General features: G+C 37.2%; 1 pseudogene across 1 annotated transcript; it reads left to right on the top strand.

Moving 5' to 3' along the window:
• The first annotated feature begins 25,867 nt into the window (after positions 1-25,867).
• Positions 25,868-47,499, top strand: LOC309977513 (DNA methyltransferase 1-associated protein 1-like; annotated as a pseudogene). The gene is made up of 3 exons: positions 25,868-25,994; positions 40,181-40,302; positions 46,143-47,499. The product of its transcript is annotated as a DNA methyltransferase 1-associated protein 1-like (transcript).
• Positions 47,500-72,089: the final 24,590 nt, after the last annotated feature.

The following is a 72,089-nucleotide window of genomic DNA, read 5'->3' as shown; positions in this document are numbered from 1 at the left end:
AGGTAACAAAAATAAGCTAATGACATTTCATTCTAATTAACAATGAACGCGTTCTTAAAATTAGGACTTTGATTTTCGACACTCCAGTCACATCGACCCTTCCCTCTCTTCTCAAGTTTGTCCTTAGAAACTTTGTTGAATATTAGGATTTAATAAAGACTTTGGGTAAAAAACATTCTAAGCAGGATGTCTCTTTAGCATTTCAATTCAAGGGTATTTATCAACAGTAATTTCTATTTTTGTAAATGTGAGATCGTGTGAGTTTATAAGACAGAGTTGTCTATTTATTACAGTGAGATTATTCATGTTCTCCCATGACAAGAAGAGGCAAAAGGCTAATAATTTATCTGTTTACTCCCTGTATTTACTTTGAGAACAGTAACGCTTCCAGCGCTGATTCATGTGTGTCAAAGTGATTTCTGTTAAATATTTACATGTTATGTACACAGAAGCTTCAATTTTCAGAGTACGAGTAATCTACTAAAATAAAGATATATTGATATTTTTATAATGCAAGTCCCATGAATCCACATTAATTAAAACAAAAACCAGACTGAATTAGGATGTTTCCGTTTTAGGAAAAGTTTAAACGAAGCCAGTCTCATTACTGCCACACACATATGCCTTAGAGAAATACAACTATTACTGGTCAAAATCTTGAGATTATGTAGTTAAATAAACAGGTAGGAATGAGCTAGAGTCAAAATACATCCAGAATATGAAAATGATTCAAGAAAAAAAATCTAAAATAAGGTGTTAGCATTTCAAATCCTGCTTTGAAAATGTATGTTCTCTCACAGTCAAAAATACATTTTATCAAAGCTTTAGTAGCTTTAAGCTTGCGCACACCTCATCCCAGAAAATCATGCATTGTAAAATGTGGAATCTTCAGGTTTTTTGTAATTCAATGATTTTCAAGTGGATGATATTTTTAACACTTATAAGTATCGTTTGGGACTCTTAAAACTTCACACAAAACCATTTTATTTATTTGCTTGGATTCCTTGGACGGCTTCATGAACTGAAATGTATGTGATACCTGGCACTGTATTAGGTTAGCACATCTCAACGTTGTATTTATGCTAAACGTGAACTTGCACAGCTATTTATACATATTTCCCTATATGGCAGAAGAAAAGACAGCATAGGCTTTAGATAAGTATTGATATCTTGACAGGAATAGAGTGTACTGCTCCATTCCCTTTGGATGTAAACCCTAGAAATTCCCTTGAATCAGCATATCTACAAATCCATGTTCCCCCGAATAAAATTTGTGGCTCATGACTCACTTTCTACTCAGAGTACTTGCCTTTTCAGTACTAAACGGTGGACTGCAATCATGGCCTCAAGTTTACACCTTGCCCTGTCTCTGTGCCCTTTGTCAGGTTGCTTTGCAGTTCCTCCCACTAAAGGGTTAGAAAGTATTTTTTCAGCCTGTAATTCTGAGTTCGACTGTGTGACTTGCTTTGTCCGCTGGAGTCAGGTGGAAGTGGCAGCAGGTCTGTCCTGAGCCCAAGACTAGAGATCTAGAATGCTTCTACTTGCTCTTCTGCTTCTCTGCCATCACTTTAGGGACCCGTCTGGGCTGGTCTGCTGGAGGCTGAGAAGTACCTGAGGCACATCAGCAGAGGCCAGTCCCGATGAGCAGATCTGCCAGCTCACCCCCAGAACACATAAGCCCAGCCTTTATACACAGAGCTGCTTAGAGACACCCAGCTGATTTCAGCCATTTGAACATTAAATGCTCACTGTTATATGCTACTGAGATTTTGCGTTTTGTTGTTTCACTGCAAAAATTAACTACTACAGCCTGATAGGAAAATTCATTCCGTTGGAAGCAGGAAATGCACTGGTTTTTCAAAACAGAGCCCTCCCACCTCTTGTCAGAATCATTTTAGTGTGCATTTTGGAATGTAGATGCCTAGGTTACATCTCAGACCCACTGAGTCAGAATCCTTGGGAAGAGGTATCTGAAAATAGAAATATAACCCACTAATGGTCGTATAAAAGTCATGATGTCTTCTTGCAACCATAGACAGATTTACTGGCAAAAACACATAAGGCAGATGAATTAGGTCCTGGGCTAAAATTTGCAGTGACCTAAGTTTCTTGATACCTTTATATTATAAGAAAGTTATTTTCAGTCTTTTTTTTCCTGCATGAAAAGAGTGTGGTGGGGCTTCCCTGGTGGCGCAGTGGTTGAGAGTCTGCCTGCCGATGCAGGGGACACGGGTTCATGCCCCGGTCTGGGAAGATCCCACATGCCACAGAGCGGCTGGGCCCGTGAGCCATGGCCGCTGAGCCTGCACGTCCGGAGCCTGTGCTCCGCAACGGGAGAGGCCACAACAGTGAGAGGCCCGCGTACCGCAAAAAAAAAAAAAAAAAAAAAAAAAAAAAAAAAAAGGGTGTGGTGAGTTCTAGCTTTTATAACCATACATATAACCTCAAAATAGTCTTAGATAAATTTACTTTTTTTTTCTTTTTTCTTCTGGGTGGGATCTGTAAAAACCATTTGGATCAAGTAACTGAAGAGTCTAGAAATAGATCTTCAGGTATACAGCAAAATCCAAATGATTAAACAATATCTTTAGAAATATATCTCTATCTCTCAGCTGTATTTTTTTCTCTCTGTGGTCTTTCACTTTTAGGTCAGTTATTTCCAATCAATTTTGAAAATAGTCTCCAACATCTCTGGGCTTATATCCTGCTTGCTTAGTAATCTCAGTAAATATATGGATCTTCTTTTCCTATTTCACCAAAAGTTGTAGGGATAATGCTTACTGTTCTAATTTAAATCAAATGATCATTCCTTATACCTGCTGGCTAAAAGGATGGAATAACTTATTGGCCAGGCATGCATCACATTCCCACTCTTTGGAGATATGGGATGGTTGGATCCCAACAATACCATATGGATTAAAAGTGAGGTGGATGAGCTTAACCAAAAGAAAATCAAGCTGTTATACCAGAAACTGAGGGAATACATAAAAGGAGATCAAAAACAACAGGTGTCAACCATAATTTAATGAATTAATTATTCATAGCTTTCTCAATAAACTTTAAGGGCATATATTTTTTAAAAGCCTCGTATATGATTACTTTGGGGGAGGGCATAAGGAAAAGCACAAAAATATTATGAAGTTGAGTCAAGCCCTAGGGATACTCACTATCAATACAAAATTTGATTCAGTTAAAAACTGACACAATGTTCCTACCCTCAAAGGAAGCTTATCAAGCACGTATTAGAGAAAATTCTCTTTTTTAAGACACAATGAAAATAACCTATTTGGAATATAAAACTATCCTGATACATGAATACTCTGAATTTGTAACATGGACATAAAATACAATAATCTATACCGCCAAAATATCAATTTTAGCGAAAACAAAAATGTATTTAAGGATTAGATTTAAATTTGTTCCTGTGGTTACATATTCCAGATGTTTACATTTATTACTTATTTGTTTATAAATACAGATTTGTAATTAACTGAGAAATTTGTTCTTTACATTTCACTCTATATTTATGGCTATGTGTGCCAAACTTGCCTTCCTAGAATACTATGTAATTCTTTTGTTCCACAAGGCGGTAACATCCACCAGATGGTATAAGTACATAAAGCCCAGATGTCAATATTTTCAAAACTTCATTTTTAATGAGTGGAGATGAACATGAACATGCATTACATGATGGTTAGTGTTCCATATTATTCACATTCCGGGTGGAAAGCTGAGAATGTTCTCTACTATTAAACTTGCTGTCCATTTAAAATCATGGAAAATGAGGTAGGATAGTATATAGGTAAAATCTTTTTGCCTGAAATGTATTAAGGATCATTGTAAATATTGAATTAAGGTATGAAAAGTCATCTGCAGAAGTGCAACAGTAAGATGACATTATTTAACAGAAACATATGTGGAAACATTTGGGAGCCTCAACATAAGACTTCATGGGATGCGACTTGAAAAAATAAAAGTTAATGTGATGACGAGGAAGATAAATTCAGGAGATGACAGTCTTGTTCTAGTATGCCCTAACATGAAAACAAATGGGGAATTCTGTGAAGTTCTAGGCAATAAGCACTACATGGAAAAATGACAAATAGGAATTCACCCAGAAAATAGCAGCTGTGTCATATGGGGAATGCGTATTACAAATGGAAATATTTAAGTTGGAGCAAAGAAGATTTAGAAGAGAAAAAGCACTGTCACAAGCCTGCCATATGGAAGAATCTGTGAAAATAATGGAGGGCAAATTTCCCATTAACATGAACTATAACATCCTAACATTCATGTTGATTCAAAATGGAACTTTTCTTGGAGGGTTGTAAGTTTCCAGCACTAGGGATGTTCATGCAGACCTGGAACTGTAAAGTCAGATAGCAGGTGTTCTATAATATTTTTGGAATGAATAAGTGAAGAGAGGGAAGATAATTTAAATTTATTGAGCACCTACTTTTTCTCCTGTCTAAAAAAGTCATATAATTTATTCAATAATCCCTTCCACTGCAAATATAACCTTCATTTTACTGATTAGAAAACTGATGCCCAGAGGCTAACTTAACAAAGATCACAAATAAGTGGAGACCCAGAATTCCTCCAGTGATCTTTCTGGCTCTAATCTGTGCATGCTCTATCTAGGTTTTTTTGTTTTTTTAAGAATCAAGGTTGTATAATTCATTGGTTAATATCAATAATATTGGGGTAGAGGCTGATGAAATGCAGATACATGAGCATGTTACAAAATATTTGATATGTGTGAATAGACAAAGCTACCTATCATGAAGCTTTTTTTCTGCTGAGGCAAGACAGAAAACAAGATTATTTTAGATAGTGCGAAGCACTATAAAGAAAATGTAAATGTAGATTGGTAAATGGAGGATACCTTTACATAGGTGGTCAGGTAAGACCTCTTTGAAGAGGTGAAATATACCTGAAACCTAACTGATGAGAAAGAGTCTGGTGTGCAGGCAGCCACAGAGAAAGAATCCCAGGTTGAAGTAACAGAAAGCCATGAGGCGGGCATGAGCTGCAAAAAATCTCTATTATTAAAACTTGGCAAATAAGAGAGATAATTCATGACATGATGTCAGAGAGAAAGTCAGACATCAGATAGACCTTCTGGTCTATGCCACGGTGTCTGAATACTATTCTGTGTCCAGTGGAAAGCCTTACGTGATGTGGGTCACATGCTAAAATTTGGGGAGGATATTTTTGAGATTGACAAGAGTAGAAACAAAGAAATCATCAATAAAAGTATTTCAGAAGAATGAGAAAATAATGGAGGCTAACAGTGGAAATGGAGATAAGTGGATAGTTTCCAGCTTATAAAGCCAACATTACTGAAGTATAAGTTACATAAAATAAAATACACACATTTGAAGTTTTCTGAGTTTTGACACATATATGTACTCTCAGCTACATTTTTGAGGGAACAAAATCAGGAAATAGTAAAATCTCTTGTGTAATAAAAAATACAATTTTAAAATAAAAATGAAGTTTTAGAAAATAAATTGAGGTTAAACTTCCAGAGTGTAGGACAAATAGACTAGATATATTGACTGAAAAGATGAGGCAAAGAGGATCATTGTGCTTTAAAATATTTTAAAAAGTGAAGAATATAACTGATATAAAATGATATTCCGTACGGTTTCATGAGGGCAAATCCAGATAACTTTGAAAGGAACAAAATCCAGGCAACATTAGTCTCATCCGCAGGACTAATTATTCACAGACAATGCAACAGTGCCTTGAAAACTGAGGAGAAAATTTATTCCAGCCTGGAATTCTATACCCAACCAAACAACTAATCAAATATGAGAGTAAATAAAGTCATTTTCAAATGTGCATAATCTCATAAAATTTCCTTTCTACATACCGTTTCTTTTTGAGAATGACCTTTAGCAAAACATGGAAAAAAATATGGGATTCAGGGAATAGTAGATCCAACCCAGAGTAATAACAAAGGGACTTCTGAGATGGTCAGTTAGGTTGTAGGCCCAGAACACCAGAATGAGAAGAGTTAATGGAGTTATCTGGGACTCGCCCCTCTGGGGGAAAAAGGGTAGTCTAAAATAGGATTGAAATTTTAGAAAAACTTGAGAATATGATTAAGGTAAGTACAGATTTAAAATATTTTTTGTTGTTGTTAAACTCCACTAACCGACCCATTTCAGAGATTAACTAGACACAACAGAATATAATTATTACCAACTCTGCTGATATAAAAGTTAAACGCATAGTTGACATTATATGTGGAAGGGATAGGAGAGTGGAAGGAAAGGTAGGAGTGAGAAGTTCTTTATTTCACAAAGCAAGAAGTGACACTGTCACTAATGGATCAAGAATAGGTGGTAATAGGGGGCTTCCCTGGTGGCGCAGTGGTTGAGAGCCCACCTGCCGATGCAGGGGACATGGGTTCGTGCCCCAGTCTGGGAAGATCCCACATGCCATGGAGCGGCTGGGCCCATGAGCCATGGCTGCTGAGCCTGCACGTCCGGAGCCTGTGCTCTGCAATGGGAGAGGCCACAACAGTGAGAGTCCTGCGTACTGCAAAAAAAAAAAAAAAAAAAAAATAAGTGGTAACAGGCCTCTTAGATAGCCTCATCCACCAGAGGGAAGACAGTGGAAGCAAGAAGAACTACAATCCTGTAGCCTGTGGAACGAAAACCACATTCACAGAGAGATAGACAAGATGAAAAGGCAGAGGGCTATGTACCAGATGAAGGAACAAGATAAAACCCCAGGAAAAAACTAAATGAAGTGGAGATAGGCAACCTTCCAGAAAAAGAATTCAGAATAATGATAGTGAAGATGATCCAGGACCTCGGAAAAAGAATGGAGGCAAAGATCGAGAAGATGCAAGAAATGTTTAATAAAGACCTAGTAGAATTAAAGAACAAACAAACAGAGATGAACAATACAATAACTGAAATGAAAAATACACTAGAGGGAATCAACAGCAGAATAACCGAGGCAGAAGAACGGTTAAGTGACCTGGAAGACAGAATGGTGGAATTCACTGCTGTGGAACAGAATTAAGAAAAAAGAATGAAAAGAAATGAAGACAGCCTAACAGACCTCTGGGACAACATTAAACACAACAACATTCGTATTATAGGGGTCCCAAAAGGAGAAGAAAGAGAGAGAAAGGACCCGAGAAAATATTTGAAGAGATTATAGTCGAAAACTTCCCTAACATGGGAAAGGAAATAGCCACCCAAGTCCAGGAAGCGCAGAGAGTCCCATAAAGGATAAACCCAAGGAGAAACACACCGAGACACATAGTAATCAAATTGGCAAAAATTAAAGACAAAGAAAAATTATTGAAAGCAGCTAGGGAAAAATGACAACATACAAGGGAACTCTCATAAGGTTAACAGTGGATTTCTCAGCAGAAACTCTACAAGTCAGAAGGAACTGGCATGACATATTTAAAGTGATGACAGGGAAGAACCTACAACCAAGAACCTACAACCAAGAACCTACAACCAAGAACCTACAACCAAGAACCTACAACCAAGAACCTACAACCAAGATTACTCTACCTGGAAAGGATCTCATTCAGATTCTATGGAGAAATCAAAAGCTTTACAGACAAGCAAAAGCTAAGAGAATTCATCACCACCATACCAGCTCTACAACAAATGCTAAAGGAACTTCTCTAAGTGGGAAACACAAGAGAAGAAAAGGACCTACAAAAACAAACCCAAAACAATTAAGAAAATTGTCTGACCACAATGCTATGAGATTAGAAATGAATTACAGGGAAAAAAACGTGAAAAACAAAAACACATGGAGGCTAAACAATACGTTACTAAATAACCAAGAGATCACTGAATAAATCAAAGAGGAAATCAAAAAATACATAGAGACAAATGACAATGAAAGCACGATGATCCAAAACCTATGGGAAGCAGCAAAAGCTGTTCTAAGAGGGAAGTTTACAGCAATACAGTCCTACCTCAAGAAGCAACAAACATCTCAAATAAACAAGCTAACCTTACCCCTAAAGGAACTAGAGAAGGAAGAACAAACAAAACCCAAAGTTAGTAGAAGGAAAGAAATCATAAAGATCAGAGCAGAAATAAATGAAATAGAAACAAAGCAATAGCAAAGATCAATAAAACTAAAAGCTGGTTCTTTGAGAAGATAAAAAAAAATTGATAACCCATTAGACAGACTCATCAAGAAAAAGAGGGAGAGGACTCAAATCAATAAAATTAGAAATGAAAAAGGAGAAGTTACAACAGACACGGCAGAAGTACAAAGCATCCTAAGAGACTATGACAAGCAACTCTATGCCAATAAAATGGACAACCTGGAAGAAATGGACAAATTCTTAGAAAGGTATAACCTTCCAAGACTGAACGAGGAAGAAATAGAAAATATGAACAGACTGATCACAGTAATGAAATTTAAACTGTGATTAAAAATCTTCCAACAAACAGTAGTCCAGGACCAGAAGGCTTCACAGGTGAATTCTATCAAACATTTAGAGAAGAGCTAACATCCATCCTTCTCAAACTCTTCCAAAAAATTGCAGAGGAAGGAACACTCCCAAACTCATTCTATGAGGCCACCATCACCCTGATAACAAAACCAGACAGAGATACTACAAAAAAAGAAAATTACAGACCAATATCACTGTTGAATATAGATGCAAAAATCCTCAAGAAAATACTAGCAAACAGAATCCAACAGTACATCAAAAGAGTCATACACCATGATCAAGTGGGATTTATCCCAGGGATGCAAGGATTCTTCAATATACACAAATCAATCAATGTGATACACCATATTAACAAATCGAAGAATAAAACCCATATGATCAGCTCAATATATGCAGAAAAAGCTTTTGACAAAATTCAACACCCATTTATGATAAAAACTCTCCAGAAATTGAGCATAGAGGGAACCTACCTCAACATAATAAAGGCCATATACGACAAACCCACAGCAAACATCATTCTCAATGGTGAAAAACTGGAAGCATGTCCTCTAAGATCAGGAACAAGAGAAGGATGTCCACTCTCACCACTATTATTCAACGTAGTTTTGGAAGTCCTAGCCACGGCAATCAGAGAAGAAAAAGAAATAATAGGAATACAAATTGGAAAAGAAGAAGTAAAAGTGTCACTGTTTGCAGATGACATGATACTATACATAGAGAATCCTAAAGATGCTACCAGAAAACTACTAGAGCTAATCAAAGAATTTGGTAAAGTTGCAGGATACAAAATTAATGCACAGAAATCTCTTGCTTTCCTATACACTAACGATGAAAAATCTGAAAGAGAAATTAAGGAAACACTCCCATTTACCATTGCAACAAAAAGAATAAAATACCTAGGAATAAACCTACCGAGGGAGACAAAAGACCTGTATGCAGAAAACTATAAGACACTGATGAAAGAAATTAAAGATGATACAAACAGTTGGAGAGATATACCATGTTCTTGGATTGGAAGAATCAATATTGTGAAAATGACTATACTACCCAAAGCAATCTACAGATTCAATGCAATCCCTGTCAAATTACCAATGACATTTTTTACAGAACTAGAATAAAAAAATCTTAAAATTTGTATGGAGACAGAAAGACCCCAAATAGCCAAAGCAGTCTTGGGGGAAAAAAACGGAGCTGAAGGAATCAGACTCCCTGACTTCAGACTGTACTACAAAGCTACAGTGATCAAGACAATATGGTACTGGCACAAAAAGAGAAATATAGATCAATGGAACAGGATAGAAAGCCCAGAGATAAATCCACGCACCTATGGTAAGCTAATCTATGACAAAGGAGGCAAGGATATACAGTGGAGAAAAGACAGTCTCTTCAATAAGTGGTGCTGGGAAAACTGGACAGCTACATGTAAAAGAATGAAATTAGAACACTCCCTAACACCATACACAAAAATAAACTCAAAATGGACTAGAGACCTAAATGTAACACCAGACAGTCTAAAACTCTTAGAGGAAAACATAGGAAGAACACTCTTTGACATAAATCACGGCAAGATCTTTTTTGATCCACTTCCTAGTGTAAAGGCAATAAAAACAAAAACAAACAAGTGGGACCTAATGAAACTGAAAAGCTTTTGCACAGCAAAGGAAACTACAAACAAGATGAAAAGACAAGCCTCAGAATGGGAGAAAATATTTGCAAACGAATCAATGGACAAAGGATTAATCTCCAAAATATATAAACAGCTCATGCAGCTCAATATTTAAAACACAAACAACCCAATCCAAAAATGGGCAGAAGACCTAAATAGACATTTCTCCAAAGAAGACATACAGGTGGCCAAGAAGCACATGAAAAGCTGCTCAACATCACTAATGATTAGAGAAATGCAAATCAAAACTGCAATGAGGTATCACCTCATAGCAGTTAGAATGGGCATCATCAGAAAGTCTACAAACAACAAATGCTGGAGAGGGTATGGAGAAAAGGGAACCCTCTTGCTCTGTTGGTGGGAATGTAAATTGATGCAGCCACTATGGAGAACAGTATGGAGGTTCCTCAAAAAACTAAAAAATAGAATTACCATATGACCCAGCAGTCCCACTACTGGGCATATACCCAGAAAAAACCCATAATTCAAAAAGGCACATGCACCCCAATGTTCATTGCAGCACTGTTTACAATAGGCAGGACATGGAAGCAACCTAAATGCCCATCAACAGACGAATGGATAAAGAAGATGTGGTATATATATACAATGGAATATTACTCAGCCATAAAAAGGAACAAAATTGGGTCATTTGTAGAGACGTGGATCTATCTAGAGACTGTCATACAGAGTGAAGTAAGTCAGAAAGAGAAAAACAAATAGCGTATATTAACGCATATATGTGGAACCTAGAAGAATGGTACAGATGAACCAGTTTGCAGGGCAGAAATTGAGACACAGATGTAGAGAACAAACGTATGGACACCAAGGGGGGAAAGTGGTGGGGGAGGCGTGGTGGTGTGATGAATTGGGAGATTGGGATTGACATGTATACACTAATATGTATAAAATGGATAACTAATAAGAACCTGCTGTATAAAAAAATAAAATAAAATTCAAAAATAAAACATACACACACACACAATAAATAAAAAGAATAAGTGGTTTAAATTGATTATCTAAAGTGGCAACAGTAACCAGGGAAGCATCTATAAGCAATGAAATCACTATTGGAAGGAAAGAGCAGGAAAAATAAAGGTTAAGTGAGCTGAATTCTCCCCTCTCCTGCCAGAAATTCAATAAACACTGTCTATAGTCAATAAGTCAAAATCATCAATATAAATACATGATTCAGAAATGAAGAGATAATCACCATAAGAATTGAGAACAGCAAATAATTTTTTTTCTCTGAAAGCAGAAACAGAGAAAAATAGTGATTAGGATGTTGATCGTTGTTTTTAATCCTAAATTTTTCAGAAATATTTGACTTTTTAAACTACGTGCATGTTTCATGAATTTCTTGGGTAAACATTTAAAAAAGGTCTGTTATTGCTAATTAGTAATAGAATTTATGAAACAGATATGTTGAAAAACTTTTAATTGTTGATACTGCTTTTCTTAATATATCTACCTAATATATCCATCCAGTGACTACTTCTCAGTAATATTAACAAAATGAATGTGATAAAAAGTATATCTGTATCCCAATACGTAGAAATGGATACATTTCATTACCTTTGAAGTAAAAAGCAATAGATTTAGAATTGATAGAAGAAAAACACTGTGATCATATTCTGGAGTATGCCTCAGTTGATAATTATTTATCTTATTTGTGTACATTCTTTCTCATTGCTAGGCAATTGAGATATTTATACAGTTACATCACAGCTTTTTATTATTATGTACTGGAAACTTTGATAATAAAATGGGAGCTCATCTTGCTCACTAAACTCAATTGAGAACAATTTTAGTAAAAAAAAAAATTGGAAGAATTAAGGAAGCAACCAGCCAAGTACTAATAAAAATCAGATGCACTATAAATTGCACAAGATCTGAATATAATCTGTTCTTTGTTAACATCAAATAATTATTCAGTAGCATGAGGTTTCAATTCACTATATATTAGGGATATTCAATAGTTGTTAGTGATAAATCACATAGCAGCCTAAATTAAGGGCACTAATCAATTAGGTTTGATGTGTTGCCATTTCTTGATGTCAGATTATCTATTAACCTCTGAATGGTTTTTAATTGAAGTAACTTGTATAAATGTTAAAAGAATATCATCTTTATTATTCCGGGTTATTTGTAGCAATATGTTCATAAGGTTGGCAGTCTTTATCTTCTGGAGCACTAATATTGCACAAACTGGATTGTCATGTTCTTATTTCTTGGCTAATTATAGCTTCCATGGCGTGTGACTGTGAAGCATGAGCTTGAAAGCAATCCAAGGACTTATACATGTCCGAGGGACCATGGAAAGGAAAAAGCAGACTCTGACCAGAGATATTCACATTTTTTCTAAAAAAAGTAGATTTTTGTTAAATTTTTACTTTGATCCAGTTTCCAGACATTTAAAACACGCCCTGGAATCAAGATGCTAAACTTTGAAATTGATTTTGGTTACTTTGCCTTGGGTAGGTGCTTACGAAATCCAGAATCCTAAGGTTGATTTCTTCTTTAGTGTATCTCCCTTGTTTATTTCTCTGACTTGTCACACAATTTCCATTTTTGATCTACACAGTTATACAGATCTGGAATACTTTTCTTAATGGCCAACTACAAAATACATACCACCCAGTATTCACTCAAAGGTACTTTCTGATTAAGTTATCCTTTTGGTTTATTGTCCCATGTTTAATATAACCCACTTGTATTACATAGGAGATAATTGTATATGACCCCCCCCAGATCTGCAAATGTCACATAACCATCTGATGATGGTTGAGGTGTGGAGAAAAGAATGGAGTATTCTAGGAAGTTGGCTTAGACCAAATTTATTAACTGCCTTCTGTGTCTCTTTCAGTTAAGTTGTTTCAAATTCCCAATCTGTGTACGTTGGGGAGAAGCACAATTTGGAGTAATACCCATTAGAGCTGATTTTTGTGGATGATGTTGCCTTTCCCACATAGCTACATACTAGTAACCTCCAAATCAGAAGATATGTAGGAGAAAATATTGAGACTTGGGAAAGAAGAAGGAAGAGGAGGGGGAGGGGAAATGATATATGCAAATGAAGATAACCTGCTTAAATTATCAAAGCAGGTTAAAGCAACCACCTGAGAGTGCATTTAGTTTCTGAACTCCTTAGATTATCCTTAGAAGTTAACGCTTTACCTGAAGATCAAGCTGTTCGTTCACACGATTTTCCCCCATGTATGACATGCATGATTGTAGCTTAGAATATGTTGCCGGTATGTGGGTTAATGGGGAGGTGTGCCCAAAGCCCTTGGACTCAACTTTTAAAACGTTTAGAGCCTAGTCTTTAAAAGGTTAACTTACTGCTCCTATGGGGCATCCTTTTGCGGGCACCACCTGAGAGAGTTGCTGGATTTTCCCAGGTCTTGCAGGAGGACGTGCTCCCTGGCTTTGTCTAGGCCGAGAAGATCTGCACTCAGGTACCCTTCCCGGCAGAAACCAAGCTGGTCACCAACACCTGTACACCTGTAACACTTGATGTACTTGGGAGATCTTACTACGTTATTCTTAAAATTTCTTTTCCACTTGGTAATTAATCTCAATTTTTGAAACTTCCTGGAATGAATTAGTTTTTCAAGCCTTTTGGACATAGGAGATTCCTGTGAAACTGCTACACTGTTAAATTTTGGCAAAAATGGACTATGGTATGACCCTTTCCACTGAGTAATGGATTTGGATTTCATCTAGAACAGGTATGAGGTACAGGAGGTAATTACCATCTCAGTCAGTTAAAAAGGTGTGACTAAAGATCTTATTTGAACACAGGGAGATAGATTGCACTTCTCTACTTAGCCAAATGATTGAAATTTATCAGGCAAGCACACAACTTCCAGTTGAAAGGTGGGTGAAAGAAAAACCCCAAATGAGACAGTCAACTAATCTGTTCTTTAGTCTCCAAAATGCTTTGACTCTGCCATAATTTTTTGAGTACATTATTGGCTGATTATTTTTGGTAGGGTAGAAAATAGGTTTTAACATAGCAGTGGGACTTTTTTCAACCACAACAGTTCTTTTCTCTGTTTTTTAATTGTAAAAATTAAATCATACCATAAAAAGCTCAATTATCCATAATGCCAGAATTCTAACAAGGCTATTCCAATTTTGCCTATTCATTTCTTATCTTTGGCAGGAGCTTTTAGTGGGCACAGAAACAGGGCTTAAATCCTTTTCAGCCTGATACAACAAAGGGGGTTTGAAAAGGGAAATCAAGAGGAAAAAAGAGTGAAAGGTTTGCTGTTTCCAGCAGGGCAATCTTCCCCAAAATAATTCCTTCTGGCCTCAAATCAAAGGGACTAGATAAGCAATTCCTCCCACCATCCTGGGAAAAGTGCAGAGCAGACCGATTTTGCAATCCACTCAGGAAAGACTGTGGGAAATATGAGATTTGAAAGGTGGTCAAGGTGAGTCTGTGAAGGGTCATTCATTAATTCATTCATTCACTGATGCAAACTTTTACTGAGAACATGCTATGTGGTGTACTTTGTACTATGCACCGGGAATACAGAGGTGAATAAAACAGTTTCTGGGCACGCAGAGTTCATAGTAATTTGGAAGATGCTGATGTGTGCAAAGAGGTAAGTAACAAAACCACATGGCGAGGTTGTAACACAAGTACCAACAAGTTTGGTGGGAGCCAGGGAAGTGGACAACTCAGTTCGATTATGGAACTTGGGAAATTAAACAGAAAAACTGGTACCCGGCTCCCGAAGAATGAATGGAGATTGCACAGTCACGGGTAAGATGATGGAGGATGTTATTCAGGAAGATTAGATCCTGGGTGGCAGCTTGGCAGGGCTCACAATGAAAATGAGAAAGAGACACAATAACAGCTACCATTTAGTTTCTACTGTATCAGACCCCATGTGTCTATTGCTTTACATGCATTAATTTTCACCACAACTGTTTCAAGTTAGATATTATTATCCCCATTTTACTAATAAGGAAACCAAACTCAGAAAGGTTAAGTAACTAGCTTAAGGTCAAAAAGGATTCAAATACACATTTTTCTGGTGCTCTGTGACCACTGAACTCATTCAGTCCAGCTATGCAGTTTTTAGACTATCAGAAAACCTAAAATCTGTCTTGGGCAGCCCAATTGAAAAATCACCTTGAGAATGGACATACAGCTTTTATCGAAAAGAGGAGAATGCAAACACAAAAATACAACTCAGAGCTGAGTGAGTCCAAGAGTGGTCAAATCAGTGACTTCCAGAATCCGTCGAAGTCAGGTAGACTACCCACAGCTGGCCAATGCGGGCGCAAAGTCAGCCTTCCATTTTGAACGTGCTGGTTAGGTCGAATCTACCCTTCTTGTTTGTTTGTTTTTCAGTCTGCTAAGAGACAAGTTATATAGACAGAGGTTGTATACCTGGCATTTTAGTTCAATAGGATTTGCTTGACAGGGTCTGCTGTAAATAGAGCCTATAGTGCCTAAGATTATAATTTTAATGAAACGTTGCCATCTAGAGGTAATTTAGAGAGCTGATGTAGCATTGCCATAGCAAGATTTGGACTCGGGATAGATATTTTGAAGTCAGATGTTAAATAAAATAAATTAAAAATATATACTTTAAGAACATTATTGTTCTTAACATACACCAGACAAATTGCCTGTAGACATTGCTAATCACTCTTTAAATTCACTATTAGCAAAAGGATTACATATATTTAAAATATTTAAAATTTATTAACTTGTTTTCTTTCTTTTTAAAAATATTCATTTTATGACTTGTGTTGCTTTTTTCCTAAGATTAGTACTCCACATGTTTAGGAAAATCAATTCTGTATTTGTTAAGCAAAGGAAAATATTTATAGAACATTTTTCAATTACCCAGTTAGTGGCTGTGTTCCAAAAATTGTTTAAGTGCTTATAGGCACATGCTTCTTTTTGCAGAGACAGCTATTCTAAATGGGAAGTCAGAGGCCAATTTATTTACCATACAATTGTGTTGAAATACTGGATATTTCTCATGGGGAGAAAGGAATACAATCTTGATGCATAGATAGTATACAAAAGGGTGTGGGGGAGGCACTGAATGAGAAATAGGTTTTTATTTTAACATCAAATGTAGTATTTGATCTTGTATTTTTCCAAAACGTCATTCTTCTTTCTCTCACCGCTTTGAGTCTAAAATTAGATTTTCTTTTCTTGCTTTATATCCAGTCCTCATTGCTTATCTAGAACCTTGGCTCCAGCGGACTTGAGATCCAACTCCCCACTCTTGTCTTCTTTCACCTTAGTAATTTTGAGCTCATCATTGCTCCATACTCACTCCCTAACATCTCTCAAGGTGATTCTTTTGTTTTTGTTTTTTTTTTGGCGGTACGCGGGCCTCTCACTGTTGTGGCCTCTCCCGTTGTGGAGCACAGGCTCCGGACGCGCAGGCTCAGCGGCCATGGCTCACGGGCCCAGACGCTCCGCGGCATGTGGAATCTTTCCGGACCGGGGCACGAACCCGTGTCCCCTGCATCGGCAGGCGGACTCTCAACCACTGCGCCACCAGGGAAGCCCTCTCAAGGTGATTCTTGAAGAATGATTCTTACCAGGAGTAGCGCTGTGCAGGAGGACAGGGCATATATCCAAATCTTTGAGTGAGGATCTTCAGTTGAATGTGAATAGTTCCATCTCCATCTGCCAAGTTGATATGATAACCAGAAAGCTAAAATTCATTGTCATCACTAATTCATTCATTTATCCATTCATCTATTCACTCACACAGCACTCATGCATTCAGCATCTATTACATGCCAGACATTATCTGAGTACTAAACATGACAGCAGGGATTCTTGCCCTCATTAATCTTACAATTTAGTATTACTGATCACTAGTGAAATATCTTCCCCTCCCAATGTCCCTCTAATGTCTTCCTTCTTCTTTCATCTAATCTCTTTTTCCTTGAACCTGTGAGACCATGAGTGGAGATCTCCAGTCTATTCAAAAGATTCAGTCTACGCAAGAGGGAAGAGATATGGAGATATATGTATATGTATAGCTGATTCACTTTGTTATAAAGCAGAAACTAACACACCATTGTAATGCAATTATACTCCAGTAAAGATGTAAAAAAAAAAAATTCAGTCTAGGCCCATAAGATTTGGCTAGACACCTTTTAGTGAGGATGTGTGGGAAACCTGGAGCGTCTTTTTAAAATGGCAGCTCTATCCCAGTCTACTCTGCCAGCATCTTTACAAGATCTGGACCGTTTCCCTTAATCACTTCAGTTTGTGGTCAAATGCTTGGATTCTTCAGGAAACGACAACCTTGTATTCTTAAATTCTCAGCTGCTTGTTCCATGTCCTTATTAAATATCTGACTCAAGACTGGTTTTCCTGGTACGAATAGCTCTTCCAAGAAGTAAGAGAATAGCCACCTCAGTTTTGATAACTCTGTGATTCTCACTACCTGACCTCCTGCCTTAGCGATTTTAGGGGATAAATACCAGAAAAAAATGATGGGATTTCCATCAGCCCCACAATTCTCTGCAGCTTGCAGTCAGATTTAATTATTTGCTCCATGACAAATATGACATGTCTTTATCAGGAAAACTTGACACACGGGAGGAAAGGCTTTTGGTTCCCAAGCTACACGAATGTCATTTAATGAATATAAGAACTGAGTGGGAAAAAATATCCCTCAGAGAAAATGATCACTAAACTCTTAGATCTCTACCACCCCAAACTCTCCAGAGCAGGAAAGAGAGGCAAGAGGTTCTTTGGGATGAAACGCAGAGCACATAGGCAATCTGAGATTTGACAGAGTAGAATGTTCTTGTTGAGGGTACTACTTATCTTGCAGGGAATGAATAGAACTTCATGGAAGAAAACTATATAGTAGAGAGGGGGAGAAAGGGAGGGTGGAGTAAAGTAACAGCCTAATGGGGGTGTTTCAGTTTGGTGGGCTGCTTTTTTCTACCCAGTAATTCAGGGAACTGATTCATTCCATTTATGGGTCCCCCAATGCCTCAGTTCTAGTAGACTTTTGTTTTCTAGTGGAAGAAGGGGAAAAACAGAATGGAGAAAACTCACCATCTTCCTAACGGCCTTAGCCTGGAAGTGACCAACATCACTTCTGCTCATAATCTATCAGTGAGTACTTGTCAGTTGGCTACACCTGGTTCCAAGGCCTCTGGAAGGGAAAGCACACATTTTTAGAGAACAGCTAGTTGAGTCTTTGAGGCAAGAGAAACTACATACTACTACATGATGTTAATGCCATTAAGAAATAATTTCAGTGTTTTCATGGTGGTCTGAAAATCATTCCCTTATAAGCAACTCTTAAATTATGTTGCAATCACAGGATCAAGTGTTTGTTCTTCTCAAATATTCAGAAAGTACAATGTCATTGATTGTAAACAAGCACCAGTTTGGGAATTATTAAACAATATAACTAAGCAAAGTAGCCAGCATTTATTGTTTGCATCATGTTTGTGAATCGGAAACACACATGAGATAATAGTCACTCTGCAGCTTAAAACCCCAGAGATATTTCATCTCAGCAAAACATCTAAGCTACTTTCAGGGACTAACACCACATGATCTAGTCCTTACCTTCCGTTCCAACTTTTCTCACTCCACGTCTCACTGATTCACTGCATGTTTGTCATGCTAGCTTTCTTTTCTGCCTTCAGTCAGTTCAAGAGAATTACAACATCAGGACCTTTGCTGCTCCTTGTTCTTGTCCTTTTCTCCTCGCAGATTTGATCAAGGCTCTCCTTTTCTCAACGTTATGCTTTACCTCAAATATCACTTATTCACGAAGCCTACTTGGCTGCTTTATACTATTTCATTGGTTCCCTCACTACCTCATCTTCTCTAGTTACATATTTACTATCTGATTTCTTTAGGGAAGAAATTGTTCTCTGTTCACTGCTATTTCTTCTTTTCTTTTTTTCTTTTTTTTTTTTTTTTTTGCGGTACGCGGGCCTCTCATCCCGTTGCGGAGCACAGGCTCCAGATGCGCAGGCTCAGCGGCCATGGCTCACGGGCCCAGCCGCTCCGCGGCACGTGAGATCTTCCCAGACCGGGGCACGAACCCGTGTCCCCTGCATGGGCAGGCGGACTCTCAACCACTGCGCCACCAGGGAAGCCCCACTGCTATTTCTTAAGCATATAGGATATAGGTAGCTGGCATATAGTGGGCACTTGATAAATATTAGACTAAATATGATATAAAGTTTCTTAACATCTTAAATATATAGATTTTTCCTTCGTTTAATAAATCAAAGAAAAGGTTTGGGGTTAAAAAGGCTTACACAAATTATTAGATAATTTTCATTTCTGAGAATAAGAAGAAATCATTATGAAGTCTAGACAAGTTAGGCACAGGTTGGCTTTTATGGGTATATGTATGTGCAGGAGGGGCACCTTTCTAAAAGACTATTATGTTCAGTGCTTATGTACGTGATCTCATTTAATAATCAAAGCAACTACCTGAGGAATGTACAATGATGGTCATTTTCTAGAGGAGGAAATTCAGACTCATTTAGTTTAGCAGGTTTTCAATTTATTCAGGGCATAAATCAATTGAGCTGGAATCCAAACCCAAATCTTCTGGTTCTAGAGCCCCTGCTCTTTCTACTGAGGCACCTCCTTAATCAGCAACCTCCATATTCAGAAACACCTCTTCACAACAATAGCATCACTTCCATGAAACACATTTATCAAATTTTATGGTAAGAAAAATTGGGTCACTTAAGAATGAATGACTCAGCTAATCTACCAAAACACCAAACTAATGGAATTATTGGAGATATGGAAAATAACAGTGAATCTTCCAGTTCCAGGTTGGAAGTCCAATACCATCAGCATAATCTAGATTTTTAAAGAGGTTAACATTAAGAAAGAGTGCCACTTTGTGCTAATTTTTATACCAGGGGCACTCCTGCCTTCTCAGAAAGGATTTATGAAAGTGTGCTGATGCATTTGCATTTTGTTCGTTGCATATCTTTGAAATTTGTAGACACACAAAATAACATAACATTCTATTGAAGATGAAGAAAACCACAGTCTTGGAGTATTAGTCATAATTAGGATTCCCTCAGCTTTCAGGGCAATAAAAACCTCAACTGTACCTCAGTATGTATTCATTCTTTTCTACTTTAACTTACGGGAAGGTAAAGCAGATAAGTTTTACATCTATGTCTTATCTACTGTTTGAAAATGTTGGAATCCTGGTGGAAACTTTAGGAAGAGGGTTGGGATGAAAAAGAGAATGACAGTCGAGATGGAGGCCTCATCCCCACTGCTGATTCTCTTTCTTCCCCAGATCAAGGACCATGGCATGAGCCTCATATTGAATAGACATAAAATCTAATCACACAATGACATTCTCATTTATTAAAGCAAGCTTCAGGATTTTTCTCAAATCCAACCAAGAATTAGTATTCAAGTTTGAAATGAGTTATGAGATGCTTAGGCTAATTTCCCCTTATAGAAATGAACACTGGCATTTATCCAGTGATACTCTTTCTTTTGTTGTGGAAAAGTTGGAATTATCTAATTATGACTGTTGTCCATTATTAAATAAGATGTGCTCAGATCTGTGAACATCATTTCCAGGAATGTAAATAATGTTGGGAAGGGGAAATCAGTATACTTAAGAAGCTCCTGCTCTAAGCTTCTTTGTCTGCAAATTATTCTGGCTTGTTTTATGGCTGTCTAAAGAAAATTCTGCCTACTAAGTGCCTCAAATTAGTGTATGATTGGATGTCTCCATTTAACTTGCCTTAAGGTGAGAGTAATGGATGACACCTTGTACTTCATATTTCTGCTTTAGAGAAGGTAATTAAAGGAATCAGAAAAATCTCTCTTTGAAGCAGTTACCTTATTTCCCACAAAAAACTTAGCTATTATCTATACCAACTCTTCTTACCAGCTCCCATGACTAAGTGAACCTTGGAAACATGGGGGTCCTCAAGAAAGAAGAGTCCCACCCTAGGCGGAGTCCTGGAGGCTGCGTAGGCAACACCAGCATCCCTCCTGACATTACATTGACAGAGATTAACTGATCACTTTCCTGGTGTCCTGAAATTTACAACCCACTGTGATGCAAACAAGCTAAGTTAGACCTGGTCTATTACAAAGACATGGTACCCAGTTTTGGTTGGTCCTAGGTTGGAAGAAAAATTGATTTCCTCATTAGCAATTAGAGATGCTGCCATACTAATTTGCCTGAAGTAATGAACTTCACATAATTTAATTGAATTTCTGCCACATATCTGCTTTGTGCTCTGAGTTGCGTGCCTCACGATGGGGGTGAACCAAGCATGATCCCCACCTTGCTATTTACAGTCTAGCGGGCATGTGAGTCCAAAAAAAAAAAAAAGATAAAAAGGAGTTTAAAGAGGAAAAGAGTAAAGTGAAGTAAACACACACCCACACACACACACAAATAAACAAAACCCCGGAAGGAAGGATATTGTCCTCGCTGTGATTGAAGAGAAACCTGGGACAAGATAAGGCTGGAGAAATAAACATGGGTCAGATCACACAGGCTTAGTGCTCTAATGCCAAAACATACAGGCATTGTGTATCATCCAAATAAAATGAACATTTGTACACCTGCTGTGTGACAATCTCATTAAAGACTCACAATAACTCTATTTTCAAATGCTCAGTTTTGTAGATGAGAAGTAGGATTTAAGAGGATTAAATCCTACTTAAGAGGATTAAATGCTCAACTTTCACCAGAAAATGTGTGGTAAAACGTGGTAAAGAATCCAGTTGTCCGTGCTCCTTTTTAGGTGACTTTAACATAAAATAGTAAAATAGTTATCTGCCAGACATTTTACACACACACATCAAATAAATACATTCAAGAATCAAAGCAGTTAAAATATTTCTGTGGGCTGTATAACAAGTTCAAATGTGAGCAGTAGAGTGCGTAATCAGTGTTTAGGACTGAATCTAACACTAAGTGAAAGTCTGTCCAATTGTATATGCATCTCCTTTTCTTGTTCCTCAGTCCTTCATCATTTCTTGCCTCCTCCATCTTCATTGCCTTTTCCCTGTGCTCACTTCTAATTTGCCTTTATCCTTCTTTTATTCTTTTCTTTCCTGTTCTCTCAACTAGGTGAGAATATTGGTGGTACGCATTGCTTACTAATGCATTATCTTATTTTAAAAACATTATAATCTACAGCTGTCATGCACAAACAAGTAAGCACGACCAAGAATAGATGCAGCAAATGAATGGGTGGATTGGGAATAGCTCAGTGTTTTGGAGTCAGAAGACCAACCTCTGAGCTCAGTTTCTGGACTGAACTTTTGCAAAACATGAGAAATTCAGCTTTCCTACCTGTATGATGAAGATAACTTTTGATCTTTTAAACTCGTAGGGTCATTGTAAGGACCAATTTGGATATTGGAAGTGGAAGTGATGTGTCACTAGTGATAAGCTATTAAAGAATACTACTACTTTCACTGTAGGTGCTTAGATGCTTTGTCTGACCCATTCCTATTGTTACTACTCTTTTGCAAGGCTTTTAAATGAACACTTAAACCATTGAAGCACATAATACCTAATGATATATTGGCCAAAATCATCCTTATATCATGAAAGACTGACGTTTGTGAAGTGGATTTTTCATTTGGGAAGGAGACAGTCCTTTGCTGACTTTAAACAGCTTGGCACCGTTAGGCAGTTCACTTTTCCTGGAGTGTTGTTATAGCGCCATCTGCTGGAACTTGAGGAGGCTGACACTAAAGACTTAAAGGAGCCTATCAAAGATGTACATAGACAAACATGATTAAAGTCCTGTGAGCTACGAATAACTATAAGCTTTGTTTGAAATAATAACTCATTTCCTTCGTATACTATGGTATACCCATGTAACAAAATACTATGTGGTATTTAAAACAATGAAATGACTCTGAAATGAAAGTAGTTCCAAGATTTATTAGAAAATCTAAGAGAAAAGTGCAGAACAGTGTGTTTTATTGTATTATTGCTTTAATTCAAATATAGATTTTGTATGTAAATGAATATATTTGAATAATTTTGATAGAAGGTATTATACATGTTGACATTTTAACTCTTAACAGTGTTTACTTTGGAGGAAAATTCTTGGTGGAGGTATGGCTTCATTACTTTTAAAACAATCCCTGTCTATATTGTGTAAATCTCTATCTTGCACATATATTACTTTCCTCTTATTCTACTTTATTTATAATAAAATAATTGGGGTTATCTGTCTAGTGAGAGTTTAGAGCCATTTGTTTCATTTTTATGTTTGCCTATGCCTGAAAATTGAGTTAATAGAAGTGTTCGTTTTTAACTCCTTGCTTTATGCCTCTATAACATTTTGTCTATATTTGTTTTATAGCAATTATATTAATTTGGTTCTAGCATAGTTACTATAACAATACATCCTAACATTTTCAGAACAAACATCGTTTCAAATATTCTGACCTTTTGTCTCCAGTAATTACTCTTGTACTTTTTAGACTGTGAAGTCTCTTTTTTTAAATTGTAGTAAGTAGCTCATTGTAACAGACTTTGCTACTAGCTGTGTGAACTTTAGAAAAATTACTTAATGTCTAGGTGCCTTGATTTCTTATCTGTGTAAGGAAGATAATGTTATCTATCTTAAAGGTGTTTATGAAGCTTATAGAGCAGGAAACAGGTAGAAAATACCCAATATTCACAGTTGTTGAGACTGCATATATGTGTAAGTGTTATGTGTGTGTATGTTGTGTATCTGTCAACCTCACTACTAGTTTGAAAACTCTTGGAAGGCTCAGATGTCTTATTCAACCTCAAATCCTCAGAAGCTAGCAGAGTGAGTGCCTTATGTATTAGTAATAACAACTCTTTCTAAATTCACTTCCTAAGAGTTTATGAGAGAATTACCAAAAATAAAAAAAATCTAAGCATAGAGAGAAACTAGGATGTGAACGTGACCCTTCACAAAATTTGTATTTTTGACTCTGGATATTTTTCTACCTAGGTCATCTTTCAACCTAAAGTTTTATTTTATTTGTTTGTTTATTTATTTATTTATCTAAATATTGTTATAATCCTTCCAATGTGATTTATTGGAAGGTTTTATTGTGTGTGTATATTATTACCTTCCCTACCTATAAACAACAGGGCTTTGCATGCATGAACTTTGTATTTGAATGCAAAAAAGTTCCCACCAGTTATTGATGTTGCAATGTAACTAGGTATTGTCTTTCAGGGCAGGGACTGGTTTACTTATCTTTACATCTCCAGCATCTAGCATAGTGATCAGAATTGAAGCACTCCATTAGTGGGTAACTATAAGTACAACAACTTGTACTTTCAATAAGTTTTATAAAACTCCCGTTTTCAAAGAGAAATCAAGTCAACTTGGAAGGAAGGGGCATAAAAGAGGTCATGAGGAAATAAAGCAAGAACCGGGTCAGCAATAGCCTATGAATCAGGGAACAAAATGCTAAAAGTAAAAGAGGAAAAATCTTTGTATCAAACACATTAAAAATATATATGTGGGCTGTAACTTGAAATATATTTAGGCATTATTATGATACAATCAGTGGCTCTGGGAAGTAATGTTAAGAGTGCACTTACCAGATAAACAAAAAACACTTTAAACAGTGTTTTTGAGATAGCTGACGTATAATGTGCTACACACTTTTGAGGTATACAATCTGATACATTTTGACGTACACGTACACCCAGGAAATCACCATCAAAATCAAGATGGTGAACATATCGTCATCTCCAAAAGTTCCCTCATGCTTTTGTGTAATCTTTCCCTCCTGCCCCTCCCCAAACCCTCCCATTGCCCCAGGCAACCATGGCAGGCTTTTCGTCACTATAGCTCAGCTTGCGTGGTCTAGGTTTATACATTATATATATATGGAACCATTCAGTGTGGACTCTTTTTTTTTGTCTGCCTTCTTTCATTCAAAGTGCTTATTTTTAAATCCATCCATGTTGTTATATATATCAATAGTTCGTTCCTTCTGATTGCTGATGAATAGTGCATTGTGTGGACATACCATTTTGCTCATCCATTCCCCTCTCCATGGACTTTTGGGTAGGTTCCAGTTTTTAACTATGGCATATCAGAACATTCATAGATGATCATACTCTTTTTGTATTTAATGAATAATTATCTTTGGCTCCAATAGAAACATGTTATCTATAAAATTACTTTAGATTATTTACTTGCAAATGATAAATTATCTTTGATTCTCAACGTAAGAGTTATCCTTTCTCATTTATGCCATCACTGCTACCAGATTAATCATCCTTAAAATGCTACTGACTTGCTTAAAAAGCTTTGATGGCTCCACACCACCTGGGTGTGACTCGATAACATTTTAGATAGTAAGGTATGTTTTCTTCTCTCTGCTCTGTGTAATTTTCCTCCCCGCTACCAATTCCCTCATTGCAAGAAGGTAACCAAAGCTTCCTTTGCCCTCTGCTTTAGGGGATTTTATGTTGTGGAACCAAAAGGAGAAGTTGCTAGGCAAACTAAATACAGTATCCAAGTTTTCCAAACTTCTGCATATTGAGGGAATTTTATGGACAATAATTCCAGAAGGGATGGGTTGGAGGCAAGGATTGTTTGGCTGGAGATCTGAGATAGTTGGACCTGGAGATATTTGGAGACCTTACTTAGCCTAGACATCAGATGAGACTTCTATGGGTCTTGTGAATATCTGAGTACAACTACCTGATTTCCTGCAGAGTCTTTCATGACAATCCTTCTAGTGTTGCTGAAAGATGTCAAAGGGGACTGATGAAGACCTGGGGCCTTGGGAACAACGACAGAAGGCTTCAAGGCCAAGGTTGCCAAAGAAGCATGAACAAGAGGCATATTATGGACGACTACTGAAGAAAGATGTATGGGGTTATTTCCTCTAACGTTTATGACCAGTTAAAACACCTGAAAATAGAAGTTGGAATTCCGCAAGCACGACTGACATTGGATTTTCCACTAGTCAGGCAAATGGAAAACTGAAGCAGGTTATATTCCATTTGGAAAAATAAAGGGGAAGTGGCATTTCTTTCCCACTAGTGTTGCAAAATTAAGTCATACTTCTTACATCCACAAAGTCGAAGTTAGAAATGCATCTGGCTACAAATAGCAGAAAACTCAACCAAAGGTGGTTTAAACATAAGGATGTATTTTTCTCATGCAACACCAAGCTCAGAGGTCAGCTGAACCAGAGGCACTGGTTCAGCTGATCGCTAGTGTCCACCTTCCCAAATTAGCATGTTGACCCTATTCTTCTGTTAATTTTTTGAATCTTAGGGTCACAAGGTGAGCCATGAGAGATATAGGCTTGTGTCCATGTTCAGGGCAAGAAAAAGAGAGAATGGGGCTGTGCTGATCCCAGTTGTTCCTTTCATGGGAAAGCAACAGATGTACTTGAAACCTCCCAGCAATTTCCCTTTGCCAAGAACTCTTTCTCCTGACCACATCTAACTGTGATGCTGGGAAGTGAGTATTTTTGCATAGCCTAGAGTGGCAGTAAACAAGTAATAGGGAGTTGGTATGGGGTATTGTTCAGCTAACCCACAGGATCTGCCATGCACTGAAATTCCAAAGTGATCTGGCCCGTACATAAGGCCCTCCAAGTCTAGCCCCGACTGATCTTGAAACGGAGCAGGACCTTATGGTCCTTCCCCACCACATCCTCTGCCTGCCTTTTGTCTGTGCAAAAACTTTAGCCAAAGGATAAGTTTAATCAGAGAAGTGAAAAACTACAAAAGCAAAGGAAAACAGTCAAACAGTACAAAACAGTAATAGTTTAGTCACTAAACAAAGTCAAGGACCTTTAGCTCCTCCTCAAGGGCTATAGATAATATTCTGAGCCATATCCTGTGAGCTGTCTTATAGATACTGAAACCCTCACCGGGTAGAAGAAGCTAACTACATGACGACCAGGCTGTAGCATCACATAAGCTGCCACAATTCTGAGAACTGGCCTCAAAGAAATGGGAACAAACCGACCCTGGAACGGAACACTAACTTTACTTAAACAATCAAGATGACACTGATCAGGCCACTGCATGACTATGACTGTCAGAGCTGACTGTGCTGTTTCTGCATGTAGCCCCCTCCCTCCGTCTGTAAAAACTCTTGCCCACTGATCGTCAGTGGTGGGGGGGGTGGAAGAGTTGGCCTTTGGACAGGAGTCCACCCTCCCCCTGTTGCCACATCCAAAATAAAGCAAACTTTCCTTTCCACCAACCTTGCCTCTCTACAGTAAGTCCCCTACATACGAACGAGTTCAGTTCCAAGAGCTCATTCTTCAGTCCAATTTGTTCGTAAGTCCAAAAAAGTTAGCCTACTCCAAAGAAGATACACAGATTGCCAACAAACACATGAAAGAATGCTCAACATCATTAATCATTAGAGAAATGCAAATCCAAACTACAATGAGATATCATCTCACACCAGTCAGAATGGCCATCATCAAAAAATCTACAAACAATAAATGCTGGAGAGGGTGTGGAGAAAAGGGAACCCTCCTGCACTGTTGGTGGGAGTATAAATTGATACAGCCACTATGGAGAACAGTATGGAGATTCCTTAAAAAACTAAAAATAGAACTACCATACGACCCAGCAATCCCACCACTGGGCATATACCCTGAGAAAACCAGAATTCAAAAAGAGTCATGTACCAAAATGTTCACTGCAGCTCTGTTTACAATAGCCAGGACGTGGAAGCAACCTAAGTGTCCATGAACAGATGAATGGATAAAGAAGTTGTGGCACATATATACAATGGAATATTATTCCGCCATAAAAAGGAACGAAACTGAGTTATTTGTAGTGAGGTGGATGGACCTAGAGGCTGTCATGCAGAGTGAAGTAAGTCAGAAAGAGAAAAACCAATACCATATGCTAACACATATATATGGAATCTAAAAAAAGAAAAAGAAAATAGAAGAACCTAAGGGCAATACAGGAATAAAGACACAGACCTACTAGAGAATGGACTTGAGGATATGGGGAGGGGGAAGGGTAAGCTGGGACAAAGTGAGAGAGTGGCATGGACATATATACACTACCTAAACGTAAGGTAGATAGCTAGTGGGAAGTAGCCGCATAGCACAGGGAGATCAGCTCGGTGCTTTGTGACCACCTAGAGGGGTGAGATAGGGAGGGTGGGAGGGGGATGGAGGGAGATGCAAGAGGGAAGTGGTATGGGGATATATGTATATGTGGAACTGATTCACTTTGTTATAAAGCAGAAACTGATACACCATTGTAAAGCAATTATACTCTAATAAAGATGTTAAAAAAAAAAAAAGTTAGCCTAGGTACCCAACTAACACAATCGGCTATATAGTATTGTACTGTAATAGGTTTATAAAACTTTTCACACAAATAACACATAAAAACAAATAAACACAAAAAATAAAGAAAACGTTTTTAATCTTACAGTACAGTGCCTTGAAAAGTACAGTAGTACAGTACAGCAGCTGGCACACAGGGGCTGACATCGAGTGAACAGGCAAGAAGAGTTACTGACTGGAGGAGGGAGAGGGGGTGGGAGATGGTAGAGTGAAGGATCGTCAGCAATAGGAGACGGAGGTCGAGCTGCCATTTCACTCACGCCAGACATTGATGGCACAGGTTCTGGTTCCTTGCTCGATTCAATTCTGTCTACCCTCTTGAAAAAGTAATCCAGTGATGTCTGGGTAGTAGCTCTTCTTTTTCTCGTCATAGACGACACGGTAGCACCGGATTACATTCTGAACGGCTGCTGCAACCTTTGTGTACCGTTCTACGTTCGGGCCATGTCCCTTAAAACCTAACAGTGCCTCCTGAAATAAAGAAAATCCCCTTGCCATTTCCTGCATCGTGAATCTCTTCAGGTCTTCCGTTACTACTTCTTCCTCTTGTCTCTCTTCGTCCTTTCTCTGGGCCTCCAATTCCATCAGGTCTTCCCTAGTAAGCTCCTTGTGTTGCACAGCAAGGAGTTCAATGAAGTCGTCCTCTTGCAGATCTAGCTTGAGATAAAGATACTCTGCTACTTTATTCTTTACTGTACTCTGTACGGTAAAGTACACAAAAGCACAACCACTTGTAGAGGATGCACGCATGTGACAATGTACACCAGACACGGGAACTAACTTACATGATTGGACGTGTGAATGCACGTTCGCGTCTTTGAAAGTTCGCCACTTGAAGGTTCATATGTAGGGGACTTACTGTACTGGCTTTTGAGCGGCGAGCAGCCGGCTACAATCTGACTTATCTTCTGTTTAAACTGACAGGGACTCTTTACTCCTTTGCAGGGATCCCTCACTCTTCTTCAGATGCTGCATTAGTATTCTTGCTTCTACTGCACGTGTCTGATCCCTCTCCTTGATATTCTTTCTTTAAGTCCTACTTGCTTTATGAAATCTCCACAGATCTACATTACATTGATTTTCACATTTTTAAAATGTACTGGTAGGTACCATTTAAAATAAGTGATATATTTGTAGCTTTTAAATTGTAGGCTGTGAATAATATCCATATGCTTTATAGAAAAAAATAAAAGAATGCGTTGGGAACCTCTCTTACTGAGATGTTTAATCATTTTAAACAAAGAAGTCACAGGACTCTGAGAACTTCCTACTTTCTATAGAAAGTCATGATTATTTCCACCTAACAATGTTTCAACTCCTTTCCAAGGGACCTAATAGGAAAGAGAATGAAGGTGCTCGCACAAAATTCTTATCTTATAACTCAGTGACTTTTCTTGATCATAGAGAGACTAAATTAATATGAAGATTTCTGGATCTATTCCTAAGCGTAATGATCCTTATGAGCTTTTAAGGTCCTAAATCTGCATTTTTATAAAGGTTTCAGGTGATTTCGAATGAGGTGATCTCCTGATCACATTTGGAAATTCACCTCCTCAGAGAAGGTGGAGCCATTAAACAAGCTATGCCACAGACACCAAGCGAAATCGAGAGAGCTGCAGGGTTCCTGTTGCTGGGGTTCATGAGCCATGACATGACTGGTAGTCTGTGAGCCTTTGTCAGGATGGTCTAACACTGGGACTCTCCAACAGGCTGACTTGTATGGACAACATGCCATGCCCTCTGCTTTTGGTTGGAGCCCTTGCAGAGGGTTAGAGGGATGAAGATGAATGGTGTAAGGGTAGTCAATCTTCTGTCTCCTTGCAAGTTGCCTTAGTCTAGTTTTATCCTTGCACAGAATGTCATTGCTTATCACAAGGTGGCCTGCCACTCACAGGTCTGTCTTTCTGAGTTCTGGTAACCACTCCACCTCTTGTTCCTTAGGATCTGGGATGTTAACAGAGTCACGGCTGCTGGATTTGGTCACTGCATGTGTCATGGTTCCCCTTCATCTCTTCAGCTTTTATTTATTTATTCACTTTTAATTTTATTGAAGTAGAGTTGATTTACGAGGTTGTGTTAATTTCTGCTGTACAGAAAAGTGACTCAGTTATACATATATATATTCTTTTTCATATTCTTTTCCATTCTGGTTTATCACAGGATATTGAATATAGTTGCCTGTGCCATACAGTAGGACCTTGTTGTTTATCCATCCTGTATATACTGGTTTGCAGCTGCTGATCCCAGACTCCCAGTCCATCCCTCCCCCACCTCCCTCTTGGCAACCACAAGTCTGTTCTCTATGTCTGAGTCTGTTTCTGTTTCATAGATATGTTCATTTGTGTTGTACTTTAGATTCCTCAGCTTTTAAATAGACACTTTATATACAACCTCTTTCTCTTTGAATTTTTCTAATATGAGTGTGTTGCTATTTCTTGCTGTCTATTGGTGTAAAGAGAACTGGAAGACAGAGTGGGACAGTCTAATATGGCTATAATCTGAATTCTATGAGTAAATGAGAGGATAAACACAATGAAAAATATATATAATATATAAATATAGAAAGAAAAATGTAAATATAAAAATACAAATCAATGAAAATTCATAAATATCCAGCATGGATTAAAGATAATAGTCTTGATATAGGGGAAGCAAAATATTTACCAAATAATATAAATTAAGATACATTAAATTTATGTATAACAGATACTGCAGAAAAAGAAAGAAAAATAAAAGACTGTCAGAATGAAAAATGGGTTACGCATAAATGAATGGTAGTTAAACTGATGCCTTTCTTCTCAGTTGCAACAAAGGAAACCAGACGACCGTGGAATAATAGATTTAAAAGAGTGAGAGAAAATAGCTATCAACCTAAAATTGTAGACTTGGGAAAAATGTTTCAAGGATGAGGGTGAAATAAAGGTAGCTTCAGACAAATAAAAACTGAGAGAGTTTATTTCCAGCAGACTATACTGAAGGAATTTTTAATGGATGTGATTTAGGAAGAACAAAAATGATCCCTGAGGAAAATCTGAGAAGCAAGAAGTGAGTCAGCTCTGAAAATGGAAGACCTGTGGGTAAGTCTAAAGAAATATCAACTATATAATTTGGTAATGATACATGTAATTTCTGAGGTTTAAAAGAAAAAGTTAGATTTAAAATCTTGAACAGCATTGTCGTATAATTTGAGAGGTACATATTGCAGTGTATTAAATAAAGCTCCCCTATTGTAAGAATGACAGTCAATGTTTAGGGGGTTGTACACAGAGGCCAGGCTTGTATTTCCGTAGAAGAGATTTAAGGCAATTATCTGGGAGTAATTCAGGGGGAAAACTCCAATGCAATTTGCTGTATCCAGAGGAGTGCTTGACATTTTGCAGGGTTTCCTCTTCCTAGCGTTTCTAAAGCAAAGTGAAACTATTTTGCCTTCAGACAGGAAGATGCAAGATGGTGATGGGCTGAGATACTGAGGAGATTCCTTTTCCTGATTATTTGGGAGGGGTCTCAAGAGGGGTTTCTATTCCCAATTACCCACCCTTTCATTCCAGAGAGGCAGCTGGTAGGAGAGGCCACGTCTAAATTAGAGACGGGGTTCACATGCTGAATGGCTGGCATGATAATAACTCAGAATGGCGACTACCGGCCAGAACAAGGATTCCCTTCCTCTGCCCCAGGGTTTTCTTTAACTGAAATAGATTTCTCTTCATGTTTTATGCAGTTCTGTACCAGAGCAAACTACATTTTATGGGCAAAAAATAAATAGGTCATGGAATCTCTTCTTTGATTTACTGCTTTAGTTGGGGTCTGCACTAGAAAGTACAATGAATTCTCCTTCTTTGCAATGCTGGGCCAGTCCAGGTAGTCAATTTGGTTTCATTTTGGTTTGAATGCTTCCTTCAGACAGGATCTGATTTCTTCTAATGACCACCTTGGCACACACTCACGGAAAGGCAGGCTCTTCACTTACCAAGTTATTTGTTAATGTTCTATTAAGCCCTGAATTCAAAGCCCAGACTTACTTTCTGTCCAACAGCAGTACCTGACTTTGGGTACCATGTTTCAAGGGCAATATAAGCAGTTTAATAACCTAGAAAGGTTTTCATAATTTCTTTCACTCTACATTTTACCATTACTCATGGGTTATAAAAGGTAAAGAGATTGATTTTCTTTGCTCAGAACAGAATTCTGTCTCTGGTTTTCCTTCAAAGATGAGTATAGGTCCCAGAGCATCCAATTGCTCTTCTGGAAGTCTAACAGCTCTCAATTCACCTTACAAGTAGCTTCAGAGGCATGGTACTTTGGAGGACTTGGATTCATCTGCTAAATAAAACCTTTCAGGCTGGCTATATGCTGCTTATCAGTATCATGCACTGATATGAAAATAATTTAGCCCCTAAAAATATTAATTTGTATTTCTCAAGGAAATTTGACTTTGCCTAAGACCTAATTTTTTTTTTTTTTTTGCAGAGCAGGATTTCCATCAAAAAATGCAAGGGAAAAATAATTTTCCAAATAAAAATTTCCCAAAACAATGCCACTTTGACTTTGAACTCTTTCAAGGTCCTTCATTTTTTGTTTTTGTTTTTTAAATTAACAGGCTTCACAGAATTAAACAAATTTCTATGAAGAAGAAAGAAGGGTAAGGGCTTAGACAACCTCCAATTAGCATGGAATTATTTTTCTCTGTTTCGTTGATAAGACACACTTATCCTTAGTTTTTAACCAATGAAATTCAGTTGATAGAACTCTGTTTTGTGAGTTGGCGTGGGATTCTATATTCCACATCAGGCACTGAAGGAGCATCTATATTTTGTAAGCCTGAAATCTCTGCCTGTTCAGGTAACAGAAGTTCCACTTCATTTGGAAATAGGAGGATCCATATTTATTTTAAAAACATAGTTATTAAATTTTAGACAAATTGTGAAGAATATCAATGCATACATGAAATATAAATGTACAGCTCAGTAAATTCTTGCAAAGTGAGCACCCATTTGACCAATGCCCAAGTCAAAATAAAATGTTGACAGCAGTTCAGAAGCACCTCTATGTCCCCTCCCAAATATTAAACCCGAATGTGGCCACTAGCTTAACTTCTAATATAATAGTTTAGTTTTCCCTACCTTGGAAATATATTTAATTAGAATCATTATTTATATACATTAATCTATATAATATCTATCTATAATAGATGATCAATAGATGGATAGCTAGATATAGAGATAAAAATGTAGATGTGTATACTTTTTTAAAAATTTATTTTATGTTTTAGTTTATTTATTTTTGGCTGCATTGAGTCTTTGTTGCTGTGCACGGGCTTTCTCTAGTTGCGGCAAGTGGGAGCTACTCTTCGTTGTGGTGCACGGACTTCTCATTGCAGTTGCTTCTTTTGTTGTGGAGCTCAGGCTCTAGGCGTAGGGGCTTCAGTAGTTGTGGCACACAGGCTCAGTAGTTGTGGCTTGCGGGCCCTAGAGCACAGGCTCAGTAGTTGTGGCACACAGGTTTAATTGCTCCGCAGCATGTGGGATCTTCCTGGACCAGAGATCAAACCCGTGACCCCTGCATTGGCAGGAGGATTCTTAACGACTGTGCCACCAGGGAAGTCCTAGATGTGTATACTTCTGTTGGCAGTATACTGAGGAGTAGATTGTGGGATCTTTGTGTTACATGTCTGTTCACGTCAATAGTGAATGAAATGTTGTTTCCAGATAGTCATGCCATGTACTCTCCTAATGAATAGTACTGAGTTCCTCTTGCCCATGTTAGTAGTGATTGGTGGTGCCACTCTGCTGCATAAGTAGTAATGCCTCACTGAAGTTTTAATTGGACTTTTACTGATGACTAATGGAGTTTGAGCATATTTTCAATTGTTAGTCTCTTCTTTGTAATTCCTGCCCATTTTTCCACTGTGTTGGCTGTACATATTCTTATTGATTCATGCATGAGGTTTTTTTTTTTTTTAAACATTCTGGATATGAGGATTTTCTTGGCTAGATGTATTACATATTGTACTCTGTATGACATATTTTGATGAACAGACATTCTAAATTCTAAAGTGATTTGTATTATTGATCTCTTCCTTTAAGCTTAATGCTTTTTATATATGGTTTTAAAAAATCTCTCCCTATAGCAAGGTGATAAAGATATGTTCCTATAGTACCTTCTGGAAGTTTTATTGTTTTGCTTTTCTTACTGAGAGCTACAGCTCATCTGGAATTACTTTTTGCATGATTGGATGTGTAAGTTTTATCTCCTTGCATATGGATATACTGATTACAGAAGTCCCAGGGTTTCCTCTCAACCTTCTCAGACATGGACACTACACATCCATCTTTATATTATCTCCCCTGCATTAAAATACAGCACTTGTATTTTATGAGTTAGCATTTAGTACCCATTTATGATTTAATTGGTCAGACTTTAAAACTTTTGCTTTATAGAGGAGATCGCAATGAAAAAAGGACTGAGGAATAGCTAAAATTCTCTCTGCTCCACCAAATGTTTTCAGAGAAAACCCTACATGGCTGTCTCACCTCAAGGAAGTTTCTCTGTTAACATGCTCGTCCATTGGTTAGTTGCTTGTCCCAAACTAGTTGCTACCTTAGGCTGGCAGAGCCATTGGGTCTTCTTGTTCACTTGTTTCTGAGATTGCTATTTTAACAGGTAACATTCTAAATTAAGTTAGGTCTCTCTGCAAAGGTAGCAGAGGTAAAGCAAAGGTAACAGGTTATGGTTTCCATAACCTGCCCTGTTCTGATTAAAACCGCTGCCCTGACAGAATTTGGGGGTGAGAGGCTTGGGAACCATAGGTAAGAACTCCACAGACTAGTCATTCTTATGTGAAGCTCAATATTTTTTAAGAATAGATGATTCTATTTGGGAAAGTTTGTTTCTTGAATGCTGAAATGTCTGTTTTGGACACTTTCATTTAACTTCATAGTTGCTTTCTTGGGGAAAGGATTTGTCAACTGCTTACTCCATCATGTGAGAAGTCAGAGTTCATAATGATATTTTAAGTCACAAAACATCATGCTTTAAGAAAATTGTCTAATTAGAATGTGTGTGTGTTGTACAATATATTAATCAAATATTCTACCATCATTCAAAGGTGAGAGTTCCGCATTGTAAAAAACAATATGGGAGGGACTTCCCTGGTGGTCCAGTGGCTAAGACTGTGTGCTCCCAATACAGGGGGCCCAGGTTCGATCCCTGGTCAGGGAACTAGATCCCACATGCTGCAACTAAGAGTTTGCATGCCACAACTAAAGACCCTGCCTGCTGCAACTAAAGATCCCTGAGGAGATGATTATATAACACCACAACTAAGGCCTGGTGCAGCCAAATAAATAAATATTAAAGAAAAGACAATATGGGAGATGTTAGTACACTGCTAGCATTTAAGACCATGAAACTAAATAGGACCACATAGGAAGTGATTTACATTAAAAAATTATCCTAGAACTAAGACCTGGGACATTTAAATATTTAGTGGTTGATGAGTTGATGTGGAAACAGCAAAGGAGACAGAGAAAGTGACGACTGAGATATGGAAAGAACCAGGAGCAATGCCCCATAAACCAAGTGGGGAAAAAAAGTGTTGTTGTTTTTTCAACTGGGTTTATTCAACTGGGTCAGATCTTGCTATAGTCACATGAAATGAGGACTGATATTAATACACGAGATTTGATTACATAACGGTCACTGGAGATCTTGTTAAATGTTTCGGTGGGGTGGGATCAACAGAAGTTTTATTGGAGTGAATTCTATAAATATGAAAGGAGAAAAATTGGTTCTAGGCAATAATTTTGAAGAGATTTTTCTATAAAAGAAGAAAAAAATGACAGGGGTATAGCAGGAGCAGTCCATGGGTTCAAAGGAGATACTATTTAAGATGAAGATGGGAGAGAATAAAACAGGATTATAAGTACGATCTAGCAGAGAGAGGATAATTGTTGTTTCAGAAGAGGTGGGAGCCAATTGTCTACCTTTATATAAGAATATTAGAAGAATGATAACGAAGAAGATATAGAGGAAATTTGCAGAAGGAATATAGAAATATAGGGGAAATTGGAGGACATGACTTTGGATAGGAGTTCATCCATAGTAATAGAAGAGAAGGCAAAGTACTGGGCACAGATTCAGAGGGAGATAAGATGCCATAGTGAGACCTCATGGAAATGGAAGTTCTCTTCTGGTTTCAGTAGGAAGTAAGACCATCATTTGAGAGTGAGGATAGCAGACAAGGCGTTGGGTATTTGAAGAGAGAGAGGAAGTCTAAGTAGAGTGGAATATTTGATTGATTCCCTCAAATAGACAAGCCTGTGTTCCTAAAACAACTACATCATTTTTGTTCATTTGATACTGAAGGAACAGATTTCAGTGAATCATTGGCTTTTAACTCACTAATTTTTTATTTTTTCAGGTAAATTTAAGCATTTAGATTCACTAGGCTTTATAATTTCTCATCTTGCATTATCTGTACCCACTTAGCATTAGAGCAGGGAATAATTACTCTTTCTGCCTCACACTTTGCACTGTCTGGGTTTCACAGTGGGTTGTAAGAGCCAGTAGGAGTTGTTCTCAGCATCATAATGTTATGTTTCATAGGTACAGAAATGTTTTGAAATGAAGGTTGATAATTCCAGGTTAAGACTTTGAGGTTAAAAGTAGTGCCACCATGTTACTAATGCACCATTTTGTTTATTACTATTTATAACCCATCCATTCCCATTTGCAAGTCAAAATCAAATAACAAAGAAAAAGATAGTGAAGAAAATCACAATAGTTCATCTAAAGGAAACATCAGTAATAGGTTATTCTAAGCAATCAAATGAATAAACTACTGCAAGTGGCTACATACGTGAAATGTCTCTTTCCGGCGCTACTCAGATAATTGCCAAATAGTTAATCCTTTTTTCTAGAAGTATGTTAATTTTAACTTTTCTTTTTGACTATTTAATACAAGACAATCTAATGAACAAGGAACATGCATTGTACTATTTCTTCACTATTTGTTGTTGCCTCTGTTTGAACTAATGAGCAATACACTACTAAGTAAGCAGATATAAAAATTGTGAATTTGATAAAAGTGAAATGATAAATTTGGCAAATAGAAACTGATTGCTGGAGACTATATAAAATCACTTCTTATGCATATGTGATATATATATATATATCACTTCATATATATATACACACACACACACACATATTTGGTGATATATATATATATATCACCAAAAAGTTTACTGGGTTAAAAACCACCCTTTATTTCACAGGTCTGGGGTTGGAATTTGAGGTTGAGGTCATCGGGTCAGGGTACTTCTGGCCTCTGCTGAGCTCGTTCACTTGTCTGCAGAAAGCTGCCAGTTTGGCTGGGTGCTGGCTGGCGAGCTTGTTTCTGCTTCTTCTGGTTTTGATTCATCACTGAGCCAGAGCTGATGACATGGCAGTGGAGGGTTCATGAGAGAGAACACAAAAGTGCATGTCTCTTGAGGGCTAAGCTCACGACTGGCACCAGCACGTCCGAAACATTCTACTGGTCAAAGCAAGTCACAAGGCCAGTGGACATTTAATAAACCCTAACTCTTGGTGTGAGGACCTGAAAAATCACATTGCACAGGAGTTTGTATTCAGGCAGATGAATCATTTCTATTATTTCTGCAAAACATCTACTATAGTGAAAAATGAATCCAATGAACAATTATAGTGTAATCATTAGAAATGGGCATGAATAAAAACACTGAAAAAAAAGATAGAAGGGGATTACTGAATAAAGAAAAAATCAATTTAACTTTTAAAAACCAGATTATGTGATTTACTGAAAAAAACCCTCTATGGTCGGGAATCAGCTTTGGGCTTTATTACTCAGTGGCAGCAAGGGAAACACACACCATGGGGAACCGTGTGGGTGTCTCAATCAGAGGATGTTAGAAAGATGTATAATAGAATTTGGGTTTGTGTTAGGTGATTTGGGGGACAGTTTAAAGAAGGAAAGCTTAGCTCTGGGTTGGATGCTGTCAGGGAACAGGGTGTCTTAATAAACCTTATCTAGAAGAAGGAACAACTAATGTAAGCCAGAGCGTAGAGCTGTAGTTGATAAATGGAAGTCACTCACGTTAGCCAGGATTGGGAGGATGTTTGATGTTTTGGTGGTTTGCACAGAACCTCAGTTTGTACCTAGACACATGTAGTATGCATAATAGATTCGATTTATTATAATTTTATATTAGGCTCCAGGTCATGGTAACATTTTTACATTCCCAAGGAAATATTTTCTTATCATCCCCCTTCAAATTATTTGCTATTTATCTTGTATAGCTGTATTTGTTTCATCCACAGCCTCTCAATCTCCTTGGTTAAAACATTGAGCAATGTTATTAAAATTAAGATTTTCACTGTTCACAAGAATACATTGCATTAAATTAGGATCACTTTATATGTGGTGTTATATCGTGGTCCTAAAATGCGCTTTTAAGCATTTTATTATGAAAAAGAGAATGATTAGTCCAAATCTCAACAAGAGTTGAGATTAGTCCAAATCTCAACTAAATCAATGTACAAATCCAGAGATTGGTCCAAAGATTAGTCCAAATCTCAACTAAATCAATGTATAAATCCACAGATTGGTCCAAAGATTAGTCCAAATCTCAACTAAATCAATGTACGTATAGAGCTTCAAGAGTGATCATTTAAACTTTCTTTGGAACAGTCTGTCAGTGGAAGAAACAACTTTATTTACAAGTCTCTTTTTTTCCACCAAATTTTATCAAATTTTTAGAGTTTTAGTCATATTGGTCATTTGGGAATGGAAGACAACAAGACTAAAAATAGCCCTGTAGGTGGCAGCCAAACTCTAAATATGAATTTAAATTTTCTGCTTGTTACAGTTGATTGCCATCCTTGGAAAGCACTTTTTAAAAAGCCAACATACTTTATAATATTCTCTTTACCACTGTTTTGCAATATGTCTGAATTAAATCTTTGGTACAGTCATTTAAGATGCACTGTATAAACCCTTTCAAAAACTAAAAATAAGAGAATTATGAAGTGTGATAAGATAGTACATCTAAATCAATTGGATTAGAAATGTTTGTTACAATTCTAATCTATGAGTTATAAGTACTTAATGTAATAAGTGCAGTAGAAAAATAATCTATTTTACTTAATATTTATCAAGTAAAGAATATATTAAATGCAATTTCTTTTCAGAGTGGTAAGTATAAGTTACCACTTAGAATGTTGCTTTAATGAGGCATTGACTTAATTTTTAACATGTCTGTGAGAGGATAATTATTGATTTCACACACTCAGAAATATGACTCCTTCTAATATTCATATCTTAAAGAAAAAGAATATACAATTTGCATTTGAAAGTGCATTAATAACTTGATATGTGTTATATAATACATATTTTCAGATGTAAAATATTTTATTTGTAAATGTTGGTCTTCTAAATCTGTGTTCACAAATTCCAAAACCCATAACATTCTATATACTTCAAAAAATTCAATTTTTGCCAACATTAGCTACTATTATACAGAACAGAAAACAAAACAAAAACCTGGTAAACAAATACTGGTAGGATGTCAGAATATTGTACAAGAGAAGAAAAGTTTAAGAAACAAATTTTATAGAGTTATTTATCAAGAGTGACTCAAAGGAGGGAATTAATTATTGAAACTTTGCAGACACTCTGCTTAATTCTTAAAAATATCCTATATTATAGGTACCATAGGATTATTAAAAATATTTAACGATGTAAATGACATGAGCGCTGACCGGTTAGAAGTGATGCTGGCTGAAAACATGTGTGGGCATACTAGCATGGACCAGCCTACAATCACCCAGGTATTATGATACTTGTTGGAGATTCTGAAAATAAGACTCACAGAGTCTAGCCTATTACCCAAATAACTATTAAAACTAGAAACTAGGCTGATATGATTTCACTTTTGTTGTCTTTCTATGAAAATTTAGATTTGTATATGATACCATGTACATATGTGCAACAGAGGACTTTTTGTTGTTATTGTGGTTGCAAAAGCAGAATTAAATTAACCAAAGGAATTTATAAACAAATGAATCACAGGACTCGCTCTAATTTCTTATGGCCCTCATCTATTTTCCTCAGGTCCACTTGAGACAACTTCCGAAATTACGTAGTATTTTAATTTAATTGCTCAGAACCCAGTATCGTTCAAATTGAAGACCTTATGTCGGCTTTTGATCTCAGGTAAGATGCATGAAATGCAAATACTATTTGCCATAGTGATGTGGATTGTGGTGAAGCAACTGAAAAAAAAAATTATAGAATTTCAGAAAAGAAGAAAGTGAACTAGACTTATTTTGGTATGAATAGTAATAATAATATGAAAGTGATCCAATTTATATGGTGATGCTGGTGAGGAAGTGGGTGGATTATTCCATTGTTATTACAGGATGTGTCAGAGCATATTAGATGCCTGGCTAATGTTCATTGCATCCTTATTTTCTAACTGAACTCCATTTTTAGCAGGAGTTAATCTGCAACTATAACACATTTCAAGCCTTCTTTGCAGCAAATTGGGGCCTTCTATCCCTTCAAAACAGAAAAAAGAATAATTCTGCCTAGCCCTGGACTTCATTTAATATTTATTGACCTCTAATACATCCTAGTCATTATCTATGTAGAGTATGGTGTACCAGGCTTAATTTTTAAAATGAAAATAGGTTCCAGTCGATTTTCAGGAAAACTTTATACCTTCAAGGGATAACTGAGTGGGTAGGAAAATTCATCCTGAGGTGTATGTAGTAAGTGACATTTTTGACATCTGCCTTTCAGTGCTTAAAGAATTCCTCATTTTAATTATTGCATGTAAGTAGCTGTTCTGGGAAAAGTAACCACAATTTGATTCCTACTATTAAGGTTACTTTTGTATATTATCTAGGGGGAAATAATAGTTTAGACTGTAGGGTTTTTTGAGGGCATAAAATAATGTAATATTCCTGGCTACACATGTGTACCTGCATGCGTTTCTTGTTTTTGTCTTTTTAAACTATTTTCTTTCCATAAAACGTAAAACGTACATGATACTTAAAACATAGTTTTGCAAAACTATTTTAATTGTTGCCATAATACACTGATGATAGAGGTGGAAAAAGTAAGCTCTTTAATAAATGCTTCTTATAGATTCTCTGTACCTTCTATTCTCTTGTGAATAACTATTCTGTTGTGTTTTCTTTGATAGTAAAGAGATACTAATTCATCCGCTGTGTAGAAACCTGTTAACCCGAAACAAATAGACTGCTAGATATTTCTCCAGCAAAGATGGGTTCATTTGGGATCAGCAGAGAATTACAATTTGAGTTCTGCAACCCTGCAAATTGCCACAAGGCATAGGGAGGAGAATGCTTTTCAAGAGAGGAAAAGGAAGTTGGCCTTGGGGGGTGGGTGGGCCAGGGAGGGAGCTACAATAAACAGAGTGCATGGCTCTTCACTGGTGGAGTCCTTGCCAGGAAAGAAGAGGAGTCTTTCTCCTTCCTGTTGGGCTCTGCTGTCATCACAGGGTCTGAGAGCTCCCCCTTCTGGTCTCCCAACTCTCTTTAATTGAGGTTTCTGTTTGTTAATTTTTTACAAACCCTTTATAAAATTGAAGACTGCTTTTCCTTTATTTAAGTTGAATAATCTCCATAGATTTATCCATCTTAGTAGGTATGATTTTATGGTGTTTGTTAACTTTTCAAATTCTTCATCGGCCTCTTCAATTTTAGCTGTCAGAAATAAATATTGTATTTATCATTGTCAATTTTTTAAAAAGTTATTAAAAACGAATCCAGCTTCTTTAGTGGATATTTTCTTGTACTACCAATGCATGCCATGTCAAAAATATTGATAAAATGCAATATTTTTACATTTCTCAATTACTCATTTCCCAAAGTAATGTCTTTTCTACTCTATAGAAATCTGTGTTTATGGTCACCATAAACATCTACAAAACGGCACTTCACTTTTTCTGTTAGTATTTGGGATGTATCTACAAAGTAATACGCATTTAAATTTAGCTTTACGTATACTTTAAAATTTTTGTGTTCACCCTTTAATTTTTTTTTAAAGTTATTACTCTTCCTAAAACTGTTAAGTTCAGAAGAATCTCAAAGAATGTATCTGGGGAAGTACCTTTCTAGGCTACAATTTTTTTATCTGGAAGACTAAGAAGCTGGATTAGATGAGCTCTCAGATTCCTTCCAGCTTTTGGTTAGAAAGTATCAAAAATGAAGGAAACTCATTTTGTTTTTTCTGATATATTAAATTTATGTTTCTCTTTTTTGTCTTTCTAGATTATACTACATTTACTTCTTTGGCTTTTTAGGTTTTCTTTTGTAGTCTTCCTCACCACTCTTTTCTAATTTAGAGGCAGTCCCATTTATATTTCAGCTCCTTGGGTAGGTTCATTGTAACCTTTCTACCGTAATAAGAGTAGGATGGCTTTGGTATGGCCCCAGGGCTATGGTGAGAGAAAATCAGAGGGTCTCACTTGAAAGAATTGGGATGTTACATTTTATTTCTGGGAGGCAGTGATTTTGCCAGAGGGAAGGAGTCATTCTACTTTAGCAGGTTTTTTTTTTTTTTTTTTTTAATATTTCTTTGCATCTTTACCCTTGGACTCTAGTGCCTGAACCTACAAGTCTGCTAAATCCTTCCATGATTTTTTTATCGCACTACATACAACATTCTTTCAAATGCAAGGTCAGAGTATAAGTCTCTTTTGATATCATGGCTGTAAAATGAGAAGTGGTGCTTGTTTCAGATAAAACCTCTTTTTACCTTCCACAAAAGCTTTATTCTGTCACACATAATGTCTGATTTTTACATGTCAGTAAAAAAAAAAAGAATAAAACTGAGGAGATGGAGTAATAATGTTTGTAACTATTGAAATCACAGAAATGCATGGCTGGATGATACATTGACAGGTCATTTATTCCACCGTCAGATACATTTGCTGTTAAATTAGCCAGGGAAATGGGTCTAAAATCTTTTTATGCTGCTATGTGGCATCAAGGCCTAATCCTTCTTTTTCAACATTGTTAAGTCATCAATTTAGGCTTTTAAGTATATTTCAGTCATCAGACCTTCAGCATATAGGACTTTTTTTAAAAGACTGGTAAATATTAACTGAGTACGACTCCGTAACACATTCAAATTGTAATTTCCTTCATGCTTTGAGGGCAATTGGAGGAGACACTTGCACATTTTCTTTTGAATCCTCGTCTCTCAAGTTAGTCTGGCTTAATTAAGATCTAGGTATGAAGTCCCAACTCCTGACTCAAAGTTCAAGGCTTACACAAAAAACAATTTCATTCTTGAAGTTTGGAGAACTATGAAATTGATAAAGCCCTTATTTCCTCTTCTCTTAACTGATTACAAAATAAATTGTATAAAACAATATAATTGTATTGTTTGGCCCATAACATATAGAAATGTTATTTGCCAACACCAGCACGAAGGAGGTGAGTGGGAGCAAAGTTGTACTGGGCTAAGGAAATGATACCAGATGGTAACTCAAATCCACAGGCACAAGTGAAGAGAACCAGAAATGGTACATAAGAAGATATAAATACATATATAAGTGTTATAAATATATACCTGCTCTCCTTTCTTTCCTCAGCTCCTTTAAAATAAATGAAATTATATAAAGTAATAATTATAACAATTTATTGTTGGATTTGTATGATATACAGATGCAACTGAATAACAATAATACCACAAAAAATCAAGCTCTTCAGAATTAATGCTTCTATATCTCAATGGAATTAAACCAGTATAAATCTAGAGTAGATTCTAAATTAAGATATATATAAAAATCCCCAGAGCAACAGCTAAGAAAATCCTTTTTTCAAAAGTGAAAAAATATTAAAGAAATTAGAATGTTACATTAAAAATATTCACTTAGTGCAAAAATACTCAACGTAAAGGAGGAAGACAGAAAACAGAAGGTGTGTGGCAGATGTAATCTAACTCTATCAATAAAAACTTAAATGTGAATAAATGAAACAATCCTATATATATATATATATATAGGATCGTATAAATATATATATATATATATATATATATATATATATATATATATATATAAATTTGCTTAGTTAGATATCGAACTGGTATAATGACCTATACCGGATAATAAAACCATAAAATTTGGGCTTATCTTCTTTACCATACAGAACTCATTTCCATGAGACAGTAATCATTTGCATCTCATCAGTTTGTTTTTTCAATATCTAGCCTAATATTAATAGGATATAGAATGTTTCCATTAGAGATTCAGATGACTCAAGTGGCTTTGTTAAACAGTGTTCTAGTATCACATGAAAAGAGTTTGCGATCATTATTTTACCTTGATTTTTAACATTTAATATTACCTACTGTTATTTATTGATATGCAGCTTCATCTAAGAAATGAGGTGGCCAGAAGCAAGCGTTCCTTGATACTAATCCGCCCCCGTCACCACGACACAGACTCAGACTCCAAAATATTTATGTATAGATGATAGATGGACATGCAGAGTTTTGAAACGAATGCTGGTCTTCCTTTATGGCTGAAGGATTATAGTTGAAGTTATTTGGAAGTACAGTGTGTCTGTTCTCAACATATAACCTCAGCCCCTAAACCATCCTCCTTTGTCCTGCTTTGTAATATTGGAGCTGGACCTTGTAATCAGTTCTCCTTTAACACTTGGCATAATGTTAAACATTATAGTAGAAGGCTCTGGAAGGATACCACAGGGGAGAAGACCCCCTCTTCCAGAAACCAGTGGTTTTCCCCTTTTGCTATAGTGATATGCAGCTGAGCTGCCATCCTCATGTGGGTCACTCAATAGTGTGTCCCCTGTGGAGTGGATTCTTAGCACGTTTTGCCAGAACTCCAGATGCAGCTTTCTCGTGAGATTTGTTCTCACCTCAGAGGTAGCCACTCCCAGCAAGTTTCAGTGCCCTGCTCCCATCCTCTTCAGCTGGTGGCTTCCTAGTAGTGTTGCTCGAATCCCTTTGTGCAGTTAGTTTCTGCCGGCCGGGCGTGGTGTGCAACACCTCGGTGAAATACTCTGCCCTCCAGTGGGAGACAGTCGCACCTTCTGCAACTGGTTCTGAACATCAGTCTGCGTAGCTTTCTTCCAAGTTTCTCTTCCTTGAATACTCTCTTTTAGTCCTAGAGGTAGTGACTGCCACTTACATCTGTCTTTTCTGTATTCTTTAGATTCTCTTTACCATTCTTATTGGTAAATTCCCTCTTATGAATTAATAATTCTTCATATTCATATTTCCCAGTGCAAACGACTGGTTTGGTTGCTGCCCGCCAGCTGACACTGGCTGATAGAGACGCAGATCTTTGCAGGGAAACAGCAGGGAGATGGACGCACCCTGCCTGACAACATCCTGAAAGAATCCACTCGTTGCACTTGGTCCTGAGCTTGAGGGGAGGTGTCGAAGTTCTCTTCCTTAAGCTTTCGACAGATTTCACTACACTTTTCTTTCAGTAAAGTTATTGCGTACCAGCCACCTCTCCCACCCCCTGCAAAGAAAAAAGGTCTGTGGTTTTGCGGGGATAATGGAGCCACCGGGCCGCAGTGCGGAAGTCCAGGCACTGATCCTTGACCTCGGGGCACTCCCCTATCTCTCAGGCGCAAGGTCTGTGGGCACAGATGGGTAGGACGTGCTAGAACTCGGGGATAAGAGGGTCATGCGGCTTTCGGGACCATCAGCAAGAAGGACAATACCAACCTGCAGAAGAAAAAGTCCAGAAAGTCCTCAGAGACACTGACCTTCCCACGGACATGCACCAGGAATTCTAAGCACTGTGCTACTCTGACGAGAAGGATGCACCTCCACTGTTACCCAGTGACCCTGGTCAAGGCCACCGCACAGTTAAGGCCAAGTTGGGCCCCAAGAAGGCGTGGTCCTGTAAGTGGATGCCATTCACGAACCTAGTCTGCAAGGCTGAAGCCACGTTCTTCCACTGGCGACAGGCATCTGAGGAGGGCAAGGACTACCCCTTCGCCAGGTTCCATAAGACTCTGCAGGTGCCAGTGTATTCAGAGCAGGGGTACTAGCTCTATCTTCACGACAACTCTTGAACAAAGGCAGAAACGACCACTTCTTTGACCTCAGCCGCCGCTTTGACCTCCGTTTTGTCATTAGCCACGATCGGGATGATCACCAGCGGTTTAAGAAGAGGTCTGTGGAGGACTTGAAGGAGCGGTATTACCATATCTGTGCCAAGCTGGCCAACATGCACGCCATGCCAAACACAGACCTCAAGATACCAGGGTTTGATGCTGGGCACCTGCAACGGCGGAAGGAACAGCTGAAGCGTTGCCGGTAACAAGCCTCAGAACAGGTGGCGGCGGAGAAGTACCTGCTACGTAAGCTGCGCCAGATCTAGTCCCGGCAGAAGGAGCGCGAGGGGCGTAGCCAGGACTCGCTGAAGCTACTCACAGCCGCAGACCCCGCTGCGGAGCAAGGACCGCGAGGAGCAGCCGCCCCAGGAAAAGGAGGCCGAGAAGCCAGCTGTTCCTGAGACTGCAGGCATCAAGTTTCTAGACTTCAAGCCTGCAGGCCTCACCCCGCGGAGCCAGCAGAGGAAGCTGCCAGGGTGCGGGCCAGAATATCAAGGCCCTGGAACAGGTGCTGGGTGTGGAGCTGAGCCTGACACCCGCAGAGGAGCTGGTACGAGCCAAGGACCGAACTGGTGCGGCTGAACGAGCCCAGGCAAGCCTGCGCCAACTGCGAGGGTGAGCTGCGGGTGCCTGCGTGAGGCTCTGGTCCGGGCTGGGTGCTGGGAGGCCGCCATGCCAGCGTCTTCCCGCCCGCGGTGCCGAACTTGGCCTCGACCCTGACCCCAGCAAGGACACCGTCATCGACCATCGTCGTGTGGTGGGCACACCCTTCGCGCCCACGAGGAAGCGACGGGAATCGTCTCCAGCTCCTCTTCTGTGAAGCAGGCGGAGAAGCCATGTGAGGCCACACGTGGTGTGGGATGCTGCTGCGTAGAGCTGGTGAGTTGCTAAAAAAACAACCCCAAAATCTTTTTACCTAAATGAAGACTGTAAGGGAAGTAACTCTGCACATCAAAGTATGCAGTGCTTCTTCATACTTATGTAAATATCCTATGTTTATGTAAATATTTGTTTTTTTCAGTAATTAGCTTATAATAGTTTATCTATGCAAACTCATTTTTAAAAAGTTTTTTTTTCCCTGAAAATTTAGAGCACCGGAAAGATTCACAATGAATTGCACATGTTATTGTGTAGTGGTGTTTATTTCCTACTGAAGTATCTCATTCTCAGAGCGGAGGGAGCTAAAGCCCTAGGGCAGAGTTGGAGGGAATCTTTTGAGTTTGAGTTTGAAGGTAATGGCCATAATATTTAGTATTCTGGTTTATTTTATTTTCTGTTTCATAAAAGAGTCTATTCTGTTTTCATATGTAAAAATTATGCTTTAAGTTACCATTAAATTTCTTAATATTTTCCTTAAAAGTCCTAACACAATATTTAAGTTCCACGAAGATATACATGTTCAGCAGTGATTTTTAACTGTGACTTTCTACCTCCTGGTTGGTGGCCAAGTTCCCCCAGAAGTGCAAATTCCCTTGTATGATATGTAATGACTATACCCTTAGAGAGTCTAAACACAGTTTCAAGCTGGTTCAATTCAGTTTTTCCAGCCTTACCTGCCTACTAGATAGCTTACCACCTGTTTCTTCTTGGGCTTAAAATAATCCTTAAGCTTTTTAAAAAAATTTTATTGGAGTATAGTTGATTTACAATGTTGTATTAGTTTCAGGTGAAGAACCCTTAAGCTTTGAGAGGAGACATGTTATCAGGAAGAAGTTCAGGTGGGGCATATGCAGTTTTGCAACACAGGCAGCTCTCCTTCTGGGTGGCTATTGGGCGAGGTGTTAGCTGATGATAAATTGAAATCTCCTGTAGATGATATCAGAAATGGTAATGGTTGTTCCATGAGCCAAACTTGATCATGTGAAGTTTGGGTAGTTAGTTTATGCACTGTACTCTCTGTAGTCCTGTGGGGCAACTTGGTCCTTGAACAAGAGCAACGGTCTCTCTTGGTTGTCTTTCTTGGTGTGTACCTGTTAACCATTTCCTCTGGACATTCTTGCTCTCTATGATTGTGATCTATCATTCTAATTTTCCTTCTTTTCTTTTGTTTTTATCTCTACCTCATCTTCCCTTCCCCCACCAAAACAAAAAAGAAGGCCAGGACAATTATTTTATACTGTGGAAAAATCTTTTCCTTGAATCTACTCCCTTTAGTGGAAACCAACATTCTTTGAGTTCCCCAAAGTCTTAGGATTTTGGAGTAAATAGCTAGAAATGGAAAAATTTGGAAGCCATCTTTGTTTTTCTATCCTGCCATAGACTTCACCTTAAGAAATAAAGACTCAATTTCCCTTTTGCATTGTCAGAAAGAAAATGGGAAGATATGAGGAGAAAAGAACCCAGTTTCATAACTCTAAATTGCAACCTGCTATAGCTTGGTATTCCAGATATTGTTTCTATGTTTCCAGTTGGATTGCAAATTCCATGAAGGGAGGCAGAATGCAAAATAAAGTTTTTTTTATTATTATTTGGTAGAATTTTGCCAAAAACAATGTTACTAATTTCTGGGTGGGGGGTGGTATGTGCCCCCTTTTAATAACTCATTGATTCTGAAAGATTATTTTAGAAACAAGGGCATCTAATCCAATGTTGGGAGACCTTAAAGTCTGCTTTTCCTTGGAGACGTAAAGACTGTTTTCCACGGCTGTCAGTGCATGATAGCAAATGTTATCAGGCCACGCTAGAATCATGCAGTTAATTTTTACCTTGCTTTCACTGTGATTTTACTTAGAAACCTCTCATGTAATAACCGTTTGAGATAGCTGCTATGTAATCAGAAATGTAGCCTCTTAAGCTTTTTAAGTGCTATAGAACTTTAATTTGTAGTTTGTGAAATAGTGCTTGTAATGATCATTAATGTTTTATAACTTGAGAAGGAGAAATCACAAACTAGAAACGGCAAGATTAAGTAAAAAAAATAAAGACCTCAAGCTCTTCTCACTTCATGGGGTTAAAGATTGTGAAGAAATCTCATGTCTATAAGAAACATTCTGCAAATAATAAATTTACCAAAATTTAGTATTTCCATTTTACAGGTTGTCTAATGAGTTGACAACGTTAACATAATACTTCTAAAAATAATTTATGTTTTCTTCCTAGCTTTTGATTTACATTATTATTGTATCATTTCTTGAATCTCGAAACATATTGCTTTGATAACTCTACAGAATTTTCAGCCTTGTGACTATTTAAACAAATCTTAGGCAGTGGGGTGTAAGTGAAGAAGTGATGCCATTATTTAGATGGTTTATTCTAAAATTTGTACCATTCAAGACAAAAAGCAAAAAAAATCTCCTCAAGAAATAAACACTTGCCCAATAGATATCAACACTAATACTCCTGTGCTGTCTCCCAATCATAGTCACAGTCTGAAAATGATATAGACTCTCATAGCATAACTAGAAAAATTCAGACTTTTGTTCTAATTTGCACAATTTCTATCATTAGAAAAAATATATAGACAACATTCCTTTAGAGACAACGTTTATCATTGATAAGGGAATGTGAAATATAGAGTCATCTGAATGAAGCTGAATATTTTGCAGTGATGTACATCTATTCACTTTTCTTAAGTACAATGACTTAGTCTCCTCACTCAGATTACCTTTAGGCTCTATGTGTTTGAAATACCATGTCTGCCTTAGGTAATTTGAAAAGGCGCATGCGTCAAGAGTGTAAACAGTTCAGTGATAGTCCTTCATTTCAGTGTCAAACAGCTGTTTCCACAGTATGTGTGAGTGTATTTGTGTGTGTGTATACGTGTGTGTATATATATATTTCAAGGTAACCGTTTTGAAAGTAGTTTTTCTGGGGACTGAGAAAAGTTGAAATAAATTTTAAAAACATATTTTAATGACATTTGAGAGTAATTATAGAAATTCTCCCTTCTAGGAGAAAAAATAGCCCCTTGAGAGCTTCATACACATTAAAGTTACTATAGCATTTGAAGACAAATTTCTAGTTACATAAAATATGGCTTTATATAACTGCTACATTTAGGAGTTTCTAATAAATGTAAAAAGCATTGCAAAGGAAGGTCCAGAAGACTGTGGATGATCTTCTGGATTCTGATATTTGAAATTCACTAGAATCCACTCATATTAAGTTGTTTTGAGTCTGGTTAGGAAAAAAAAAAGTACCATTTAAATATTTGAATTATAGGGAAGTGCTTCTTTTTTGAGCCATAGTAAGCAGATTAAAATTCATCCATTTTTTTAAAAAGGGAATATATTTGGTGAATTTCTTTTTAAAGGAAAGAGATGTTTAAACTTTCAGTTTATGTCTTTACTCTTTAGAAAAAAGTCTGAAATGGGAAGTAAACACAGAATGTATATGTCAATTATAGTTCAATAAAGCTGGGTAAAAATCCCACAATACTATCCACTTGAAAAGATTTTCAGAGGACATTTCATTACTTCTCTGGCCAATCTGAACAAGCAGAGATGGAGCAGCCCTGAGTAGACGGTCCCCTTTAGAGATTGTTCATGCTCTCTATGGCTGTGGCTACTGGGTTCTATTAGAAAAAAAGCTGCCCAGAAGAGACCTGACCAGGCCAGGTCCTTTATGCTTTTTAGACTCTGTTAAAAGAGTAAATAAAGCAAATATAATGGTCCCTGGCTGGGATAGCCCTGGGCAGAACTGTGACATAGAGGAGCTCCCCTCTACTTCCCTTTCTGAAATGCTTCCTGCCCTTGAAGTCTCTGTGGCCTCATTTGGCGGCCCAGTTGCCCAGCTCTCTCTCCACTCTATTTCTTTCCCAAACTTTTCATTCTAAAACTTCTCATTGTCCTTATCCTTGAATGCCTTCCTAGGTAGCTTAGTATTTAACCAAGAAACCAATAAAGGCAGCAGTGGTTAATCAGTGGTTTCTTGTGACTTTCCCTTTTGAAAGTAAAAGCATTTTTAATTGTGGCATTCAAATTCTAAATTCATTAAAGTGGAAGATTACTGACATTGGTCAGCAAGCCAGAGGACACAACATTTTGGGGGCAGAAGAACTTTTTCTGGCAGTTGTCCCATTATACCACATGTCTGCTCAGGTCAGTGTGGGATACACAAAGTCTCACACATGCAAATACTTGCAAAGCCTTTTTTTTTTTTTTTTTTTTTAAGAGTATAGGTTATAAACAGAGAAGAGGGGAATCATTTTCTTATCCTTAAGAGGGTGCTTAGATTTTTCTACAAATCTATAACTTTATATATTTGGCATGTATTCACATTAAGCAGACTTTGATAGAGTCTGTGATGTACCTGGCTTTGTGCTAGGCACGTTGATATGTTTATATTATGCATAAAGAAAATACATGTCACATCTTTACCTTATAATGTACTAGTGACTGTTGGCTCAGATAATAGTACAGTGCAAAAGAAAGAACTTTTTCCTTATAGTGATATTCACGTCTTTACCTTACAGTTGATCCTTGAACAGTGGGGGGGGTTGGTGGCACCAACACTTCTCCCCCTCCCCCGCACAGTGGGACATCTGTATATATCGCTTTTGACTGCCCAGAAAGTAACTATCGATAGCCTGCTGTTGACTGGAAGCCTTACCGATAACGTAAACATTTGATTAACACATATTTTGTATGTGATATGTATTACATACCATATCTTTACAATAAAGTAAGCCAGAGAAAAGAGAATGTTATTAAGACAATCATAAGGAAGAGAAGATACATTTACAGTACTATACCGTATTTATCGATAACCTAAGTTTATTTCGTCTGGTTACAAAATGAATCCTTTGTGTGTCAGTACCTGCATCAGTGTTGTCTTATATGATACAAAACACTGTGGGTGTTATACGTATTACTAACACTAGGCATCAAAAATGAAAAGATAATGTGAAAGAGAAATTCATATTTATTTACAGGTGTAATGATTTATACATTGATAATTAAAGAAGCCGCAGTACGATTGCTTTATGGTGGTAGCCTAGTGCAATCTATAAGATTGCTTCATGGTAGCCACCTATAAAGTAATGAATCTTTATACAGTTTTTATGGCACATAGTATTACAATCATATTCATAATATAGTATTAAAAACATTGTTACAATAAAAACACCTTTGATGATAGGCTGATACACAGTTTCTCCATTTATAAGGGAGGCATACTGTATGGTAATGTAATTCTTTGAAAGTAAAGTTATAAAACATGCAAATACTATGCCATTTTATATAAGGGTCTTGAATGTCCAGGGATTTTGGTATCTGAGGGGGATCCTGGAACCAATCCTCTGATACCGAGGGATGCCTGTACAGGATGCAAAATTAAAGGTGTAGAAAGAAAAATAGTTACTGAATTAAAAATTAGAGGCAACAACTAATGACACAGGAAGAAGTAGAGGACTTTGGGAGGTGGAAAAGCAAAAGCATGACAAAATTGGGAAACTGAAAGCATTTGAAATGGTTGTAGCATACAATAAACTAGAAAAGAGAGAGGTGAACCTGGACAGGTCATCAAGAGCCGGATTAGAAAATATTTAATGAACTATGAAAAGGTTTTGGACTATCAGAAACACTTAGGGTTTTAAGTAGGAGAGTAACATGATTTTTAAATTTGTTTTTTAAAAATATTCTTGTTGTAGTGAAGATAATGGATTGAGCCGGAACAATTCTGGATGCAAAGAGACAAGTTAGAAGGCTGTTGAAGTAACTTAAATTATAGCTTATGGCTATAGAACAACGAAAGAAAAGAAGTTTGTGAATTTGAGAAATACTTAGGTGGTAGAATACACTTGCAATGAAGGAAGGTCAAAGAGTCGAGGATAATACCCAGTTTTCTTGTTTGAGCAACTGAGTCACTTACTGAAAAATGGCAGAAGGCACCCATCTTTTGGAAGAAACAACGTGAGCTCAATTTCGGAAATATTAAGTTTTGACGTGTGCATGAGAAAATTTAAATGGAGAGAAACGAGAATTTGGGTAGATTTATGGAGCGAGTGTTGGGCTGGTGGCATATGTGAGAATTCTCAATGCGTTGGTGATGTTTGAATTTCTGAGAATGAAAAGAAGGATAAAAAGTTAGTGTGTTTACAGTAGCATCTGAGAAATGCTGAGAAATGGCATTTGGGGGATTGTAGAAGACAAACAGCAGTGTGCAGATAAATAAAAAAACAAAGTAACAAAGCTGATTCATAGATTTGTAGCATTTGCCAATTTCCGTGGGTAAGCATTCCTCCCGTTACTTATTTTTGAGCTACCAGTGTTAACATTCCCTTGAAGCTGGGAAAAGGTGCACACAATTGGCTCTCATGAATTGGTGCAAGCTGGTTTCTTTATATCCCGCAGAAACCTAGAAGGAGAAGCAGAGTAGGGAAGCATGAGCAGTGAGGAATTAACAATCAGTGTATGTAGAAAAATCCTTTAGAGAGAGATGGGGAGGGCAGGATACATTTTGTTTTGTTCTTTGATTGGAGGAAGATCTGAGTAGATCTAAATGCTGATGAAAAGAAGCCAACAGAGAGAAGAGGGAATGCCTGGTTGAAAAGTGAAGTCTCTAGGAGCTGAATACGTGTATGTGGAGTTGGAGAAAATGGGACCATAAGCACAAGATGAAGGTTTTGGACGGGAAGAGGGTAAGCTCTTCTCTTAAAAAGCAGAGAGGCAGGAGGGGATAAATGCAGATGCAGATGGGTTTGCATGTTTATTGCAAGAACTATAGAGGTTATTTTCTGACATATTGCATATTTTGCAGCGAAATAAGTCAGATAAAATTTGAGGCTGATGAAAAGGTGAGGAGGATTGGAACTTCAAAGAGATTCCAAGTTGTAAATGAGTTGCTGGGAAGTGTTCCTTTGTTGAGGTCAGTGACCACAAATTAATAGAGGCACAAATCTATATGGTAAGGAGAAGGATATAACGAGAGGGTTGACCATGTGAGTAGGTGACTGAATGTAGTACAGCTGAAGGTTAGAGGAGATGGAATCACAGGAGTATAAGGTCAGGCTTATGTATCAGTAATAAATTTGGATATTGAAGTCACTGATGGTGATGCTGGAAGTTAGTTAAAGAGAAAGCCGGTTAGTTTTCAGCAAAAGGATCCTTGCTAAGGAGGATAAAGGGCCTTGTGTGAGTAATATGAGTCTAAAAGTAGCAGCTTGGGGTGGAATAACTCTGGGTGTAACTGGCTGATGAGAGGCAGCTGGTGTTCCTGCTGTGTACAGGTAATGGAGAAACTTCAAGGCAGTTGATATTTTGGGGATGGGAGTGAGCATGGGAATCTGATTCTGGTTGAATCTACAAAGCAAAGGTAATGTTCAGTGAAGTAGGACCCTAACTGCTATTTTCTGAAACTCAAATCATAGAGTTGTTAGAATTTTCTTGGAATTTTTCTCCTTGTCTGAAGACTTATCTTATAGTTTTGGGTTTGGAACAGTCTCAATGGATTTGTTTTTATAAAACTAAAAAATGTGGACACCGTGTATGAGGGCAGAATCCATACACACTATGTTCTCATTTTTCTTTATCCTTTGAATAAATACATTAATCTGTTGCTTTTGTGATGAGAGGCTCTGGGTGGAGGTGGGGAAGAGCAGAACTAGGATTTCAAAGGCTTTAGGCACCTTGTGGGGAAGGACGGGCCTGAGAGGCGAGGTGCTACAGAAGGAGGCCTAGGAATCGCCAAAGAAGACACGTAGGTGTGATGTTAATTTACTTCTAAACTTTAGACCTGTGGAAGCCTTAGGTTTGAGAGAATGAGCAGAGATTTTCAAAGACTGGCCAGTCTCTCTTGCGTAGTTATTTCTAAATTTTAGCCTCTGTGCCTTGTATTATAGCATTTAGTATCTCCACTTTAGTGGGCTGCTAAATGGATACATAGTTTTTATTCAAGCTATAATCTGTTTGTCTCTTCGAAAGTATACCTCCTCATTTTCTTATTGCCTTTTATCACTGCCCTCCAGAAAAACTGGCACCTGTACATTAACACCAAATGAATTCATAATGCATCAACTATTACAGAAGTTAATAAGTTAATATTGATTACAAAAGTTGTTGCCTTTAAAAAGCATTCGTTTGAGAAGACTGTCAATGCACTTATGCATTTATTTAAAGTTTATGAGCTGCTTTATTTAATACACCATAGTGGAGAACAAATGAACAATTAAGTAAAATCAATTATGTAAAGAAGCTCTTATCTTTCACCTGGTGAAAATGATTTTTAGAATGCAGATGGCACTTTAGATCATTCTTGCTTAAGGTAGTTTATGTCCTCTGCATTTTGTGATAATGCATACAGTTTCTCTAATGATGGAGACAGCTTAGAGATCCAGGGGAGCATGCCGTAGGGTCATATGTACAGTGATGGATATCCAAAATACCATGTCTGTGAAGGGGAAAGAAGCCTTTGATCGTCCATAGAAGAGAAAAAGTGTGGAACGTATTCAGGAAATGGGAACACAAGAAAGGGGAAATACAATGAAAAAGCATTATATCTTAAGTAATTTTTAAAAGTGAAATTTAAAAACCATGAGAAACATAACTTTTATTTACCCCTGATAAATTTTACTCCCGTAAGTTTGGGTTGTATTTACTTAATGATTCATTGATTTTCATTTTTTAAGGTTGAAAGCTAGCTGAAGGTTCAACATAATCTCAGTTCATAAATTCAAGTATATGCAGCACCCAGAAGAGTGTCTAGCACAAAAGAAGCCGTTCATGTTGGTTATTCTTCTTGTTATTATTCCTTATAACTCAAAAAAACATTTATGGAACTTTGTCCCTAATGGCATAACTGAATGTTGAACAATGGGAAAGTTAATAATATATTTTTTAAAAACTTTCAATATTTAATATACTTAGAACAGTCCTGTCACCTTTGCATATTGACCTTTGAGGTGTGCAACTTACCTTTTTAATGTATGTGTCTTCCTGCCCAAATAACACAGTAAATCCCTTGAAGGCAAGAATGTAGGCTTTATTTCTATTTCTGAACTCAGTATCTGCTTTAACATATGACACATAAGTGAAACTTTACATTTAGTATTATTATCAATATTAGGTTGGATGGAGGTCCTCTAAACAAAGGGAAATTTGGAAGGGGTAGACACTGAAGTATTTGCTACCATTTAAAAATAAATACAGGGCTTCCTTGGCGGCGCAGTGGTTGAGAGTCCGCCTGCCGATGCAGGGGACACGGGTTCGTGCCCCGGTCCGGGAAGATCCCACATGCCGCGGAGCGGCTGGGCCCGTGAGCCATGGCCGCTGAGCCTGCATGTCCGGAGCCTCTGCCCCGCAATGGGAGAGGCCACAACAGTGAGAGGCCCGCGTACAGCAAAAATAAATAAATAAATAAAATAAAATAAAAATAAATACGAAGTGAAATTGTAGTATTATTTGAGTCTTAGAGACATAACATAATAATCACAAGACTCTTGTTATTCTTTTATGTATTTCTTTCTTTTAGGGCAGTTCTGCAGTGTGGCTTCTAGGCCTTTGAAATCTCTTTTAAAACAATCCCTTTCATCCTCCTTTTATATAGATTGGAGTTCTTAGTTGCAAATAACAGGATCCATTCTGACTTCTTTAAATAGAAAAGGAATTTATTAAAAGCATGTTGTATACCTCACAGAAGTGACATGCCTAATGTCCTTAATATTTCTCTACAGCATGATATGACTATTTTCAATAATTATGAAATGAAATACATAATAATTATGGCCAGAAAAATATGCAGACAGTGAAAATTTTACTGACTTTTCAATATACAATAAAATTTTTTTAAATTACAATTAAAAATTAAATCTTTATTACAGATTAAAAAAGGAAAAAGTGATAGATTGATACTTTAAAATATGTTAATATTCTTCTGTAGAAATTGAAAATTTACACCTATATATTAATCTGTCATAATAATGTATAATAACATTACAGTTTCTGTTTTCAAGCCTTAACTTTGGAAAATTTGTCAGTGACCTCATAAAAATGGATTTTCATTGCATATTTATGTTCAACAAGTAGTGTATGAGACTTAATGTAACTTCACTCACAAATGACTGAAAACCAATTTTTATTAATTTTAGTTTTGAAATTTTCATGAGACAACAGGTATACAAATAATATGTATAAATAGTGTTTATTTTTAAGTATGAAGTTTTAGAGCCTTGCCATCTGAAACAGATCAGGCTATTTAAGGTCATTTTTACCTCTGACAGAGAAACTACAAAATGCTGAATTTTTATAGAGAAGAATTAAACTGGAGTTCATGGACCTAGGAAGACTTAAGCAAGTAAACTGTTTCATATTTAAATAAAATGCAGTATTGATAAAACTTTATTCAGAGATTTTTTCCATAAGTTTTGTTGATTGGAGAAAAAAGGATTTCACTGTGTTGATTATTGAATATTAAAATTATTTTGTAGTTTAATCTGACACTGAGATCAGAAGAAACTAGGTGTAAATCCTTCTTTTGGTTGCATGACATCATTGTTATATAACCAGAACACATCACTTGATCTCAGTGAGCCTCAGTTTCCTCATCTGCAAAATCGGTGTTTTTCAGGATTGATTGAGCTTTAACCAAAGTACTTAGCCGCAAAAGAAGAACAAACAAAACCTAAAGTCAGCCGAAGGAAGGAGATAATAAAGATCACAGAGGAAATAAAGTACTTAGTCCACCCAGTATCAGTATAGCACACAGGTGGTACTAAGTAAGTAACAGTTGACGTGACTGTGTGTTTTTCTAGTTTCTATACTTAATTTCTGCTCATGAAGGAAAACAAAATACTAGAAATGTTTGCTTTTCATTATCATGTTCATACTAAGCAGGTAACACATTGAAAGGAGAATTCATGGGACTGCACTGATGTTTGTTTAAGCACACAGACACACACTCACGCACTCACTGACTCACTCGCTCACAGGAGCCTGAAAAGTCCAGCCTGCACTCTTGGCGGCTGTGAATTGATGTATGGCTTTGGGCATTGAGTACCTCTACTGCAGATGACTCTGTTGGACTGGCAGACCCTGCCTTCTCAGTTCTGTGCTTAGAATCACTAGAAAACTGTTTACACCAATCCCAAAGAAGCAAAGTGTTTAGCATCTAGATTTGTTACAAATGCCTTTATAAAAAATTATGAATGCAACAGTCAATCAATGTACCTTAAAGAGAGATTTGGTAGGATGTTTGGATAATGAAAAGAATAAATCAGTTGGTTAGACAGACAGAGGAAAGGTGTTTTCAATTATAACTGACTAGCATCTACTTAACTTCAAGGAGAATAATTTTATTTTATTCTTTTTGGAACTTTGGCCTCCTAAAGAAAGACAGAGTGCATATAAGCAATAAGCATAATTTTGGAAGTTTAAAAAGCATGGACCAAGTTCCAAATATTTTTTCTCATAATTTTAGGGTGGCAACAATTTGCTTATTCCAACATTTTGTTCTCATTAAGCATTAAAAATAAAATCTGTACAGTGTTTTTTTAACTACCTAGTTTTAACTGGTATGGGAAAGTGGGATGGTTACCTCTTTCTATTTATCTTTTTTAAAAAAATATCAGTCAACTTACAGCTGTTCAGATATAATAATTCCCACAAGAGGCTTTCCTTGGTGAATTGCTAAACACCTAGAAGTGCAAATGACTGTATTAATAATATGTGTCAAAAAGTATTAAACAAAAAATGTCCCTTCGGTCTCTGATCCTTTCTAGATAAAGATATGTATTTAGCATTAAACAAACTACACGGTGGAGTATCAGTTTTTTAAAAGATTTATGTTTGGATTCTTCACCTTTTCTTCTGGAGGGTGTTGAAGGTCCCTGGCCAGTATTTTATATCAGATTGTGTTTTGTTAACACCTCTGAACTCTGCTACCAAAAATCAGCCGTGTTGGAATTTTAGAAATATTGTCTTTTTGTTTTCAACTATTTTTCCTGATAAAATCTCAGAAAATTCATTGATCAACAGGGGAAGAACGTAAGAACACAGGGCAAAGCTTTGTGACCCCAAAGTAAAATTTGATGCACAGAAGTTAATGTGAATAAATTTGGTGACTAGATCTTTGAACCAGAGCACTTACCCATGGTTTCTCTGGTGGATTGGGCTTCCTTGCAGCATGGTGGCATCAGAATGGTCCTTCTTATACGGTGGCTCATGGCTCCAAACATGAGTGCTCCAGTGAGCAAAGAAGAAGCAACAGCATCTTTTATGATCTAGCTTTGGAAGTCACGTAGCGTCACTTCTGCTGTATTCTATTGATTCCATTCTGTTGAGTCACTAAGGCCAGCCTAGATTCAAAGGGAGAGGTTATAGATACCACTTCTTAATGGAATGAGTTGTCAAAAAAATTGTGGATGTGTCTTAAAACTGTTACAAGCAAAATATATGCCAGCAAATGGTCATGAGGCATAATAAATTAACTTGCATTATCAATGCTGTAATTTGAGTAAGAAGCCAAACATGGCTTGGCAGCATAGATATACAGATAGTTACATGCAGAGGTAGCCTTCCAGTTAATTCAATTCTGATCAGATTCTCATTGATGGAGAGAAACTGTAGGTCAGAAAATAGTTCAGAGAAGAGGTTAAGAAACTCTGAATATGGAGAAATTATAGGACCTGTCAACAGAGTTTTAAGGGATATTGAGATTTTCAACATGAAACAAAATTTCGCAGGAGTTTTAGTAGGGTAGGTATTGTGGAAGAATTGAGTCCTTACCCAGCTCATGGTGGGATAGACCAGCTGCCTTCCCCAGAACAGTATCATATTTAAGTTACAATCAGCAATTTAGTGACTATTGTGAAATTAATTTTCTTAATTTGAAGTAGTTTTGTGGGTTGTTCTCATTTTAAAAAACTACTTTAGGTTTTATAAATGTGTAAAAACTTAAACTTAGGCTTATATTTATATCTCTTAAATTGTTATTATATTATAATAACAATAATTTATGTTAAAAAAGAAAGGTTGAGATAGAGATTTCTTTGGATTAATGAAATTTCCCTAGACTGTATCAGGTTCTTCCTGATACTCAACTTCAATCATTGATGTTTTCTGTAATTACGTAAAAAACAGTTAACTCTTAAATCCCGTATTCTGCCTATCCCTCTATAATTTTTCTTATTAAAATTATCAAGACTGATGGATTTGCATTAGTGGAAAACAAAGTCATGTGTTAAAATTTTTAATCTCTTCCAGCTTGGGATATTTAAATTAATACAAAAATGTTATGGAAACATTAAGAATTACTATAGAGCAGAAACTAAGGTAGATATACACTTGAGCAAAGATGGTAATGATGGTGTAAAGCAAGGTTGTCACATGGGTCTTTAAAAGCAACCTTGTAACTTTGGCCAGATATTTAAGAAAACAACCTTTACGAAAACACTGATCTAATTCAGTGCTTTTTCAAAATTCAGTTGGGCAGATATTTAAATGACAGCAAAACTAAAGTCTTGTGAAGGTCTCCTGAGTCAGTTAGAGAGTTCCCCAAATGAATCTTTTCATAAGCATACAAATTTTTAAAGACTGTGGTTTTATAAAGTAGAGATATTTAGTTTCTCAGAATCAAACGTCAGGGTATAATTGCTTATATCTAATGATTCCCTTAATAATACAGATTGATAATATTTTCTAAAGGACTGTGATACAGAATTTTTGGTACACATTTGCTTTAGAAATGGCTCTGTTAAGATAGTGGCCACCAGAGGGCAGTAAATATGCCTATAATAGGAACTAATCAACTAAGGTGTCATGCTTTTTTATCGTGTAGTTTTTGCATTGCTTGTATTTCAAATTAATTTGAAATATTTCATACTATCCAATAATTTTAAATGTAAATACAGTTATTAAAGATTATGGTCAAAATTGTATGTGATGTAATAATAAACAGAAGAAGAAGTATTTACAGAGCAATCTCTTACACGTTGGCTATGATGCTAAACACTTTCCATATATCGTTGCTTCTTTTAAACCTCACAACACATAATATGGACCCTTATAATATTCATTTCATCGTGGCAAAAATCGAGACTTAGTGAGATTAATAAAAGCCAAATGTCTTTAAGCCAGCATTTTAACTGTTTCTTTTTTTGGGGGGAAGGAGGTGGGAGATGACAGTGGGCATAATATTAGGCTTATTATATGCTTAGAAGCTGTCTGCTTGAAAAGGTTATGAGAGAATCAAACTAGCTGATCCTGAGTTGGTACAGAAAGTAAAACTTGGAAAAATGAACTCTTTCGTTTGTAAAGACAATGAAGGATGTGATATAATAGCTTATGCAAAGGAAGAAAGATAGGGTAGTGGTACATTTGGTTCAAGATTGTTTTTGGTGATAATTTCAAAAAGTTATGATCTGAAGAGTCTAATCAGTCTCACTAAAATGACTGCTCTTTTGCTATTTGTTGTGGCCGAGCTGTATCCCCTAAAACCCTCATAGGTTGAAGTCTGACCCCTCAGTACCTCAAAATGTAACTATATTTGGCAATAGGGATTTTAAAGAGGTAATTAATCTGAAACAAAGTCGTTAGGGTGGACTTTAATCCAAACTGACCATAAGAAGTGGAAATTTGGACACAGATAGGGACACAGGAAAGACCATTGAAGACACAGGGAGAAGCACGTTACACAGGGAGAAGTAACGTGCCTATAGCATATTGAGCTCAAGAGATGCATTGTTCATTTAAGGTTCATTTAAAGGCGTCAGACAGTACAGTAATTTGGCATTTTTTCTTCCTGACTGCCAACTGTGACTTGGCACCGTGCATCCGGCTGAATGACACAGGTTTTTGGCGATTGCAGTTTGGTTTCTGCATCTCATGGGCATGAATAACAACTTTTCAAGAGCACTGTTACCCCCAGAGGGTTTATACAAAAGAGTGTCTAATTTGAATTGCTTTAAAAAAATAGCTAATCACGAATATTTCTTATTTATGCTTCCTGTTCATTTAGTTACTATTAGACATAGCCAATCATAGCTGTTGACTGCTCTCATTCATTTTTTAATTGGTAATATTGAACATTAATCAAGAAGCAGTTTTTCATTGTATGGTCAGCAATCAATTTTAGAGCTAGAGAGCATTTAAAAAGCAGAAGACAAAGGAATAAAAGTAATGATTTCCGTGGAGAAAAACTTGCATATATAAAGAAAAATCAAAACCTCCAGCAATACCCCAAGTGTGAGTGTTGTGTCTAAAAATCTACAATTTATTGAGCCCTAGTGATATGCTAGGCGTAGAGCTGATATTATTATTTTCAGTTTACCCATGAGAAACATTTGGCTGTGGGGATTAAATAATCAGTCATAAGGGGAGCATGTGTCAGAGGAGGACTTAATTTTAGGGTTGTCTAATGAGAAAGCTTAGGCACCCGGAGACAGCACCACTCTGCATCTCTAGATGTGCTTTCTACTTAGAATCTCAATCTCTGTATGATGGTGGGACAGAAGTTAAAAGATAACAATAATTTACTAGCAATTCTGGAAGTTACGTAATTTTCCTTCTACTACTTGAATTATAATAAAGGTTTGGCTGCTGTAACAGAGACCCTAAATAAGAAAGGTTTAAACTAAATTGAATTTTAATTATTTTCCACCTGACCGTCTAGGACAGTGCTGTCCAGTGTTGCTTAGTTAACTCTGCAGTATGAGACACAAAGCTTCTTCTGTCTCACTCTCCGCTTAGTGAGTTGCCTTCCTCTATGTATCCTAGACAGTCCCTACCAGCACATCTGCATTCCAGCCAGGGAGCTGAAGGAAAGAAAGAGAGGACACACCTCTTTTTTATATGACCTGGGAGTTGCTTGTATTACTTTTTTTATTGAGGTAAAATTCACAAAACATAAAATTCACACTTAAAAATTTTAGAATGTATAATTTGGTGTTTTTTAATATATTCCCAGAGTTGTACAATAATCACCACTGTCTAATTCCATAATTTTTCTATCAATCCAAAAAGAACCCCCTACCTCCCAATTCCCCACTTCTCCATTTTCTGGCAACCATCCATCTGCTTTCTTTTTTCTATGGATTTGTCTACTTTGGACATTTCCCATAAACGGAATCATACAGTGTGTGGCCTTTTGTGATTTCCTTCTTTCACTTAGCAGACTGTTTTCAAGGTGAATCTGTGTTACAGCATATATATGTATCTTATACTTTTTAATTGCAGAATGCTGTTCCATCATATGGATGTATTCATTTTATTTATCCATTGAACAGTTGATGGACATTTGGATTGATTTCACTTTTTGGCTGTTATGAATAATGTTGTTATGAGCAAACATGTACAAGTCTTTGTGTGGACATATGTTTTAAATTCAGATACATACGTTGGAGTGGAATTGCTGGGCCATATGGTAATTTAATGTTTAACTTTTTGAGGAGTTCATATTACTTTTTTCTCATACATCATTGACCAAGGCTTTGTTATATGGATTTTGGGAATATTGAGAAATGTGAGGAATATAGTCTGTATTGTGGCAACTCTAGACCAGCTAAAAATCTATTAATAAATCTTAGTATCTGTTACTCTTAGATAAGGGAAGAATGGGTATTTGGAAACAAATAGTCTGTACCATATGCATCCTTTTGGTCACACAAATACCAATGCATTCTCTTCTTCCCATGTGTAGAACACAGTCACTCCTTCTCAAGAAAGACAGTCCAAATTTCTGTACCAGGACCATCTTCAACTAAAAGTTTTAGATACTTGAGATATGCTCCTCCATGTATATCACCTCTGAATTACACAAGTTATCTGTCCCCCCAGTACATGTAATGGACAATAATGATGGCATGGCCATATTACAATCTACTATTTGAAAAAGGCAAGAATGGGAAATATCAGAAGTCAGTAATCTGTATAAAATATCACATGCTGCTGGGCAGGAAGAGTCCTAAACTGGTAGATGAGTAAGTTCCTTGGTTAGGGCACCTCCTGATTTGCTCTCTGGAAGAATCTGTTTTGTTCGTTGTTCTCTATGATTCCAGATACTGCTGTCTGAAAGATTCCTCATTGTCTGTTAATCTGCACAAGTCACATCTGTAGTGAGTTCAGAGATACATTCTTGGAGAGAATCTGCCACTTGAAAATAAGCTGAGAGGATAAGGCAGTAATCGCAATCTGATTTTTAGCTGCTCAGCTGGCTCACATTGTCTGGACTTTAAGGGAGAAAGCTTTGGGGCCATAGAAGTATCCTCACTGAAACTACCTTTTGAGATTCACATCTTAAAATTATTTCAGTTGGCTTGATCAATTTTGCAGAGCCCCAAGTTACAAGGTTCTTAGTCACCTTAAATTTCAGACATTGGGCTGTGAAAGTCTACCTTAAAAAAAGAGCCAAATTCCTTTCAATTTCAGCATAGAAATTTGCTTGCATTGCTTTTAGTAGCTCTTGTTCAACTTTGCTGAAAGTGACAAGAAACAACCAATGCATATCAGTTTTGTGATTTTCCCTCATAGTTTCTGCAAGCTCAGGGTCACGTGGTCTTGCCTCCCAGGATTGCAGATAATTTCCCCAAATGCTTTCTCAGGCATAATAAGGGCACTAGTTTTCCTTTTTTGCAGTTTCTGTGTTGCTGCAACTGACTTCTAAATGATTTGATTGCTAGTTATTCTGGATCTTGTTATAAACAAATTTTGTATTTGTTAGATTATTCAGGTACTGTAACACAGACCTAAATTTACACTGGCCTAAGCAAGATACGTGTTATCTCTTTCATATGTGGTCTGGCCATAACTAGGCCAGGGTGGGTGATATGAGGACGGCCTTGTGCCAGGGACCCAGGTTCGTTCCACATCATTTCTGCAGCATCCCTAGGAATTGCCTGTTACTCTGTAGTTCAAGATGGCTCATCACCTTGTCTGCACTCCAGCTAATGAGATGGTGCAGAGAGATAAAGAGGAGAGTGCACTTAGTTTTAATGTCAAGGCTCAAAAGTTGCACAAATCATTTCTGATCACATCGCATTGACCAGAAGTTTGCCGCATGGCCACACCAGGATTCAAGGTTAACTTGGGAAAAGAAGCCTTTATTCTAAGCAGTGATGCACTCAGATACAAAGCAGGGCTTTTTTTTTTTTTTTTTTAATGAGGAAGAAATAAATATTGCAGGCAACCTAGCAGTCTCTTTCTTATTTTTCACCTGTTAATGTGAGAAATTATAGTAAGAATCAGCAGTATCTTAAAAATTGTTTATATTGCAAGTAAAATTATATATTTTTATTATACTCTTTATCTCTAAAACCTGATTTTTCTTATTCCAAATTAACTTAATTTGCACCCTAAGCCTATAGTATCATGCAGATGCAGTACCTAATATAATGACACTAATTTCAGGGGTAATGCTTAAAATTAGATATGACAACTTGTTGTCATTTTTGATTTCTCTTATTCTTTAAACTTTACTTTCATGCTCCTTTTAAAGAGATGTTCCAAGAACAAAAAATAAACATCCTACTACACCTACGTATTTCTCTTTGACTTATCGGGCATGTAAGAAATAGATGAAGAGGGTAAAAACAACACCCCCCCTGCAAAAAAAAAAAAAACCACCCAAATTAAAAAAACTATTTCTCAAAGAGTTGTTTCTAATTTATACACTGATTAATAAAACGTTTCAGATCCAGAAATGTCATTCCAACTAAAATCTAAAATTATATCTGTAGGGCTTCCCTGGTGGCGCAGTGGTTGAGAGTCTGCCTGCCGATGCAGGGGACACGGGTTCGTGCCCTGGTCCGGGAAGATCCCACATGCCGCGGGGCGGCTGGGCCCTTGAGCCATGGCCGCTGAGCTTGTGCGTCCGGAGCCTGTGCTCTGCAACGGGAGAGGCCACAACAGTGAGAGGCCCGCGTACCACACACACACACAAAAATAATAATAATAATATCTATAAGTAAGTGTTTTATATTCTAGCCACAGAAGTTTTGTTCACTCTAGGTTTGTGCTTTTTGGCTGGTAATATTAACTTAAATCCTTTTCTTCTCCTTGCCCATTAGCTTATGAGATCTAAAATCAAAAATAGAATAATTGTGTCATTGTGAACATAGGTTTCTCACATTATGATTTCATTCTATTTGACTATTTAGTAATTTGTGATGGCCAATGTTTTGTTTTGAGATTCAGTGTCCTTAAGATATTTCCTCGTTGCTTTTAATAGACTGCTAATTTTGCTTAAAAATCTAAATTTAATTTTCCAAATTTTTTGTGGAAATAAAAATTGAAATTAGGTATCAGGTGATGGGATGATTATAGGTGTCAGACCACTCTTTGAACAAATTCCAGTGATGAATCACACAAAAATTCATCTTGCTTTCATTTTTGTAATAGTTCTGGGGAACCGTGAATCCTATAAAACCCCACAGGGTATAAGGCTACTTATCATAAGAGCTATTGAAAAGGGAAACAGATCCTCTTAACATATTCTGACCTGGAATAAATATATTTTTATATTAGAAGCTAGAATTTGGACCAGGATACAACTTCCCAATTGGTGGCCCATTTGCCACAATTGGCTTGTAGATATATTTTGTTTGGTCAGTATGGTATTTTAAAAATAAAACTGAACTGACTGTTGTCTTAAAAATTAAATATTTTACATAAAAATTCATATTTGCAGCTTTTCTTTAAAAAAAATAAATGTTCAGTTTTGGTCGTGAGGAGTCCACATTGCAACATGAGCTGAGTAGTGGCTGCCCTCTTAGCGGGGGTACACTGGCTTCAGCTCAGTTCACCGATATTAGTCCCTTATTGATTTTGTTCTTGTTTTTTAAATTTTTATTTATTTTTTAATTTTTATTTTATTTGGAGTATAGTTGATTAACAATGTTGTGTTAGTTTCAGGTGTACAGCAAAGTGATTTAGTTATACATATATACGTATCTATTCTTCTTCAAATTCTTTTCCCATTTAAGTTATTACATAATATGGAGCAGAGTTTCCTGTGCTATACAGTAGGTCCTTGATGGTTATCTATTTTAAATATAGTAGTGTGTATATATCAATCCCCAACTCCCAATCTCTCCCTCCCCCCAACCTTTCCCCCTTTGGTAACCATAAATTTGTTTTCTAGGTCTGTGAGTCTGTTTCTGTTTTGTAGATAAGTTCATTTGTGTTATTATTTTTTAGATTCCGCATATAGGTGATATCATATGTTATTTGTCTTTGTCTGACTTACTTCACTTAGTATGATAATCTCCATGTCCATCCATGTTGCTGCAAATGGCATTATTTCATTCTTTTTATGGCTGAGTAATATTGCATTGTATATATGTACCACATCTTCTTTATCCGTTCATCTGTCGATGGACATCTAGGTTGCTTCCATGTCTTGGCTATTGTAAACAGCGCTGCAGTGAATATTGGGATGCATGCATCCTTTCAAACCACGGTTTTCTCCAGACATATGCCCAGGAATGAGATTGCTGTATCATATGATAGCTCTAGTTTTAGTTTTTTAAGGAACCTCCATACTGTTCTCCATAGTGGCTGTATCAATTTACATTCCCAACAACAGTGCAGGAGGGTTCCCTTTTCTCCACACCCTCTCCAGCATTTATTATTTGTAGTCTTTTGACGACGGCCATTCTGACTGGTGTGAGGTGATACCCCATTGTAGTTTTGATTTGCATTTCTCTAATTAGTGATGTTGAGCATCTTTTCATGTACTTCTTGGCCCATCTCTATGTCTTCTTTGGGGAAATGCATGTTTAGGTCTTCTGCCCATTTTTTGATTGGATTGTTTGTTTTATTGATTTTGAGCTGCATGAGCTATTTGAAAATTTTGCAGATTAATCCCTTGTCAGTTGCATCATTTGTAAATATTTTCTCCCATTTTGTGGGTTGTCTTTTTGTTTTGTTTATGGTTTCCTTTGCTGTGCAAAAGCTTTTGCGTTGAATTAGGTCCCATTTGTTTATTTTTGGTTAGATGTAAGACCACTGATGGAATTTCAGTAGAACTGGAAGGAACAGGAGTAAGTGGAGGGCGAGCCGCATCAGCAGCTAAGGCTACTCTTTACTAAGATTCCAGCAATGCCCAGTCTCACCTTCCAGCCCATTCTTCTCTGAAGCTCTTCCAGGAGCTTCCACTTCCCATCGCCCTTTCACCCAAAATGCCTCTTTAGGAGGTGTGCTGCCACAGGGGATACGGTAGAGCTTCTGTTCTCTCAGTGCCCTTGGAGTCTTCTACTTCTCAAATCACCTCCAGGGATTGCTGTCCTTTTCCTCACTGACAGTCACAAAATATGATTTTCTTTCTATTTAGCAGAAGCAGCTTTGGCACTGAGATGGGATTAGATGTTAGCATGGCTGCAGAGTGCCATAATAAATTGTAAGGAATTTTGGAATTAGCGCAAGTAGTGAAATCTTGGGGAAGCTATTAAATCTGGCATTTCTAATTCCGGTTGAAATGTTAATTTCACTCACCAAATACAAGTACAAAAGTATCGTTCATTATAGCTAAGAGTGTAGACATATAACATTTATATTATAGACATTTGGTATAAATTTAAGTATCCCTGTACTTACAGGGATAAGACATCCATAGCGTAGAAGGTATCCCCTTGTTACTGCCTTGTAGGACTAGGTTATTGTCCTATACAGACACGTGCAGTGAGATTCATGTACTCTTGAAAGTTTCAGAGATTGATAGGACGAGCAAGCCATCTCCTAAATTTACAGAAAATTAATATAGAGTCTCAATCTCCTCCACCTGTAAAACAAAAGCTGTTGGACTTGGTAAATTCTAATTTCCTTAGATTGTAAATACCTGCAATTTTTATAAAATAAAAAATAATTTACATATGAAAGGTGAGAGCAGGCAAAAACTGAAATCTAAAAAATAAAACAAGGAACCTGTGGAATATACAACAGAGTTACAGAACCATGGCATTATTTATGCTGCATCCCAAAGATTCAAGGTTGATTGCGTCAGAGCTGCTCCTCGTGGGCAGTGGTCCGTTGCCCGAATTATTTAGTATAATGTTCCACTTTTGGGTACTCGAAAACCTCAGTAGGATACAGATTCTGCTCATTATTGCTGTGTCTTGCTGGTTTTGCTATATTCATCACTAGACTTATTATTTCATATTTATTTACTCATGCTGAGTTACATGAGTCAGTAAATTATTTCCCTGGACTCCAGTTCTGTCACAGTTATACTGAATTCAGTTATGTTCTCCTAACTTATCCTGTCTTCAGGATTTTCTTTCCCAGCATTTGCAAGCTTCAGCATTCTTACTCCTTGCTTCCTCCCCAGACTTAAAAATAAAAGGTGAGCCATCGTAGTTTCCATATTGATTCCCATGGCGCCTTGCTTGTCACTGCTCTCAGTGTTGAAACCCTTCCTTTCTCTGAGTCATTTGTCTCTGGACTAGCTCTCCTATGTTGCAGACAGTGCTGTTGACCTTGGGGATTAATCTTTGGTTGGTGATGTATTTTTAAAAATTCATTGAAGTTCAGGTACTGTAATTTATGACTGTGGTTTACTTCAGTCAGATCTGAGATACTGTTCCTTTATTAAAATGCTGGCATTTATGTGTTGCAAACTTGTCTGCCCGAACAAAATTATTTTCTTCTTAAGCACCTTTTGCTTCTCCAGGATGACTCCATTTTGGTTCACAGCATCAAGGTCTTTTTTTCCCCCCATCACTCATTGTTCTTTCTGGGGCAACAAAAAGCATTTTACTGTACTTTCTTTTTGGTCCCAGCATCCTAAATTAGAATAAAAAGTCTTGGATTCTAGCTTTGGTTCAGCCATTGATTATCCAGTATTGGACAAATCCCTTGCCTTCACTCCAGCTCATTTTCCTCATCAGGGAAATGGGCATACTATTGATCAGTTATCCTCTTGCACAGGATTTTTCCAAGAAAACAACCAGGTATACAGGAAAGGAATTTCAAAGTTAGAATGCCACGTATAAATAGGTTAATAGTATATTGTCATAGGCTAGCAGAGTAACTGGCAAAGAGTATAGGCATGAGGTAAATATTAAGTCATATATCCAAGTTACTACTACCTTGCATAGTTTCATAGAGTCAAAGGCAGTCTTATACTATCCCCTTTCATGTAAGGCCCAGCTAGTGTCCCTCTGCTTATTAAAGGCAAATCTGGAGTAGGATTTAAGACTCCTGGCCTGGCTTATATATAGCACAGTTTTGGACCACTACTTCTCATTGGAGTGTACACACAGTGGATGTGTTTGACTTTATAAACCATTGCGGCCAATTTGAATGCCCTTCAGTGGGAGAAGAGAAACGTTTTTGCTCCTGTATGTTGATTCTGAGAATGAAAACTGTGGAGAAAGTAAAATTATTCTACTCATGTATCTTTCAAAGTAATCTAGAGGTTTTCTTGAAGTGTAGTTTTATTTAGTTTTAATCTTCTCTCCTTCAGGATTTCATCATACGTTCTTCAATCTAAAGCTTTCACCCAATTGTTTGCTGATTTTTGGGTTGAGGTGTAATTTTGTTCTGGCCTCTCTGCCTCCTGGGCTCTGGCTTCTCCACGTGGAGCTTAGCTTCTGTACCACCTCTGCACTGAGGCGGAACTCATTTATAAAAATAACTCTCTGATACCAAGCATTCATCCAGTTAGGGGACTTTATTGCACATACATTTTTGGGGTGTGGGCTGTTTATAGTAAGGGGTCAATTCCATAGCTGACAGCTTTCTGCAGCTTTGCCAGCCTCTATTTTTTTTTTAATATTCTATTTCTTTTTGTTATCTCTATCTCAGATTGTCTCAAGAACTCGAAATGCTTTCCTCCGTAACTGACAAAGTCTTTTAGTTCTCCTATAAGAAAACTTTGCAGGAGCCAACACAGAGACACAGGTTAAGAGTAGGGGATGCAGAGGTATGAACTACCAGTCTATAAATAAATAAGTTACAGGGATGTAATGTGCAGCACAGGGAATATAGTCAGTATTTTATGATAATTTTGTATTTTGTGTAATCTATAAAAATATCACATCACTATGTTTTATACCTGAAACTAATATGCTATTGTAAGTAAGCTACATTTCAATAAATAAGAAAATAAATCAAAGGCTATGCCAGTATGACAAAAAAAGGAGTAGGGGATTGGTTAATGTTACCAGATTATATTGTAATGCAATGCTAAGAGAGATTCTGGTGCACTTCTTTGTAAGTAGTATTCCTCTATTTTGATTTATAAACCCTACTTTCTTATGATTGTACTGATGAAATTGTCTGAAGCCTTATGAGTCAAATTGTTCGTTTTGGATTTTATTTTGTCAGTAACAGAATGTCTAGCATAAACTGTATTAAATGATAAGACTCCAAGGTTGATTTAATCTAGCACTCGAACAGTGTCAAAAATGGTAATTTTCATGTGTGGGTGGCCCCTCTCAAAATGGTGAGAGCTAACATTTGCCAAGGCTACCTCTTTCTTGTCTGTACTCAGAGAGTATTGTCTCTCTCTCAACTTTAAAATTAAAATTCTGGATTCAGTGCTGACTGGATGATTTATGTTACATACTTCTATTTCAAATCACTGTGATCAAGTGGATAAGATTATGTTGATTGATT

This window comes from Leucopleurus acutus (genome assembly GCF_964270905.1).
Source record: "Leucopleurus acutus genome assembly, chromosome: 21".
Lineage (NCBI taxonomy): Eukaryota > Metazoa > Chordata > Mammalia > Artiodactyla > Delphinidae > Leucopleurus > Leucopleurus acutus.
Note: the sequence above shows the minus strand (reverse complement) of the source record. Positions and strands in the feature narration are given on the sequence as shown.